Source organism: Pteronotus mesoamericanus, unplaced genomic scaffold (genome assembly GCF_021234165.1).
Source record: "Pteronotus mesoamericanus isolate MK-2021 breed Mesoamerican mustached bat unplaced genomic scaffold, CSHL_Meso_final contig_130, whole genome shotgun sequence".
Taxonomy (NCBI): domain Eukaryota; kingdom Metazoa; phylum Chordata; class Mammalia; order Chiroptera; family Mormoopidae; genus Pteronotus; species Pteronotus mesoamericanus.
This window is the reverse complement of record NW_026555060.1, coordinates 9840566-9912654: the sequence shown is the minus strand read 5'-3', so window position 1 is coordinate 9912654 and position 72089 is coordinate 9840566. Positions and strand designations below refer to the sequence as shown.

The window sequence follows — 72089 nt, the reverse complement described above, 5'->3', positions numbered from 1 at the left end:
AGTTTTGCCAGTAGGTATGTAGCCAAAGTAGTTAAAAGCAGGGACTCAAAGCAAATACTTGTGCAAGCATGTTCATAGCAGCATTATTCATAATAGCCAATGATGAAGAAACCCAAATGCCCATCAATGAATGAATAGACAAATTGTGGTATATATATATATACAATGGAATATAATTCGGCCATAGAAACAACTGAAGTGCTAATACATGTTATAGCATGGCTGAACCTCAAAAACATTATCCCAAGTGAAAGAAGCCAGACATAAAAGGTTATATATTTTATGTTTCTATTTATTGAAATTACTTAGAATAGTAAATCCATAGAAACATAAAGCAGAGTGGTGGTGGCCATGGATCAAAGGGAGAGGTGAATAGAGAGTGACTGCTTAATGGGTATGGATTCTAAAATGATGAAGAGGTTCTGGAACCAAAAGAGGCGGTAGTTGTACAGTACAGGGTGGGGCAAAAGTATGTTTGCAGTCATGAGTATGCAAAATACAGAATTTATTCTTGTGTTATTATTTATTAATTATTGTATTATTTCCCATATGAACAAGTGTAAACTTACTTTTGCCCTATCCTGTAAATTCATCATTGTCACATGGTACGAGATCAATACAAAAATGAGTTGTGGTTTTATACACTGGCAATGAAAAATTCAAAAAAAAAAAAAAGAGAGAGAGAGAAAGCAATTCCATTACAATAGCATTCAAAAGAATAAAATGCTTAGGAATCCAAAGAGGAGAAAGATTTGAACACTGAAAAAGTATAAAACATTGTTTAAAAAATTAAAGGAGACCTAAATAAATGGAAAGACCACCTATGTTCTATCAGAAGACTTAATATTGTTAAGATGGAAGTACTATCCAAAGCAATCTAGTATTTCAATGTAATCCCTATCAAAATTCTAATGGCATTTTCTGTTCAAAAATGGAAAAGCCACTTCTCAAATTCACAGGGAATTGTAAAGGGCTTAGAATAGCCAAATCAATCTTGAAACAGAAAAAGAAATTTGAAGAACTCACACTTTTCTATTTCAAATCTTGCTACAAAGCTATAGTACTTAAAACAATATGGTACTGGAATAAAGACAGACATATAGAATTGAGAGTCCAGAAACCAACCCATACATACATGGCCCATTGATTTTCAACAAGGGTGCCAAGATAACTTTATGGGGAAAGAGCAATCTGTTCTTCAAGTAGTGCTGGGATAATTGGATATCCACATGCAAAAGAAGGAATTTGGACTGCTAACTCATACCATATATAAAAATTAAGTCAAAATGGATTAATGATCTATACATAAGATTCAAAACTATAAAATTCTTAGAAGAAAACATAAAGGAATATCTTGCCAACTTTAATTTGGTAATCGATTCTAAGATTGGACATCAAAAACACAAGCAATAAAGGAAAAAAATAGGTAAATTGGACTTTATCAAAAGTAAAAAATTGTATGCATCAAACAGTATTATGAAGAAAGTGAAACATTACCCACAGAATGGGAGAAAATATTTGCAAATCATATGCCAGATAAGAGATTTGTTTTTGAAATATACATATTTACAAGGTTTAGCAGTTTTTTCATGGATTCTTCGGGATTTTCTATATTGTCATCTGTAAACAAAGATAAATTTAATTATTCCTTTCTGATGTGGATGCCTTTCTTTTTCTTGACTAATTTCTTGGATCAGAACTTCAAGTGCAATTTTAAACTACAGAGGTGAAAACAGGCATCTACCTTTTGTTTCTGATTTTAGAGGGAAAGTTTCAGTCTTTCATTATGAATACGATGTTAACTGTAGATTTTTCATAAATGCTCTTTATCATGTTAAAGTAAATTTCCTCCTTTACTTAGGTTTCTGAGTGTTTTTATCTTGGAAGGGTGTGGAATTCTATGAAATGTTTTTTGAATCAATTAAAACGATCATGTGTGGTTTTTTTCCTTCATTCTACTAATGTGTATTAGATTGATTGATTTTTCTGTGTTAAATCAAACTTGCATTCCTAGGTAAATCCCTCTTGGTCATGGTAAATATTCCTTTTTAATGCTGCAGAATTTGGTTTACTAGTATTTTGTTGAGCATTTTTGCATCTATATTCATTCTACATGCAAATGATGGGACATTGGTCTGTAGTTTTCTTGTGATGCTTTTGTTTGGATTCGGTAACAGTATAATGCTGACTACATAGAATGAATTAGGAAATGTACCCTTCTTTTCAAATTTTTTGAAAAATTTGGGGAAAAAATGGCATTAATTCTCCTTTATATATTTGGTAGAATTTATCAGTGAAGCCACTTGGTCCTAGAATTTTTTTTGTTGGAAGGTTTGTGGGTTTATGGTTACTGATTCATTATTTTAAATTTTGAATTTTCTCTTTTTGAATCCATTTTGGTCACTTTTGTGTTTCTAAGAATGTGTCTATTTTATCTATGTTATCTCATCTGTTGGCATACAATTGTTTATAGCATTCTCTTATATTACATTTTTTAAATTTCTGTGGAGTCAATAATGATGTTCCTCTTTTATTTATTATTTTAGTTGTCTGCGTCTTCTTGCTTTTTTCTTTTTTCCATTTTTAAATCATTTTTATTTTTCAATTATGGTTGGTGCACATTATTATTAGTTTCAGGTATATACCCCAGTGATTACATAATCTTACTTTTTACTTGAACTAGCCAAAGGTTCGTCAATTTTATTTATCTTGGGTTTAGTTTGTTCTTCTACTTCTTTGAGGTATAGTTAGGTTACTGATTTGAGATTTTCTTCTTTCTTTTTTTTTTGAAAAAATCATGTATTGATTTATTTTAAAGAGGGAGGGAGAAAGAGAGAGAAACATAGATAAGAGAGAGAAACGTCAATCAGTTGCCTCTTGTATGTTCCTTGACTGGGGACCAAGCCTGCAACCAAGACATGTGCCCTGATCAGGAACTGAACCAATCTTTTTTTTTTTTTCCTTTGTGGAATGTCGCTCAACCAACTGAGCCACACCAGTCAGTGAAGATTTTCTTCTTTCTTAATGTAGATGTTTACAGATCTAAATTTCCCTCTGCACTGCTTTTGCAGCATCTCAAAAATCTTTATATGTTGTATTTTTGTTTTTGTTGGTCTCAAAGTATTTTTTTCATTCCCTTGTGATTTATTTGACTCCTTTGTTTCTTAAGGGTGTGTTGTTAATTTCCAAATATTTGTGGGTTTTTTAGTTTTCCTTCTGTTATTGATTCCCAGCTTTATTCCACTGTGGTCACAGATGATACTTCATAATATTTCAATCTTTTTAAACTTCTTTGTGGCTTAACATGATCTATCCTGGATAATGTCCCATTTAAGAAGAATGTGTACTTTGCTGTCATTGGATAGAGTGTTCTGTATATATTGTTAGGTTTAGGTGGTGTATAGTGCTGTTCAAATCTTCTATTTACTTGTTGATTTTCTGCCTAGATAATCTATTCATTAGCTGGAAAGCGAGGCATTGACATTCCCAAGTGTTATTGTAAAACTGTCTCTTCCCATCAATTTTTGTCACGGTTTGCTTTGTATATTTGGGAGTTTTGTTGTTTTGTGCTTACATGTTTATAATTGCTATGTAGATTGTTGATGAATTGAAACTTGTAGCAATATGTAATGGCCTATTAATTTCTTAAAGCAGATTTTTAGATAAATTTTGATAATTTTGTTTGATATTAGTATAGCTACCCCTGTTCTCTTTTGGTTGCTATTTACATGGAATTTCTTTTTCTATCCCTCTACTTTCAACCTGTCTGTGATTTTAGATCTAAAGAGTCTCTTGTACTGATGGTTGCCAGCAAGGAGTGGGTTGGGAGACTGGGTGAAAGAGGTAAAGGGATTGAGAAGTACAAATTAGTAGTTAGAAAATAGTCATGGGATGTCAAGTACAGCATAAGAAATATATTCAATAATATTGTAGTGACCATGTATAGTGTCAGGTGAACTGAAAATATCAGGGGGAACACTTGGTAAAGTATGTGATTGTCTAACCACTGTGCTGTACACCTGGAACTGATATAAAATGATATTAACTGGAAAATGTAATTGAAAAAATAAAAAGTTAAAAACATTTTTTAAATAAATAAAGTGAGTCTCTCGTAGATTCATGTAGTTATTCAATATTATTCAATCTGCCAGTCTGTTTTTTAATTGGTCAGTTTAATTCATTTATATTTAAGGTGTTTACTAATAGGGAAGGACTTCTACCATACTTTTGTTTTCTATGTGTCTTATATATTTTTTGTTTATTAATTCCTCTAATATTGCCTTCTTTCGCATTTAATCAATTTTTAGTGCACCTTTTGATTCCCTCATTTCCTTTTCTATGCAATATTTTTTCGTTATTTTCTCAGCTGCTACGACACTTGACACCCTGATTTTATAATAATCTAGTTTGAGTTTATATCACCTTATCTTCTGTAGCACACAAAAATTCTGCTCTTATACAGCTCAGCTCTTCTTTATGTTGTTATTGTCACAAACTACATATTTATACCTTGTGTTTTCATTGACATCAATTGATAAGTGTTACTTTATTGATTTGTCTTTTAAGTAATATAGGAAGTAAATATAGTATATACAAACCAAAACTGCAATAATACTGCCCTTTATATTTACCTATACATTTACCTACCAGTATCCACAGTTTATTAAAATGGCTTCAACTCACATTTCTTATTAAGCAGGTCTAGTAGCAATAAAATCTCTCAATTTTCATCTAGGAATATCTAGATTTTGTTATGTTTAAGAACACTTTTGCTGTATAATATAATTCTTGGTTGACATCATATTTTTAAATATATCATCCCACTGCCTTCCGGCCTTGTGATTTCTGATGAGCAGTTGGGTGTTAATATTATAAAGAATCTCCTATATATGAATTGTTTCTCTCTTGCTTTCAAGATTCTTTTTTGACTTTGGAATTGACTGTGTGATTATTGCAACTTGATGTGGATCTCTTTAAGCTTATACTACTTGGTGGTCATTAAGCTTCTTGGATGCGTAAGTTCATTTCTTTCATCAAATGTGTGAAGTTTTTTGACCATTATTTCTTTAATTAACATCTTGCCTCTTTCTCTCTCTTTTCTCCTTTTGGGACTATCATAATGTGTATGCTGGTGCACATGATGGTGTCCCAGATGTTACTTGACTTTATTTTTCTTTATTCTTTTTCCTTCCCTTTTTACAGATAATTTCAATCATCTTATCTTCTAATTTTCTAATTATTTTTCTGCCCATTCAAACCTCCTATTGAATACCTCTAGTAAATTTTTCACTTCAGCTATTTTACTTTTGAGCTCCAAAATTTCTATTTGATTCTGTTTTATAATTTCCATCCTTTATTGATGGTCTTAACTTGTTCATACATTTTCTCCTGGTTTTCTTTAGCTCTTTCATCATATTAAAAACAATTTAGTTAGAGTCTTTGTCTAGTAAGTCCAATATTTGGACTTCCTCAGTAAAAATTGTTGTCAATTTTTTTCCTGTGATAAGCCATATGATCCTGTTTCTTTGTATGCCTTGTCACTTTTTTTAAACACAGCATTTTGAATAGTAGAATGTAATAACTCTTGAAATTAGATCCTCTCTCTCCCTTGGATTTGCCATTGTTGATTGCTGATGGCAGTAGTCACCCATTTGTTTAGTGACTTTTCCAAACTATTTTTGTAAAGCCTATATTCCATATCATGTGCTGTCACTAAAGTCTCTGTTCCATTATCTCAGTGGACAACCAGTGACATGACAGAGTTTTCCTTAACTATTTGGACCTCAAAAAGCAAAGCATACTTCTCTGGTCTTTCTAACCTGCCTCGGGGGCAGGGGGGTGGCGGGGGGAGGGAGGGCATTCCTTCAACACTAAGCCAGGACACCTACATCTCTACCTTAGCCTCACCTCCTGCTTGCATAGAGCCCACAGATCCACCAAGGTGCAAGCAAAGGGTACTCTCAGGTCAGTTCTAAGAATGCACCCAGGCTTATGCATACATATTTCACTCTAGCTTCCTCAGTTATATGTGAGAGCCTTTCCAAGCCTTTATACCCTCAAGAAATTTCATCCTCAGTCCCCTATTTTCCAGGCTTTTCAGTCTGACTGATATTTTTCCCACTTACTATCCCTTACTTTAAGTGGCTACAGGTACATATGTCTTTTAAACTTTTTTGTTTTACTAAATATTGTTCGTGGAGTTTATTCACATTGTTCCATATAGCCAGAGTTGAATTTTTCAACAAATTATGCTGCTGCCCAGCAAATCACTCCAACCCAAGATGAGAAAAGCAAAGGTCAGCCTCCATGCCAGTCCATCAGAGAACTACCAGAGAAGTAAAACCATAAAATCATAGGATTTTAAGGACAATGCCTGCATTAGGTCCCTGACTCTGGCAAGTCACACCAGGAACAAGAGACACTGTCCCCATAGCTATCACCATGCTGGGACATAAAAACTGTTAGGCAGATGAGTGAAAACAATACAATGCTTTCTTACCAAAAGTCATCTGTCTTTTTCTACATTTAAACAATCCTTTGGTTGCTGTAAATTTTTTTATTAGATTCCACAGCTCTGAAAAGGTTTTTCATGTGCATAAATATCACATAGTTTTAAAATAATAGCTTATTAAAATTATAAACAAAACAAAACATTGACATCTCTCCTGGAGCCTCTTCATGACAATGTGAAACATTTGGCTTTTCTGAAACATCTATAGAATTTTTATGAAGAGTAATTCCTTGAATCTCTACCACTCACATCATTTCACATTATTATCCCAAACATGACTTTCTTTGGAAGCAAAATAAGAATCTTCCAAAGATATGAAGCATTCTGGGGCATTCCATGTTTTCTAGTCAGGAAAGTAGTTGCGGAAATAGAAAATATGATATTTTGTTATTAGATTTGGAGGTAACCAATCATAATGAGAGACAACTCCTTAATCAGTTCATAACATTTGAGCCTCTATAAACAAATGGATTTACCTATATATGTTAACAAACATGGCTGATTTTAGAACCAAGCTGCAGGTCTTTATAGTACAAAATTCCAATGGACATTTAGCAAACTTAATCCAAATAAAGAAGACAGTTCAGACAGCAGGGTTAAATTTATCATTATAACTTCTAGCCAAGTATGTGTCAACTATGTATTTATTTGAACAAAAACCATGTGCACTTATAAGATGTCAGCCTTCTGGGTGTAGACACACAGAGCCTAAAACTCATCACAAAAACAGCTCAGTAAATGTCCCCCTGCAAAGGGTGAGGACAGAGGCATCTCAGACATACAGAAAATTTCACTGCAGGCTCTGGGGCAGACCCTCCACGTTGTTTAGGAATAGGCATCTGCTTCTGCCCTCATCTCAAGTGTGCTGAGTGGAAGTGAAGAAGGAAGTAGCAAGATCAGATGGTTTCCAAATATGAGCTATAGGGTACTAGCTCATTCTGTCCTTGTCTGGCATCTCTCTTTCTGTCCTCAAATGTTTATTTTAATTTTTAACTTTGTTTGAACTGTGTGATTCAGTTGAAGGTCAAATGGGTAAAAAATATTGAGGAAGGTTTATTTACTTCTTGTTTCTTTAGGTCCATTTCTCTAAAGTGATTCAACAGAAGGGTTTGTTACTTAGAGCCAGGTTTCCCCACAGGAGTCTAAAAGAGACATACAGGGATCTGCCATCCCCAAAGCATGCCAGTTCATGCTTCACTTAGTTCTTTGGTTCACCGTAATTCTCTGTCAGCCTTCCTGGTGATTGAATAACTGGTTTTCCTTAGCTAAGCCAAACCTCAGGCACACTCTGGCCCTCTGACAGAGGAAAAACACAAAGACCCCCATCTTGTTGGACAAAGTCTACTGCAATGAATGGCCCGTGATAAACAAAAGCCATCTGTGTCTGTCACAGGTATTGCTTTCTAGTAGACCACAGATATTACCAACAGACTTGGAGAGAAGCCACAGACTAGATTTCCATAAATAACTTAGAAGTAGTTCCAAGAAAAGAGGTTTCGGGAGCCACTGCTTATGTGAGACACCTCACATCGGTCAGGGTGCCTCTTAGGCACCACTCCCCATGCTCTTTTTCTGCAGCCACTGCTGCTGGTACTTGTTCGGCACAGGATCTGACCAGCAGGTGCACCTAACAGCACTCAGACTGAGACCCCCCTGCAGTCCTGGCATGTGGGGGATGTGGGGAACCAGCTTGGCATTTGCACATGTGTAAACTAGGAGTTGGAGAGAAAATAGTTCATGTCCTCTTGGACGAAGCTTTTACACTGGAGAATGAAACTGATGGATCAGTGTGTCCCTGCTTTCTTCCCCTAGGCAGATGGTCCCAGGATGCATGGGATCAGGCACAGAGTCTACACCCAGCTTGACAATACATCTTTGTAATTTGTGCTTCTTCCTTCCTGCTTCACATCTCTGTCCTTCACTTCTGTTTCTGGATCATGCTCCCCAGTAAAATATCTACACTTGACCTTTGAGTATGTCTTCATATTTGCTTTCTGGAAAACCCAGGTGAAGGCACTAGCCAATTTGCCTATATCTCTGAGTTTTCATCTTGTCATGCTCTGAAATAGAGAGAGAAAAATGGAGAAGGTGTCATGATCAAAAAATTTTTTATGCTCCCAAGATCCCATAAAATAGTAGCCTTCATTTCTTGGATGGAAGGAAGAAAGTGAAGGAGTAAAGAAGACAGAGAAGGGAGAAAAGAGGAAGAGGGATCATAAGAAGGGAGAGGAAGCCAGAGAAAGGTTAGGGAGGGGAGGGGATGAGAGGAAAAGGAGGGGAAAGAAGAATGGAAGAGAGGAGAGAAGAACCTACACTCTTCCTTATTCCTTACGCAGCTGCCTGGCTCCTCTGATGGGCTGTCTTTGGCCTTTCTCTTCTGTGTGTCTATCTCATGTGCATCTTTATGCAGTGTATTTGCCCTGGTTTATTGTGCAATTTCACCCTCTTCACTTCACGACCTTGTAGAGTACGCGATGTACTCACTTTCTTGCCGTTAACAGGAGAAGCCATGTGCCTTTAATAAATTCAGGCTTATTCTTAACGAGATGATGAGCAAATACTACATCGGTTTCTCAACTTATGCATATTTTAAATTATGGAAATAAAAACTAGATTAATCTTTCTTAAACACCAGCTTCATCATGTCATTTGCTTATAAAACACTGTGCAACCCCCCTGCCATTTTACATCCTCCGCCTTGCCCTTTCTGTTTCTACTTTTATTAACTCTTGAGAGTCACCTGAGAGTTGCATTCAGGGCTTCCCATTTTCTCCCTCCTTCCCTGCTTTTCTCCAACTATGCCTCTCCCCTGAATCCAAGCTACCGTCCTATCGCACTACATATAATGTGCTCATCCCGACCTGAAACCTCCCCTAACTCATGGTACTGCTTGGGACCCTTTTGATCATGCCATTATCTTACCTCCTGTCAACAGCTGTGCCCTGAGTGGATGTGGAGCACCAGCTAGACTGCTGATTAAACCCCCACCATAGAGAAACCACCCAACTTTTATTTTGCTCTAATGGGACAGTTACAACAAAGGGATTTAGATGTTTTCATGTAATACACATTTGTAATGATCCTATATATCACTTGGGGAAGTGGTTTTTGCTTTTTGTTTTTTTTTCTATGTGTCTTGTATCTCTATCCCCAACCTACGTAGGATTTTATTTCTCCTGCTTTTTTGGACCCACAGCCTCAGTTCACCTCCCTCCACAGCTGGAGCTGTACATCACACTGAGGAGGTGCTCACTCAGTAGGTTAGGAGATGGAGACACTCCATTCACATCTGAGACCAGACTGGCATTGGAAACACCAATGCCTGCTGCATTTCTGGCCAGTTTGCTAAGACTCCACATCCATCTCTTGTCACCTGGAGATATGGAATAATTGCTACTAGGATAGAATCACAACTCTGACTTTTAAACTAGAGGAAATATTTTCTAGACATAAACACATATATATATATACACATGTATGCATATATGTATGTATGCATGTGTGCATATATTTCCCCCACTCTCCTGAGGGTAAAGTCAGTGGGTTCTGGGTTAAATTATCTCTGCAAACACTGAATAACAGCTTCAAGTGGGAACTTTATAAAAACTTGTAATTGATATTATTACATTTATCCCACTCCCTTTCTCTCTGCCTCCTGTCTTGTAAAGGTTGCCTTCTCTCTTTGGGTCTTGCTAAGACCCAAAACCTGGAGTCATCCTCAACTCATCTTGGTCTCACATGCTCATTCCCCCAGTAACTCCTATTAGCTCTACCTGGCAAATATACTCAAACATAATTCTTGCCATTCTAGTCCAAACCACCACCATCATTCCCCTGCACGGTATTTTAATAGCCTACTAAAAACATTCTCATCACCTCTACTTTTACCTCCTTCTTCAGCCTATTTTCAACACAGTATCTTAGGCAATCTCATTAAAACAGAAGTTAGATCATGTCACTCCTCTGCTCGAAAACCTACAAGGAACCCTAACTCATATGGAGCAAAAGCCAAAGTCCATGAGACATCCTACAGGCCTGTTAGGTTAGGGAGCAGACTCAAGACTCCCGCCACTTCTGACACCCAAGACCCCCCTTGGGATCAACGATTTGTCCGAAGGCCTCCCAGAACTCACTGGCAGCTGTTTTCCTCATGGTTATGGTTTATTACAGCAGAAGGATTCTTTTTCTTTTTTAATTTATTTTGTTATTGTTGTGCAGTTGCTGTTGTCCCCATTTTTCCCAGCCGGCATGTCACTCTCCAGGACTATGCATGGGGCTTTCTAGAAATACAATCACCTCTACTGTGATCCAGTTCATGACCCTAGAATGATCCCCCTTTCCCCAAGCAAATGGTCTCAGCTCTGCATCTTCACATCTCTGCTCAGTGGACCAAGGGGCATTTTTGGAGGGAAGAGGACTCAAAAAACTATCCTTTCTGATGTTTGCAATGACTCAGAGCCAGAAGACTTGACTCATTGTTTGCTCCTTAACAAGACTTTCTCAAACTGCTTCAGACCCACCACACCACACCTCACCCAAGAGAAAGTGAGCCTACAGCCATAGTTGTGAAATGACACTGAAACCCCAGGGAACATCTTGGAGTGTCTGTCTGGATGGCAGCAGCACCTTCTCAAATGGCACCAGGAAGTGCTGCCACCTGGATGGCCTGATGTCCTGCAGTGGTGCGGCAGTGGACTAAAAATTAGTTGAAATGACTCTCAGAACTCTTAGAGGCAGGGACACTGCCCACTGAATTAGCCAAAGCGCTCCACTGTAGAAAGGGAGAGTGCATTTTGCATCCACACAGTTTTGAACCCACCAGTTGGGACTCAGGGATTTTCTGCAGACTGGGACCAGAGGTCTGAGCCTTGGAGGCTCTCCTGGGCTCTTTATGCGTGTGATGTGTCTTATGTGTACATTGGGCAGGAAAGAGTAGCAGAGAACGGAAAACTGAAAGAAAGACCGGCTCTTTTTCTTTCTTTCTTTCTTTCTTTTTTTTTTTTTTTTTTTTTTTTTTTTTTGAGACCAGTCAGGTGATATATTGGGTTGGCCAAAAAGTCTGTAAGGTTTTTTTCTGTAAAATAAAGGACACATTTTTCATTTTCTCCAATAACTTTATTGATTTGGATATTTTGAGTATGTTAGCTATCTCCCACGTGGTATAACATTGGTCGTTCTCAGTTAACGTCTCAATTTGATTGCTGTCAACGACAACTGGTCTTCCTGACTGTGGAGCGTCATCCAGCGAGACATCTCCAGCACGAAATTTCACAAACCACTTCTGACATGTTCGTTCAGTCACAGCACCTTCTCCATACACGGCACAAATGTGGGTTTTTTTGCATTTCAGTTGCGTTTTTACCTTTCTTGAAGTAATGAAGCATAATATGCCATAAAAGTTGCTTATTTTCTTCCATCTTCAATATTAAAATGGCTACACAAAAATTCACCTATTTTGATAAGTTTTCTTTTAAGCACACTGATATGACAGCTGTCACAATACAATCTAACAAAATTGTTTTGAGTGAAGTTAAAGACAGCTAAGAGCTATGAGAGCCATCTCACAAAAAAAAAAAAAAAAAATTTTTTTTGGCCAACCCAATAGGATAGCTACTGACTTTCCTACCTAAAAGTAAAACTGAAAAGTGATTTCTCATGGGTGTACGTGTGCATGTGTGTGTGCTGAGCCACCAGCCTTAAACTTGTTCAAATTTCAGTCCCCACACTTGTCATTTACTTAAATCTGTACTCACCTCCTAATTGCCAGTTGCATTGACTGGTCTTCCCCGGTAACTGTGCAGCGTCTGAGAGCAGTGAAGGGCCCCTTTTTGAAACCTGCTCTCCCATAGCTTCTGTTACTCTTTCCTGGTTCTCCTCTGAGTTCTTTGGCTGCTCCAACTCACTCTTCTACCTTCCCTTCCCTGGTGATGCTCTTTGTGTTCAACCTCTAGCTCTTTTCTATCCACACTTCCAGGGACCGTCACCTACACCACGGCTTCACACATCCCTTATACTGATGACTGAAGCCATTTCTCTCCCAGTCACCTGGAAGAAACTTGGGGATCATCCCAGTCTCCTCCATCTGCCTACGAGTCCCACATCCAGTCAGGGACCTGGTCCTGCACATATATGCTCTTTAGCACCTCTCACGTCCTTTCACCCCTCCGCCCTGCACACATCTGCGCTCTGTCTACCTGAGCCCTATCATCCCTCTTCTGGACTATTGTCACTGCTTCCAAACAAGGCCTCCCTCCTCTAGTTTCAGCATCTACCACCCTTCTCCACGTGTTACCAAAATTATCATACTGAGGAACAAGTACAATATCCTCCTCGGCCCTTTGTCCCACTTGGAAGCTCCATCATAATATCACAAATTTTATTCTATTTGAGTGGGAGCATGAGTGGTGGATTAGTCAGAGTCCAGCCAAGAAAATAAAAAACTAGTCTAGATATTTCAAACAGAAGGATTTTAATATACAGAGAAGTGGTTACAAAAGTGATGTACTGTCTTGGGATTCAGAAGACAGTGGGTCAATCAAAAGATTATCATGAAGGACCACTGTGACTAGTCTAAGTCTGCAGCCACCCTGGAGAAGCTGGAACCACAACAGGGACATCTGTTGGGAGCAGGAGCCTAGAAGGCATAGTTGCTGCTTGAGTGTCACTTGGAGCGGAGAGAGAAAACAAAAAATATTCTTTTTTTTTCCCCAACTTTTTACCCTCCAATTTCATGCCAGTACCTCCTATTGGCCAAACCCAGCCAGAGGTCAGCTAAGAAATCCCGTAAAGTTTAGTTCCCTTCAACACAGAGCAGAGCAAGGAGAGAGTAGGAAACAGATGGGACAGCAAACAAGCAAACAACTAGCATCGAAGTGTAGAACTCTTACACATCTGTGGGTTGTTTTATTTCACAGATAGAAAGCTCAGTCATGAAACTTCTGAAAACCTAACAACTTTAGCAGGTGTAGTTTGGATGAAACGCCTTCCCAAACTTCTTCAAACAAGTCAATATATTTGTCTTCTAAATATGAAATGAATATTTCTTGGCTCAAATCACTTTCTCCTGCCTGGAGTAAACATTCTTGTATTCTTTACTCACTGAAATCAAACTCATCTTTGAAATCCCAGTTATATTCCCACTCTTCCACTAGCATCTCCTGACCACCGCTGTCAGGGTAGGGTGGACAAGTATTACCGACTCTAGACAAACATTGTGTGGCTCACAGGGTGTCCAACCGGCAGCCCGTTGGTGGCATGCGGCCCAGGATGGCTATGAATGCGGCCCAACACAAAATTTACTTAAATCCCCCCCTTTTTTTTTTTTTGCTTATTAGTTTTCATTATTGTTTGTGTATTTAATGTGTGGCCCAAGATAACTCTTCTTCTTCCAGTGTGGCCCAGAGACACTGAAAAGTTGGACACCCCTGGTAGAAGTTTCAGGATGCACCATTAAAACCTCTTTATTATAATGTTAGAGGAACCAATGATGTTTTCCTCCACATGGAGGAACTCCCATTAATGTGATTTCTGGCCTTTCTCTACCTCTTACTCTTTCCAAGAGAAGGTGAAGGAGCTTTTGAGAATAATGTCCTAGGCATTCTTAACTCAGCTCCACTCTTTTCTCTCTTGGGAGTGCACTTGACTACAGGCACCAGAAGTTACCTCCGCACTCTCAGTCTTAACCTGGTCCATGCCACCATGAAGGTGGGGTAAATATGTTCAATTGCGGAATTACATTGCAGGTCCATTTTGTTCTCACGATGAGCTGTGGCTTCTAACTTAACCTTTAACAATAATACAAGACTATCATGGCTCCATCTGCTACTCTGGGTTTCCTAGCTTTTTTCAGAACTTGAGCAGGGGAGAGGAATGATACCAGTCTCCCAAAGAAATTCTAACATATGACTTTTATATGAGGCTTCTATTCATAGATTCCTGGATAGCTATATTTTGTCTTTTAATGAAACATACCTCTAACTCTGATCTAATTCTTTCTGGACTTCAGCAGTGATCGGGCATTTCTTTGGTTGAAATGTCTGTGAAATAGACCCTCATCTCCCCCACTGCTATGATTTCTTGAAGACTTCAGGTCCTGCTTCTTTGTTCTTTACCAGAACACTCAACAAACTAGGACAAGTCATGTCCAGCCCACAGTACACTCTGATTTATCTGAGCCCTTGGTGAGGCATCATAGCATAGTTACTAAGCACATGGGCTCTGGAGCCAGGCTGCCTGCGTTTGAATGGCTTCCCCACTTAACAGCTGTCTAGCCTGGGGCAAGATACTTAAACTCCCTATATTATGGCATTACATAATAAGTGAGGTTCATAAAGATCATGTGAATCATCAAGCTAATTTAAAATCTGTTCAGTGTACTCTGTTGAAGAAGGTAGGAAAATACATAACACATTCTAGAAATATTTATATCTACAATGATTTTCAAATTGTTGGTGCTTAAACAACTAAGTTTTAATTGTCCTGAAAAACAATTTATAAAAATGCATTACTTCCTGACACAACTACACAGGGGGTATGTGTGGGGCAAAAGTAGGTGTACAGTTGTGAGTATGCAAAACACAGAGTTTATTCTTGTATTACTATTATATTATTTTCCATGCAAACAACTGTAAACTTACTTTTGCCCCACCCTGTATAATTTAAGTCTGAATACTGAAACTTTGGGGGAGGCAACATAAGGCAGTGGGAGGGCTAGATACAAGGGCAGACCTGATTTTGAATCCCATCTCTGCACACTTAGTGTGTAAATTCATTTAGGGTATTTTACATTCCTAAGCAACTGGGTTTGTATGTGAAAATGGGGATATAAATTACTACCTTGCAAAACTGTCATGAAGCTTAAATGAAATAATTGAGGTGCAAGAAGACACATGCGCACTGACTTTGGGCAGTGGAGGATTCTTAATAGACACACCTACAATCCATTGGGATTTAGACTGAATGCTCCTGGGTGGAATGAGACAGGATTCTTCTGCTCATCTACCTGTTTGCCCCTAGGAATAGGAGACCTCTTGAAAGGAAAGGGATCTCTTTTCTTTGCACTTCAAAGATCATTAAAAGATGTCTGATGGGTTTCAAAGCATGAACCAAGGCCCGCTTACAAAAAAGTAAAGGATGATAAGGTCTCCAAGAATTCTGCATGAGGGTTGGAGAAGATCAAATGCAAAAGCAAGCCTCTGTCTTATGAAGGACTGGGAAACGATGATTTACTCTAGGTCTCTGAGTCTTCAACACTGTCCTCACTCAGCCACCGTGACAGGATTGTGCCAAGATTCATTCACATGTGGCTTGTGAATGAATCCGAAGAGTCTTTATGAAGCCCTGTGAGATCCACAAAGCACATCCAAAGCAGTGTTCAGAGGAAAATGGGTAACTTGAAAACTTACGAGAAAAATTGAAATAAGTAAAGCATCTAATTCAGGAGGAAGCAGACAAAAAAAATTAGTAAAGATAAAAGCAGAAATCAATTTAACAGAAAAAATTATAGAACTAGTAAATATATCAAAGAGCTAGTCATAGAAAAAATCCTTTTTCTATACCTGTTGGGTACACATGAATTATGTATTCAAAAATTAAATTATTAGTAGGTGATAGGTGATAGGTAGATAGACTAAATAGTTGCAGAGGTAAAACCCTAGCCTCTCTCAGCTCCCTTAAAAAGGTCAATGGTGAAGAATAGGACAGTTTTGTCCCATTCCTGGGCACCATGCTAGGAGAAAACCATTTTTTTTTTCAGAAGGAATGCCTCTCTTGGGACCCCCAGCTAAAGGGATGGCCAGACCAGGGTCACTCCTTCTCTTTCTCTTACACTCACATCCAACCTGTCGACAGATCTTTTCTTCTGTACCTTAGGAATATATCAGAATCCAGCCACTTCTCACTACCTCCACCGCAGTCACACTGTTTCAACCTCCTCACCTCTCACCTGGATTAATATAATTGTCATCAATCCATCTGTCTCCACCCCTGTCCTCCTACAGTTTATTTTGAAAACGGAACCAGAGTGGTCTTTTTATACCATGCATGTCATTCTTCTGCTCAAAACTTTCCAGTGGCTTCCCATCTCGTACAGAGTAAACACCCAAGTTTTCACAAGGTCTACAAGGCCATTGATAATCTACCCACCCCACCCCACCCCACCCCACACACACCCCAACTGTATCTCCAACCTTTCTTTCTTCCCTGCACTCCCTAAGCTATAAACATTGGCCTCCTGCACACTCCCAGAGGTGCCTTCGCCCTTGCTATTCCTCCTGCCTGGAATTGTTTCCTCTGACATCTCCTCTCTCCCTCACATTGTCCAACTCTTTGATCAAATGTCAGTTTATCAGTGAAACCTTTCCTGAACATATATTTCAATTATTGGATTGGCAAAAAAGTCCTTTACGTTTTTTCTGTACAATGGCTCTAGCAGTGCTTAGTTGTTAGATTGTATTATGACCGCTGTACTATCATTAAAAAAACTTATCAAAATTGGTGAACTTTTGTACAGCCATTTTAATGTTGAAGATGGAAGAAAATACACAGCATTTTTGGCACATTATGCTTTATTATTTCAAGAACGATAAAAACACAACCACAAAGCAAAAAAAAAGACTGCGTAGTGTTTGGAAAAGATGCTGTTACTGACTGAACATGTCAAAAGTGGTGTGTGAAGTTTCTTGGTACCATTGACATTTTGACCAAATAATTCTTTGATGAGGGGCTGTCTTATGCATTGGAAGATGTTTAGTAGCACCCCTAGCCTCCACCCACTAGAAGCCAATAGTGGGAGATAGCCAACATACTCAAAATATCCAAATCAATAAAGTTATTGGTGGAAATGAAATATGTGTCATTTATTTTATGGAAAAAACTAAACAGACTTTTTGACCTACCCAATAGCAACTTCGCTTCTCCACACATACATATCCTCACCAGTCTCAGCCAATCTACTCTTCCCTGCTTATTTTCCTCCACAGGTGTTTGACATACCACTTACTGTATTTGTTTATTTGTTTTCTACATCCTTCCATTAGAATGTAATTTCCTAGGGGTAGACACCAAATCTGTCTTGCTCATCGTGTCCCCAGTGCTTAGAACCATTTCTGGCACATTGGAGGTGCTTAGTAAATATGAGAATGTGGATAGACAGACTAGACAGATGAATGAACAGATGGATAGATGGGTGGGTGGGTGGGTGGGTGGATGGATGGATGGATGAATGGATGGATGGATAGATGAACCTGTGGTGCTAAAGTAAGAGTACAGCTGTGTTCAGTATCTGGATACTTTGAACATCCACGTAAGCTGTCTCTGTCCTTTCTTTCTACTTCTCCCTCCATTTAACCTAAGATTACTCAGAAAGATCCATATGCTACTCATTTTATGAGAAGAGCCCTTGGACCCCAGCATCTGAGTGACATGGGGATTTCCAGATGCAAGCACACAGTGCCCAAGGCAACAGCAACAGCAATGGTGCTATATCCTCTACTGGCCAGCCTCTGAAACAAGTCACTTATACACATGGCTACAGAGTCTACCAGCCTCAAGGGACATATGTAAGTGTTTGTTCTCCTAGCAAGAGGCAAACATGACCAGGATGGTAGTCCAGTGTGAGTGAGCATCCCTGGGGAATCCTTGGGCATATTGGGTTGGGGGTCCCAACATGCCTGTCTCAACAAGCATGCAAAACTATTTGTTGAATAAATGATGAAGGAAACACTGGTTTTCTTGTTCATTTGGGCAGATGAAGATCTGGAGTTGTGTGGAGATTTCTAATGAAGGGGAAATATTATTTTTACCTCAAACTGTGAATATTCCTAATGTATCTTGTTAGTGTCCAGCAGGTAAAACTTAGTCAAAACCCAATTGTCCGTTCCTTCTTTCTTTAACCCCCAAACATCTAGCACCACCCTGGAGTATGTGCTCCCCACCACACACACACCTCAGTATACACGTATCCTTGTTATTAGCTAAGTATAGCAGTCAGGGTTCTCCAGAGAAACAGAACCAATAGGAAGTATAGCAATATATAGAAAGAGATTTTTTATGAGGAATTGGCACGTGAAATTGTGGAGTCTGAGAAGTCCCATGATCTGCCATTTGCAACCCGGAGTGCCAGGAAAGCTGGTGGTGCAGTTCCACTCAAAACCTGAAGAGCACGGGTGTCTAGAGCCGCGAGAAAATTAATGTCTCAGCTCAAGCAGAGAGAGCAAATTCACCCTTCCTCTGCTTTTTTGTTCTGTTCTGGCCCTCAGTGGATTGGATGATGCCCACCCACATTGGAGAAGAGGTCTTTACTTAATCTACAGATTCAAATGCTGATCTCTTCTACAAACACCTTTAGAGAGACTCCCAGGAATAATGTCTTACCTACTATTTGGGCATCCCTTAGCCCAACCAAACTGACACAAAATTTACCACACCAAGTTAATAATAATCATGATATATTTTCCCATGATAGCAGATCCAAAGGAAAACCTCTCACAGTGTATTGTCTGATGTATAATAATACAACAATATGACAAAGGGACCAATGTCTTTTGACATGGTACATTCAGCTATTAACTTCAAACTGTCTTCAAATAGCCTGATATTAAATATGGTATGGTCAGTAGATGCAGAATAATTTAAATCTTGACTCTGCAACTAGATTCTGAAGAAGTCATTATATCTAAGACTTTGTGAAACTCTATGGTTTGACACTGAGCTGAGTAGATAACAGGAGAGTCATCCACTGGTCTCCAGCATTTCCTTGGGTTTAAAGGAAATCCTTGGTTTTTCTCTGAAATTTTACCTTAGACCTTTCTTTCTTTTTTAATCCTCACCCAAGGACTTTTTGTTTTCATTGCTTTTTAGAGCAAGGGGGAGCGGGAGAAAGAGAGAAACAGCAGTGTGAGAGAGAAACATCGTTAGGCTGCCTTCTCCTATGTACCCCAACTGGGAATTGAACACACAACCCTTTAGTCTATGGGATGAGGCTCTAACCAACTAAGCCATGCCAGCCAGGACTTTACCTTAGACCTCTTGCTGCAGATGGCCCAACCAGCAATATGAGGGTTCTAGCCATATAATGAAAATTTTTATATGAATTTCTGGGTTTTTCTGGTATCAAGAATCACACAAATAATACATGTTCCTCTGGCTCCTTTATGTCAATAAATTTATCTGAACCCTCCTCCCCAACCACCACCACTACTCTTCCACTAAGAGACATTTTATTTTATTTTATTAATATAATTTTCAATTATAGTTTACACTTGTCTATTTTGCATTAGTTTTGGGTGTACAGCATGGTGGTTAGACAATCATATACTTTACAAAGTGGTCCCCCCAATATTTCAAGTACCCACTTGATGCCATACATCATTATTACAATATTATAGACTCGATTCCTTATGCTATACTTTACATCTCAGTACTGTTTTGTGACTACCAATTTGTACTTCTTGTTTCCTTCACCTTTTTCACCCAGCCCCTCAATCCCCTTCCCCCCATCAACCATCAATCTGTTCTCCGCATCTATGGAGTCTGTTTCTATTTTGTTTTTTCATTTATTTTGCTCTTTAGATTCCACATATAAGTAAAATTGTATGGTTTTTGTTTTTCTCTGTCTGACTTATTTCAGTAAGCATAATAGGTCCATCTATACTGTCACAAATAGTAAGACTTCATTCTTTTTTATGGCCAACTAATAGTCCATTGTATATATGTATCACAGCTTTTTTACCCTCTCATCTACTGATGGACACTTGGGTTGCTTTCATACTTGGCTATTATAAATAATTAGGCAATGAGTACGTAGAGGTGCATCTATTCTTTCAAATCAGTGTTTTGGGTTTCATTGGATGTATACCCAGAAGTACAATAGAATCGTTGGGCCACAAGGCATTCCCTTTTGTAATTTTTTTGAGGAACCTATACACTGTTTTTCATAGTGGCTGCATCAATCTGTATTCACTAATAAGGGACACTTTAAATACAACAGAAATGACAGAACAAAACATCTTAAGCAAAGTCCTCAACCTGGAAGGGGAATCTTGTGAAGCAAGGAGGGGGTTGGAAGAGTTTGGCTTTCAAATCTACAAAGTAAAAATCAGGTTAACCATTTGGTTTCATTTTCCACCTTACTCCCCTGCATAATTGGACTTGACAACAGGAATGGAAGCCAGCATTCCTCACTTGCTGGTCCTCCTGTCAGCGCCCTGCGTGGACACAGACAACAAGCTGGACAGTCAGGCTAGGAAGCCCTACACTAAAGTCCCAGCTCACACCCCAACATAAAATTCATTGTTTCCTTTAGAAGACGAAGTCATGCAAAATGCAAGAAAATGTAGCATTCAAAAGGCCTTAGGCTAGCAGCTCTTCAGAAACAATTATCTCACAAACTGTGGATGCACCTTTTTTTTCCTTTCTACTTTCTGGCAAGAGAGCCTTTAAGAAAAATGACTTACTGTTGCCTAATAGGATTAAATCTTTAACTGAAGCATTTTCTTCTAATCCATCCACTACTTTCTAATCCCCTATGAGTCAATGTAAGGAAAATTTCTATTTTGACTCAAAACCCATTCTTGGAGGTCCCCACACCCTTGCATGCTTCAGACCCTCCTTGCTGAATAGGGCAACCCCACAGGACTCTCCAACTGGAGGCTTAGGTGGGTGGGTGGGGTTCATTCACAAAGGCCACTTCTCTCCCAATCAGGTTCAGGTTCTGCTTTGCTTTTTACTTCTCTGACCTTGACTTTTCTCTTCCTTCCTTCTCTCCTTCCTTCTCTCCTTCCTTCCTTCCTTCCTTTATTTTTTATTTGCGTGTGTGTGTGTGTGTGTGCGTGTGTGTACACAGATCTGAGATGTTCCTTCTTGAGATAACTTTCTGGAGATCACTAAAAGAAAAGGTCTTGGAAGAGCATGCCTGTGAGCTGGCCCAATGTTTCATTCCATGATACAAATTTTACTTTGAAAAATCTTATGCAGAAAGTCATAAAGCAACACTGACTAATTCTAAAATATTCCCTATTAGTGGAAATGTAATGAAAATAACATTGAAGTCAGAATTAAAATACCTAGGTTTTCAGCCCAGTTCTCCTACGTTCTAGCTGAGTCATTAATGTTTCTGAACCCTAGTTTTCTCATCCATTAAAGGGAGCTAATAATGCCCAACCGGAAGTCTTCACACATGGGAAATACAATCATATATGAAAACACCTCATAAGCTGCAATGCATGCTACAAAATACAAGGTATTATTATTTCCCACTCTGAACTTTGCTCTTGTTTAAATTGTATAGTGTCCCATTCTCTTGACATAAACACAGAATGTTATTCCAGTGTTATCTTCTGCAGTCTATCCACCTGCATAAATCTTTGTTATCACTGGTCCTTTGGACGATCTTGTTGGCCTACAAAAAATAATAGTAATGTTATTTAATCCTGGATTATCAAGGGTTTTCTGTTTGGCAGGTGTTACTGTTATGTTGGCATAGGATTAGACTATTAGGGAAGATAAATGTTTTGCAGAAGTATTTATTTCTCTAGCAGCACAGGACTTTGTGCAATTAATTCAGGGGAAAGAGGCACATAATATATGATATGACAAGATTCTAACTCATAAAATACTGCCATTGCAAAGCGAAAAAACAAAATTGACCCTTATGAAGTGAGAAGCATTTTGGAGTCCCTTTTTTGCAGTGGGAAGTAGAAAAATTTGTTCTGATTTTCAGAAATGTGGCTAACAACTGAGTTCCTGGCTCCTCTCTGCTATTCTGAACACTCTCCTATTCCCCGGGGCACTCAGTGGCTCTGGTGTGCACCCGCCTCAAACTGAAACACACAGACCTGTGTGCATGCCTGCGGCAGCTTTTCACTAAGGCACTTACATGTCTTGAGCACAAGAGCAGACACCATGACAAATTACTTCTGGGGAGGAGGCCAGGGGAAGCCCAGCCTGCCTGGCCACCAGGCGGTGTGTCCTGGGATGTCCCTCCTCCCTCTGGTTGGATCAGAGAACATTCTGGCCAACATTTGGGTAAATTTATCGAAGTACAAGATCCAGAATGTCCCAGCCACATTCATCATCCTCATCCTCCTCTATCAGAGAGGCACTTGCAAAGGCAAGTGCTGGTGGAGAGAAGGGCTTGCAAATCCTACTAATGACAAGTTGGAGAGCTGATGCCTGAAGTGTCTCTGGCAGAAGTAGCTGGTCTGTCTGGGGAAAGAAAACCTCCTCTCCTGAACCAACATAACGGAGCCACTTTTCTTGATCGCCTTTATTAAAATAGTTCTTCTTATGATTTTATTCCAATTGTGATCTTTATAAAAGATGAATGGGTAAAGAAAACCCTTTATTAATTCAGACACTCTAGAGGGAAGATGTCTTACAAGAAAGACTGTGCTCATATTCTTTCTGGAACATACTTAGGTTAAGAAAGTATTGCTCTGTTGAGGCCTGTAGGAGGCCTGTTCTGAGGTTGAGGTGACATCAATTGTATTTAGTGTCTCAATAGTTTACCTGTGTCTGGTGCTCCTCAGGACGCATGTGTTCTCATTGGTCACCCTCACCTCAACTATGGGTAACTCTTAGGGCTTTTTTTTGTTTTGTTTTTAGCAAAGTCTGTCAAATATACAAAAGTATATTTTAGGCCCACGTCTTTTCTACCTGATTTATCCCAAAGTCTGGCTCTGAGGTTTGAATGAATGAGGTATTATTATTGTAACAGAGCCAGTGAGCGCCAGTGCCTCAATCTGTGTGTTTAATGTCAGATGTTCAGGCCCCAAATGAATCATTTATCTGTGTGTCCTAAGGCATGTTTTACTCTGTAGGATACATGAAATTACCAATCCTTAAATCTTTTAATGGCATCAAATTTAAAACCCACAGGTTATTAATACCAGATTCTTGTTTATTGTTTCATCATTTCTGAAATCGTGCTCTGTAGTGAAGGTTTCTAAATATCTTCATAGTAATGTGCCACTCTGGGGAAAAAACAAAACAAAACTGAAATTGTCCTCCAACTACAGTATATGGCACAAGAAAAATCATTTCCTACAGAATTAGCCCCTGTAACAATTATTCACCAATGCCTGTTTGTACTGCAGAATTTGAGTACCACTCCTAATCCTCTTTGCTGGCATTTTCTGTACTTGATTGCTAAAATCCTGCAAACAGTTACAGTGTACAGACGTTTCTTCTGAACTACTTTTAATGAATGATTTACCTGAGACCATTTTACCACAATATATTCTGTTCTGTTTTCAAAAAGGGTCTCCAAACTGCTGACGGAAGGCTCCTGGAGCCATGTTTAAGTGGAACTTTCTGAGTGGAAGGGTGAGTAGGAAAGGACTGGAAAGGGGTCAGTTTCGTCCTTCCAAAGTATGCAAATGAGGATAAAAGTTGTTACCAGAAAATGAGAAATAGTTTGGTGATCGAGAATTTTTTTAATTCAAAGTCTACAATAACAGAGTAGGAGCATGCTTCTCCACATAGGGCCTGATGTAAATCATATGGTAGAAGTATCTTTTGGCCCATTTCATAGGCTTCTCAAATGCCCGAAGTCTAAAGCTCCCAACTTAATGTCTTAATTTGTTTTCTTCTTACTATCATTAAATAGCAGTGCAATTATTGTTGTTAATTTGGTTTGGGGGAAGGCTGGGGGAAGAAGAGAAAATGTTTATCCTCAGTCTTAAAATTAAATATGTAAATCAGATTCAACTTCAAATTTTCTATTGTATGGTATTCCACCAAAATTCATTAATTCAGTTTCTACCTAGTCACAGGAGATAACGTTACTATCTTAGAGGCTTAACTTCCTCTTACACAAAATATTTAATGACCTGACATATGGTGTTGCAAGATTCTTTCTTGGCTAGAATCTGCCTCCTGCCACTGTCTCTGTGGTGGCCAGATTAGCAATCTGACGAGGACACTGCCTATACGAAGAGCCGCAGATCTAAGGCCCTGGCTTTGTGTCAGGGTCGGCAACACAGCCCCATAGAAATGAACACCAAACTAGCCACCATCAACAGTTTCAAACCTCACTTCCATTAGCGTAAGCGAATGTAAGCCCGGCACCCAAACCACCTTGCCCACCTCCTGCCTATCCTAAATTGGAATTAAACACTAATTTTTCATGGTTAAAGAGGAAGGGAAAAGGTTAAAACATTTAATATGACTGCCCTTTGTAAAACTTGATACCATGTAACTAAGAAAAGCATTACTTCATTTGGGGAAAATGAAAGGATTTATGTCTTGCCTCATCAAAGTTCAGAACATGGATTGTTACATAGTCCATTATACCTGTGTACAGAGCATATCACTCATGTGGATTTTAGCTTGCTAGGTCAAAACATCCCCCTTAATAGTAAATAAATAAATAGCATATGGAGATGCTTTACATGGGAAAAAATTAATTCTTTGAGCATCAAAGGAAAACCTATAATTGTAGAAATGTGGCCAAGTTCATCAGCTTGGAAAATTAATGTAGTGACCAGATTGTATTCACTTCATCTGTTCCTCCTTCTCCAGAACAAGTTAGAAACTTTAAAGATTTTGCAAACAGGGGACCCATCTATCCTTTTAGTCGTCAAGAAGTGGGGGTCTCTTTCAAGTTACCTGAGAAAAGCAATTTCAACACTCTGAAAAAAACAAAAAACAAACAAACAAAAAAAAAACCCAGTGTTTGACCAGACATGCAAAGGTCATTTGGCCTGGGCCAAAAGAAAAGAAAGATATTTTTAAATTAAGAAAACAACGCAAAAGCGAAATGCCTTTGGACTACCTTCTCTTGGAGTCACTAAGTGACTAAGCTATCTTTAATAACACAAATTCTTCAGCAAGTCCCTCCTCGGTGGGCACGCCTGTAGCCACCTTCCAAAGGCTCCTCCGCAGAAATGAACGTTGACCCCCACGTGGTTGTAGCCGAGAGGAGTCGTCTGCAGCCCTGGGATGCCGTCACCCACGGTGTCTGAAGCCACTTCTACCAAGTCATATTTGCACCTGGCACTAGAGTCTGTGGCGCCTAAGAGGCACTTGGAGAGACGCACCTGGGGAGGGAGGCACTTGGCCGGTGACATCCCATGCATTATTCCGTATATCACATTTCAGAGAGATTTCGCTGCTGGGGTCACTCCCTTTCAGCTACTGCGGATGGGACTCGTCCATCGGCCTTGGGTGACTGTGAGGCCGCAAGTCACAAAGGGATGCGGGGTGTCGGGGACAAAAGGCTGGTGCAGGGCTGCCGCTCCTTGAAGGGGAGGCCCCCGCGTGTGCCTTTGAGACTCCGAGACATTTCTATTTCCAGACTGTCTGCGCCGAGGCTGCGCTGGCCACATCAGGGACGGCCGGCCTGGGAAGGTTTTTCTAAAATAGCCTTGTACTCAGAATGAAGCTGAACCCATTAATTCAAAACACAGCCACGAGCTTCCTCCCGCCGCCCCTTTCCGACAGACGCTGCCCCAAGCCGAACTTGCCCTGCGTTTGGAAGCCTGGATGGCTCCGGAGCGCTGAGTCTGTCCTAGGAGTTTGTCTAAACAGCTCCCAGCAGTGGCTCTCATTACAGGGAGAGCCCCACGCAGACAGCCCTGCTTCCTTTAAACACAGCAATTTGGGCTCATCTGTTGCTCTCTGCTCCTTTTTTTAATCATTTGGACTGTAAAGTAATTAGAGGGATAGACATTCCAAAAATAAAAAGATCAACAGCTGAGCTTTATAATTCTAATGTAAGCACACATATCATCTCAGGCTCTCCCAGGAACCCTGGGCAGGTATGATTTCAATAATCAAAGCATTTTGCATGCATTTTCTAATTACCACTCCTGACCCTGGATTTTTGTTTTTGAACTTCCAAGCTGGCCAGTGCCACAAAGGGTGGGCTCCAGCCCGCCCCCGCCACGGCCTGGCTTCTCTCCGCCCTCAGGTCCTCTTCCTCCCACACCCCTGAGCACAAACTTGGTGTGTTCTTCTATCAAAGCACTGCCCTAGCAAAGAAAAATAGTGTTTTGGGGGGAAAGAGTAAGGAATGGTAATTATATTCCTAATCACATGTAATTTAAGAGAAAATGAGTAGATGTGAAAGGCCATTTAACTCTTGAGTCAGTGTAATTTTACAGTCTGGGACCACAGGCACCCCACTGTCACCTGGGTGTCTTTCAAAGCCACCCCCAGCTCAGCAGCCAAACGGTTAATTACAAGGGATGTGCTTCTTCTTCCCAGCATCTGCACCAACTCAGGAAAACTGTCATTAGGCAACAATGGTAGCTCTTTCCTCAGACGCTGTGCCTTCTCCACCAAATGGCTCCCTGGGTTCTCTGCCCACTTTCAAATGGATAAGGTCCCAAGATGGAAGAACGCACCAGAACATCAAGCATTTATGCAGCACTCACTCTGTACTAAGTACTTGTTCTAAGTACTTTGGATATGTAGCTCAATTAATTTACACAATTCAGTTAATGACAAACAAATAATTTATTGAGCACCTACTCAGCACTGGCAACTCTGAAAAGCAGTCACCTATAGTAGCTCATCTGGAGACAGACAGAACATGCGTGTACCTTTTCACAGATGGCCAGGAGGACCGAATGAGGGTATGTATGGGAAACCCTAGATACCGCGTGACATCTAAGTGCTATAGTAAATATTAGAGAGTCACACTTAAAATTCAATGAGTGTAAGTTATGTGCCCAGTGCTTTACATTTATTATCTTATTTAATATTTATTACATTATGAAGTTCCTATTCTTATTGACATTTCATAGAAAAGAAAACAGACTTAATGAGATTTAGAAATGTGCCAAAGTTCACTTAGAAGTGGGATTTAAACTCAGGAAATTTGACTCAGCAACTTATTATTAAATCAAAATATCACTCTCTCTCCTCCCTCTTGCCTCTTTCTTATCTTCTACATATTAATACATGTACCATGTTGTACCATGTTGTACATCTTTAGAAGCCTCATACAAAAAACCCTATTGCTGTTAGAAACTAAGGATTATTACTTTCCCTCAGAGATTTCCTTTTCTAAAATTCCAGAGCATTTATCTCACATTATAGATAGATCTATAAATCATACATAGGTTTTTATCCAAAGTTATTTTATTGTGTCTTCTCTCCAAAATCATAATTTAAACTCCTTCAAATCATATCTATGCTTTGCACGCTCCCCACAGCTTGCATTTTATATGCAGTAGAAGTGCCATAGATAGTGTGCATGAAGTTCAAAACAAATCAATAACTAAATATTGAGTAACAATGGATGACACTATTCACCATTTTCTTTTCACTCAAGGAAATATAACAGAAATAAAAAATAAAGATAGCTATCCAACATTTTTGTCACTTGGAACCAATGGCAGAGGTTCTCAAAAATAATCTTTCTTTTTAATTTAAATTATGATAATTTCTATACTGATATGAAGGGGAAAATATGGGGGGACCCCAAAGAACAAAGTTTATTTATCAAAAAATTGTGTATTTATTCTTACATGTTTAAACTTCAGTCATCTTCAAAGTGCTCTCTTTATCTGATGCAATACACCTATCGAGACTTTTTCCCACTGCTCAAAACAGTTTTTGAACTTGTCAATTTTGACACCTTTTAGTGCTTCTGCCATTTTTTTGTTTCACCCCTTCCACATCAGCAAAATGTTTCCCTTTGAGGCTTATTTTCATCCAAGGAAACAAAAAACAAAGTCCCTCAGGGCGACACTAGGTGAATAAAGAGGGTGGGGCTCCGGTGTCATGACATTTTTAGTCAAGAACTGCTGAACACCCAGCACGGTGCGGGCAGGTGCACTCGAAATCATTCATCATGAAATGGGCAAATGCGTTGAAAGAGTCTTCAAAAAAATTCCACTGAAGCTGAACACAGCCTCTCCCAACAACGCCAGCTGGCACGCTGACAGAGGTGGGCTCCAGGAACTAAACTAACCTGACAGGGAAGCCTGTACTGCAAGGCACCCACCCTTCAGAAGATAATTCCTTTTTCAGGAGGTCCCACCTTGTATAATATAGAAAGGTTCTAATGGTTTCAACTACAAATATTCACCTAAACTTAAACCCATAGCCATACCCTGTAAGCGAAATTCTAATAATTTATTGACTTCCATGGAAAAAAGTGCAAAGAAGAGTGAAGGAAGAACAACAGATCTTCCGTGTTGCTCTCATACGTTATAGTGGCTAGAGAAAAAAAAATTATAATGGTAGAAATAAAGACCTATTTGATCAATACATAAATATTGATCATTGACTACGTCTTCTGCATTGAAGTGGGCACAAAGAAAGTTAAGGTCATGATTCTAGACCTTCAGAAACTCACTGCTGAGCTGGGGAAAAGCACACGTAGAATGATGCCTTGCAGTGTGTGTGTCTGGTGCTTTGCAGCTTATGAACACTTTCACATGTATTTTCTAACTTAAGTACAAGAGAGCGAAAGCTGAGTCTCTTGGTGGGCAGCATAAACATGATTAGCATAAAGGGGTTTTTCTTCTTTCAATTCCAAGGAAGCCTGAAAAAGATTTACCCCCAAGTAGCCTGTATCCAACCGTGACGAGGGTAGGCCTTTTTCCTTGACCATCTTCTGGCACAGCAGGCAAAACAGAAAGCTGCGTGTTATTACTAGAGCTCTGGGGTCTAGAATCCACCACGCAAGCATGTAGAACAGAGGTAATCCAACCAACGTCCTCCACACATAGTTTTCTTGAGCACCCATTGCGGCCAGCTATGATGTTGGAAGATGGGGACACAAAGTGAATTAGACACTGTCCCTCTGCTCAAGGAGCTCAGAGTCCAATGGTAATGGCGAACATGCCGTATGGTTGGTTGACGGTGATAGAAGCAGAATGTCGTGGAAGTCCAGGAGAGGATGCCCCCGTGCACTGAGGAGTTAAGAGTTTGGCAGAGCAAGGGATATTTTAACAGGGTCTCGAGGGCTGTTTAGGAGATGGCTTGATAAAGCAGGAGGGAAAAACATTCTAAACCGAGGGAAACAGCATAAATACACAGTGAGAATAAGACTGACAAAACACTGATATTTATTATTCCATTGAGTGACTCAGAGGGTAGAACAGACAAATATTATTATCCCCATTATATGAAAGTGGAAGCTGAGGGCCAGGCCATATCACTTTCCTTAAATTGGTAGTGGCAGGCCATTTAACTCCATGTCCGGTGCTCCTTTACCTAGATAGACATAAGCATCTGAAAAAACACAGAGGAAATGTTCCTGGGAGCACCCCCTCAATTGTTTCAAAGCTGGAAACTGGCAGCGGTGGGAGGGGCGGTGGGCGTGCATAAATTAATGGAGAAATATTATGCCTGCAAGTAAAGGGTTGAAGGGTCCTGGCTCAATGTGACAGCTGTGTAACCTCTGAACCCAAATGTCATGAAAGAAAAGAGGACCCATTCCATTAACACTGCTTTCCCCGGAAGGGCTGCGCTTTGAAATAAAAGGTGTTTTTAACTCCATGCTTTTCTCAGTTCGGGCCTCTGTCCAGCCAATAACAAGTTGGCATTCTCCACATCTGCCTCCTCCATCGACTTAAAGAGCACTCACAGGTTCTTTTCACCTTCATCACTAAACAGCCATCTTCCTCCACTGCTGCCAAGAGCTGGACACAGACAGAGGGCACACTTTTACATCGGTCAGCTCTTTGTCAGCTGTGACGATGCATGATTGGTGAAACTTGAATTCGGTACACACTGATGACATCAGAATTGGTTTGATTTGGACCCCTCTGAATCAAAAGAAACTTGTTAAAATGATCCTCTGACAATCAAACAGTACTGTAGTGATTTCTCATTATACAAAGTTAGATCAAAGTTGTTCTTCTCACCTGGTACCATAGGAGGAAAATCCCATAGCTCTTTCCCCCAAAATCCAAGATTTTTTGCTTGAAATTTCAATTTCTGTGCATCAGAAAACGATAGCAAGGGTTTCTTTCACTTTAGTTTTACTCAACTTTGAAACTTGCTCCAAAGCTAAAAAGTATTCCTTAAAATATGCTATTGTCACCTCCACACAGAGTAAATAGTTCCCCCAACATTGCAGGGAGGAGGCCCACCAGGCGGCTTTACCTAGGATCCAGCCGAACTTCTCCCAGCGTGGGCTAAGAGCTTCCTCCCAAGATGGGAGAATGGTTAAAATAAAATTTAAAAATCGCTCACCAGCTAGTGACTCCATTTTGAAAAAGGCAATGTCACTTCATTTTTTCAGACTCAGAAAACAAGTCCCGTGGTTTGCATGGTTCCAAGCTGCACTTCCTGCCTTGGAATAAAAGAAAAGCAATTCTTGTGTTCTCCTAGAGAAGGGTAACATCAAGTTCACACAGCAGCTAGAAACGTGATAAATCCACCAGGGCTACAGCAATTCCTGCCTAAACTAACAATTCATTTCATTGCTACAGTTCACTGCTGTTGTCATCACTTTCATGCCTCTAATTACCTGACATCTGTTTTATGTTTGAAGTTTACAACACTTGCCCACTTTGGCTACACTAGTTTACATCTAACACCAAACACATGTTTGTGTTTACCACATACCAGTTCTGCATTCTTCGACTTAAAATTATATCAATTTATAATCCCATTAATGGAAAACTTATGAGAAGGATCCGGCTCCTTTAATAAAACTAGAAAGAACAACCATTTGGATGCTGTTAAGTACAAGCCCATACCGAAGGCAAAATGCTTCAATTAGATGCACCCTGCTCAGATAAGTGGGCTTCCTAAAACACGCCGTCGCGGCTGCCGAGTGCAGACTCTTGGACTGGAGAGGCCTGAGGACTTTCCATTTTTGGTCCTCCGTGCTGAAGTCCCCAACTTCAATGGAAAGATAAAGAATGATCAAAGAGAATTTAGGTGCACTTTGTTCAAGATAAATAAAATTTGAATAGGCATCCTTGACCTTGGCATTTTGAAGGTCAAGTGTGCGAATAAAAAGTTTTGAACTTGGAGAACGGAAGGGGAGCCAGCGGAGCAGTGTGTGCTACCCACTGGCAACGGCCTCCTATACATAGCTCCCTAAGACAGCGCTGGACACATGTTTGGACATCTATATCTACTGCTGAACCGTTTCCAAAGAAAACTACAGATAAGAACATTATTTGGATCTTTCCTGAAGGCTTTCAGCTCCATAAAAATTTTAAAAACTTCGGGAACCATAAGGGATTAAATTTGCTCCCACATGCTTCCTTTCACTTAAAGGAGAAACTACCCTTTTTCTTCAACCCACTTTGTGAACTTGAATCCTTTTGGTGAAGACTAGACTGGGAGTCCTTCTCTCTTTTAGAGTTCCACGTCTATTAGCAGTTAACTTCATCTTCAAAACCAGTAAATAAACAAGAGGTCTGATGACCCTTTGATCATCTTTCTAAGTAGCATTCCTTTAAAACAAAAAATAGCCTCCTATCTAGAATAAACTAGCAGGAGGTGACTGGTCTAGCAGGCTGCGTGATAAGAGCAGTGGTCTCTTGAGGGAGCTATACTGTGCGGACTGCAGATTAGTAAGCACTGCATCTTTTGGCACCGCCTTGCCAGGACGGGCACCGGACATGAGAGAGCTGTCCCCCGTGCCTAAGACTTCCACATTAAAAATCACAGACATCAGCCCTGGCCATTAGTCTCAGTTGGTTGGAGCATCGTTCTGTACATTAAAAAGGTTGCAGGTTCAATTCCCAGTCGGGGCACATACAGGAGGCAAACGATCAATGTCTCTCTCTTTCTCTCTTTCTCTCTCTCTCTCTCTCTCTCAAATCAATGATGAGGATTTTAAAAAATTAAATAAAATGAAATTTAAAAATCACAGACATCAAATGAGATCAGAATTTGTTCATTTATGCTGTTCTAAGAAGATGTCAATGGGTTTGTCTGAACTTTCACCTCATGGTCCACTCAGCCAACACAAAGGGCAGCACTTTACCCCTTGGGATTGCTGCTGGTCCTCCCCATCTCCCTGTGCTGTGGGGACTCTGCAATTCCTCTCTGTGGGGCAGAATGCTTCTCTGTTCAGCTGCACACACATGCAGACCCCGCTCCCATCAACCCAGAAGAAAGATGGGCTGTGCAGTGCAGTACAAAGGATGGAGGGAGGAAGCAAGCGGGGCCGGGGCCTCTCCATGGCACTCAGCAGCCTGAGCCCTGGGAAGTCACACCAAGGTTCGTAATTCGTGCTTGCAAAGCAGTATCAATACCTGTCATCTGGGATCCTTTCCGTATATCTTGGGTCTTTAAGTGGAAACCAAATGATCCTTCAGAAACCTAGAGTCCTCTTAGAAATTCTGCTCAGAGCTTAGAGGCTTTCCTGTCTGATCTGAGATGGGGCCATCTCGTCTTGGGCTGTGGAACACTCAGTAGAATTTCAGTTCTGTTTAAGCTTTAACCTCGCAATACTTTGTGAGAGGTGGCCAGAGCCCCTCCCAGCACTTCAAAAGCGCCTTCCTTTCCACCCCTAATAAGGGTGCATGCACAGGCCTCATTCTCTCAGAACCAGATCACACTCTCCAATACCGATACATGGGTGCAGCCAGCTGTGATGGATGTGGGGAGACCCGACATCACATGCCCCTCTAAGAAGGGGAGATGGCTACTCAGCTCCAGGGAGCAGAGCACTGAAGGAGATGGACCCAGCACCTGCATATCTTACGTGTTTAAGAGAAATGCTGGGAATTCAAATGTGTCCATGAAATCTCCTGATTTGAAGCGCCCACTGAAAAATATTAAGCACAATACAAGCCAAGCAAAATGTATCAGTAAGCTGCCTTCATTGGGCCCTAGCCTGCCACCCTTCACTTTTGCGGGACATATTTTCTGTGAGAATCATAGCTCTCAATATCTGTCCATTTCCTCTTTCTTAACATCAGGTATTGCTGTTGATAATCTGCTGGCTGATTGACAAGATGCTTTCACATGCACTATTTTCTGTGAAACTGACTACAACTCTACAAGTCAGCTCATTTCCTTATTGTTGTCATTTTTTCAAATAAGAAAATGGTAGCACAGCAGAGTGGTGGGCCCACGCACTTCAGCCCCAGACAAGCCTCAGATAGACCGCCTCTTACTACGTGGGCAAACGTGGTCAGTGTGCTCTGTTTCCCTATTTCTAAATGTAATTGACTATCGTAAGAAGTGGAAATAATGTAAAAAAGAACTTAGCCAGGTGCCTGGCAGATGTTGCTAATAAATGGTAATAAATGGTAACTACTATGATGCTGGGGACCCATGTCAAGGTCACAGAGCTGGAAACTGGTGGAGCTGGGACTCCAGCTTAGGTTCTCCATGACCAAAGGCCTTGCCCTTCAAATGCAGGCCCTTCTGGGAGTGGCTGTGGAGGTGAACAGCAATATCGCATTCTGCTCGGGTCAGTGCTCTCAGCTAACCTTAAAATACCTTAAGATTGGAGATCTAGCTTCTGTAAGAGACATTTGTCCACTACATTACTGTCTCAGTCAATTCTGGTTGCTCTAACAAAAACACGATAGACTGGGTAGTTTATAAATAACAAATATTTATTTCTCACAGTCATAGAGGCTGGGAACTCCAAGATTAAGGTGTCAACATGTTTGGTGTCTGATGCGAGCCCTCCTCCTAAATAGTTGTCTTTTCGCTGTAGCCTTACTCGGTGCAAAGGAGCAAAGGAGCTTTCTCGGGTCTCTTTTATAAGGGCACTAATTCTATGTATGAGGGCTCTGCTCTCATAATCTAATTGCCTCCTAAAGGTCTCACCTCCTAATGCCACCACCAGGAGGGTTAGGATTTCAAAATACGAAATTGGGGGAATACAAATGTTCAATCGATATAATTGCCAATTCTATAAATTCACAGGTGTACCAGTCTTTTTCTTCTAGGTCTAGTATATGTTACATAAAAAGAGATGAATAATACATTGATCACTAAAAACAGCTCATATAGTATGTACCCATGTTTGCTTTTTTCTCAAGGGCATATGTGTACATGTGTGTATCTATGTGGGTGTGCCTGTGTAAGCATAAAAAAAGATATGGAAGGACAAATATCAAGGTGTTAATAGTGCTTTTTTCTGAATAGTAAGTTTTCTGAGTGTTGAGATTATGGTGTTTTTCTATTTTCTTTTTATTTACCTATAATTTCTAATTTTGTTCAAATGCTCACATAATAAATACTCTTGTAATAAGAAAACATTTTATCTATTGAGAAAGATCTATAGCATGGAATTTCTACCTAATGAAACTCCTCAACTTGGAGTTGTTTATAGGCACCTCGAGACTGTAGATTTGCCAAAGCTTCATTTTTGACACCAACTCAAGCCCTATCCTATGATACTTACAGGAACTTAGAATACGGCACCTGGCAGGTAGCCTTAAAAATCCCTATTGTACACCCCCGGAAGATCTATTTCTGGATAACCATTTGTTTTGAGTTGGCAAGGGAAGCTCTCTCCTCCCTCACAGAGAAGCTTTACTCGTGAGTGTCTTTGTGCAATCAGCAAGCGTTAAAGAAGCCTTGCCACAAGATGGTGTTGCCTTCCCTCTCACTTCTGTTTCCATTCCCAAATGATGAACACAGCCACTTGACTTTAGGTTCCACGTCTGGGCCTTGGCCTCTTCCACAAGGAGGTACTCCTATCAGGTTTTGAGATTGCCTTCAGGATGTCGTTCAAGAAACAGAACTGGCAATATTAGCAAAGATGGGTCCTGAGCCTGAGTCTAAGCAGATGGATGTGGGGGTCTTTGCAGGGGTAGAATCAAGCATTCTGAAAGTCTCTAGCTCAAGCTCAACTCTCAAAGAGTCCACATTCTCAGTGCAGTCCTTCCTCCCAGATACACAGCTCTGGACAAGACGGCCAAGTTGGTCCACTTTGCCTGTGCATCCACCAATCTGGTGAGCTTCCTTCCCTCTGGACACCTTTGCTCACCAGTACCAGAGCCTTTACGCTGTCTCTGTCCACTCCAGCTCCACTCATCAATCTAGACCTGCTTTTTATTTCCCATTCGGAGCTCCCCTGAGTCTAAAATTATCTTTCCCTACCAGCTCCCAATTAGAATTTCAGCTTCTAGCTGGCTTCCAATGAAAAAAAAAAATAATAAACATATTCATTCTGAAATCGTTAATGACAAACATGGATTTATGGATACAGGTTCTAAGGAAACTTGCTCTTAGAAGGAGAAACAGTAGGAAACTAGAGAAGGCAAGGCCTAATCCAAAGAAAGAAGTGGCTGAGGTTGTGCTGTGGGCATCACAGCTGACAGGGGAAACATTTGCCTGCCTGCACATTCCAGACCTTCGAAACCATGGCTGTGGCCTCGTCTGCATGTGAGGTTCTCTCTGCTTCGAAGTGACCACTGTTAGAATCATGTTACAGAGACAGACCCTTTGGAGTACTCTAATGACCTTTCTCATTGCCAAGAGCTAAAGCCACAGTTTCCCTTGTCCACTTAGCAAGGCCTTCTCTGTCAGCTTCGAAACGACAACATGATGAAAAAAAAAAAAGCCACCAGACTAGAAGGCAGAAGCTGGCCTGCTCTGCCACCGACTCAGTCAGCAACCTTGGAGAAGTGCCATGGCCTTGCCCTTAGACTCTTAATTGCAAAATGGAAGGGCTACACTAAACCACTGGTTCCCAGACTCTTGGATTTTATAGCAAAATTTTAAAAAGAAAGCTTTTTGTGAAAATGTTGTATTTTATCTCAAAAACATACTTTGAAAAAGTCATCTAATAAAAGAAGGTATTTTACACCAAAAGGAACAAAGAACAAAATTACAGAGTAAGAATTGGTCCTTTAAGTGGAATAAATATGGTTTCTTGGGAAAACTTACTGCAGCCTTAATTTTTCTTTCTTTCTTTCTTTTTTTTTTTTTTGTTTTTGTATTTTTTCCTTAACTGTATTGATTTTGAGAGGGAGGGAGGAAGGAAGGAAGGAAATAAGGAAGGAAGGAAGGAAGGAAGGAAGGAAGGAAGGAAAGAAGGAAAGAAAGAAAGAAAGAAAGAAAGAAAGAAAGAAAGAAAGAAAGAAAGAAAGAAAGAAAGAAAGAGAGAAAGAAAGAAAGAAAGAAAGAGTGAGAAAGAAAAGGAAGACAGACCTATGTGCTCCTCCTGTCATTCGTGCATGCATTGGTTGCCTTTTGCATGTGGCCCCACTGGAGATCACAAACTTGTAGCCTTGGTGCAGCAGGACAATGTTCCAACAAACTGAGCAAACCTGGCAAGGGCTTAATTTTCCTCTTTAGTTGGGAGAGGTAGACACTCTGGCCTGAATGACCTCTGAGGTCCCCTCCACCATGGTATCCTAGAACAAGAAAATTGAAAAAGGAAAAAAAGTAACATTTAGGGCAGAGTCAGGGCAGCTCCTTCTAAGCCAAGGAGGCTCCTTTAGAACTCGGAAAAATGTCAGGCTCCACATTTCAGCAAAAGCTTTGCAATTCAGTAAGACTTTAAGAGGAAGGATTTAAAAATCCATCTGTTTGCCTTTGGGGACTTAGAGCAAGAGCAAAGTTTCAAACTGATGGGCTAATTATATTATAGCATATTCATAAGTCAATAAACAATAGATTAGATAGATGACTATATGTTTGGGGTGCTCCAGTCTCTCACTATGTAGCTTTTATGAAGTTCACTTTATATACCCTCAGCTGAAACGGCTCCTCCCAAACCATTCCCCAGACTAAATTATTGTTCATTACATCTTCAGGGAGGAGTCCATCTGTAGTCACACAAATCTCCACAAAAATTTGTGGGAAAATATCCCTGCTCTTTCTTTACATCTAAAATGTGATCACCCGATGTTAAAACACAAAAAGCAGTTACATTTAAAAGGTAAACTACAAAACTAAATTGAGAGTCGACTTAATCCCATTTTTATGGGCTGATTAATGTCCCGAGTAACCAAGCTGGGGAAGAAAGTTAATGCCAGTCTCCTTTAATGGAAGGCGGCCTGTTTCTTGGCTTTTCTCATGGGAACACGTCGCTGCCGCTGCGGATTGGTATAGAACAGGATTCAAAGCCATCGTCAGAACTATCCTTGTGCCAAATGGACCCAAAATTATTTGCTTACCAAAATTTCTACCAGTCAGGGCAGCAACACTTACACAGGGGAAAAAAAAAAAAGTAGATGAACTCAGAAGCTGAGATTTCTTCATAAGAGGCTAAAGAAGCATGTTGGCGGACAGCGTCTTATTTGTGAGAGGTTGAAATCTGAGTTACTTTGGAAAGACACGTGAACTCTGCCTCAGGAGTAAGGGTAATAAGCACTTGTTGGGTAGCTACTCTGTGCAAGGAATTGTGCCAAGCACCTTGCATATGTTTTCTCACTTAACCTTCTGGGATAGCAGATATGAGCCTCAAAGAGGTTAAGCAACTTGTTCAAAAAGCAAGCCTAGGCTTTCCTGACCCATGAGGTTACCTACTCCTTCTGAGTTGGCCTGTTTCGCTGGGCAGTCTCCACCTGCCCTGGTCAGCTTAGTGTCCCTGCCCTTGTGCAGCTATTTAAAGAAGACATCCTTTCCATTCATCCACTGATTCTTCAGTGGAGAAATCAGAATTTTTAAGGGCTCCTTCCAAAAGCAACATGGCCGAAAGCAACTTTTCTCCCTTCACTGCAACCTCCCAGCCCCAAAACCTGCAAAATATGGCTATTTTGTTCTGCATCCCTTGAGTAGATACCTCAATAACCCAGCAAGTGACACACCCAATGTGGAAAATATCAGTTCCCACCATAGCTTTACCAAAACATGTTTAGAGTGTTTTAGATGCCAAAGGACCCTTTCCACAAATTATTTCATTTGATAAATTACCTGGAGCAGAGCGTGGGAAGAGGGAGATCAATTTTTAAAGTGGAGATTGGGTTTCAGAGGGCACCATTTATAAAGAGCGCCCAAGCCCACAAGGCTAATGGCTCACCCACAGTTGTTAGGGAATGCAAAATGGTGACAGGTTGCTGTCACTTGACTGAATAGCATTTGGGCTCCAGCAGCTCCTAGAGTAGGTTAAATTGTGGAGCAGCCATCGTCTTCCAACACACCTGCCTTTGAGTTCTGAGTTTTTTTCCCCATCCCACCCTAACTCCGTCCTCTATCCATCCTTCCCATCAAAACTTCCTTTCAAGATTGAATAGAACCTATTCACAATAAAGTATAACTGGTAATAGACCAAAATGCTAGTGCTTGCCACAGAATTTTTATTAATAGACACTCTATGGCTTATAAAAAAAATAGTTTCTAAAAATCAGACATTAACTAATAGGGTAGGAGAAATGGAGGAGAAAGAGTGGCAGAGCTTCTGAAATTAAGAAACAGCCCCTCACTGTGCTTTCTAGTACTTTCTAATGCTTTCTAGTACTTTCCAGTAATTTGCCTCTAATTAGGTCAGGCAGTCCTGAACCAAACCAGAGTGACTATACTTTACCTTCCTCCCAAACTCTAACTGGCAGCCACACAGAACCTCCACTGAAGACCCAGCCAGCAGCCAGTCCAGGTGCTTTGTCCAAGTCTCTAACTGTCCTGGAACTGAAGAGGCCCACAAAGCCAAGACTGCTTCAAGCTCACAGTAATCTAGCACCCATGTTAACTAGGATTTGGGGTAAAAAGGGACGCAGGCCACCAGTGTTGCCTGTCATTCCCATCCCAGTTAATTGTTTTACAACTGTGACAAATGAGAACAAGTCATATCAGCCTTTTTAAAAATGAATGTTACCTTAAAAAATAATACCTCATGATAGTTGGCATGTATTTAATATTTACTGTGCCAGGCATTTTTCTAAGCATGTGTTAACTTAATCCTCACAGCAGCCCTTTAATGCAGGTGCTATTATTATACACATTTTATAGATTATGAACTGATGTTCAGGGAGGTTAGGTGACTTTCCCCAAAATACATAGTTAGGAAGTGAAAGCTGAGATTCAAAGGAAATATAATTGAGTTCTACTCCTAGCAGTTCCACTAAATAGCTGTGTGACTTTGGGCTAGTCACTTGACTTGTCTGGGCCACTCAGAAAAGGACATTGGACTACTTTACCTCTGGCTGCACTTAGCTCTGCAACTTGCTAAACGTTAGCTCCTGTGAATAGTCCCTCATAGCAAACCTGAAGCTGGAAAGTAATTCATTCTGTTGGTAGTAGGTGTGAATCAGATCCTCTCAGGCATGAAATACATTCTGTAAATGTCCCGTTGTTATTGTTATTGCTATACTTTAATGGGAAACATCAGTGCTAGTTTCCCCAAACCCTTTTTCATTCACCATGTATAGATGATAGCAAGGGAAAACATTTTATAATTTGTGTTGGGGCATCTGGCTTTGTTCCTTCTCCCTCCCTAGATGACCTGCACCCTGTCAGCTCCAGTGGCAGATAATTCATTCCCATGATGACTTCTTTTCCCATCCTAGGCTTATAAAAAGGAGGAAGATAGCCCACAGTCAGCTATTGTGAGCATACTTTCTTGTTCTCCCACTGGCTCTCTCCAAGAGAAGCCAGCTGCTTGTTGTGAGCTACCTGATGAAGAGGCCCATGTAGCAAGGACCTGCTGTCTTCAGTCAACAGCCACACAAATGAGTTGGAAGCAGATCCTCCCCAAGTTGACCTTGAGCTGACGGCAGCCTAGGCTAACACCTGGACTGCAGACTTGTAAGACACTGTACCACAGGCACCCAGTTGAACTGCACTCATTATTCCTGACCTGTAGAAACTGAGATCATCTATGTTTATCCTTTTAAGCTGTTTACTTTGAGTATAATTTGTTACTCAACAGAAGATAACTAATGCAGTCCTGATACTCATAAACTATAGGGCTCTGATAATCACCCTTGAAAACTGGGTAAAAATAAACTATATTTTTTGTCTCAGCTAGGAGAAGATTGGGACCACACAGAAGTAGCCAGGGAAGAGTCAGGTCTCCCCGTGAATCCAGTATCCAGTGCTCTACTCCAGGGCCAGGAAGGAGCAAAGCAAAACCACCTGTGATACCCTTATCTTGAAGGACCCTGACTGAAGCACAATGAATTTGGTGCTGCTACATGTGAAGCTTGGAATTCTGATTGCTCTTACACAGAACTCCATCACAGAATAAAACTCCTTGAAATGATGTTTCAAGGTCTCTTACATAAGACAAAGTTTCATACCTAGTGACTTTTTCTATACTGTTGGGGATAGGCTCTTAGAGCCTCCATCATCTCCAGGGCATGCTGCTTCCATGTGGTCTCCTATATCTGCCATTGGTGCCACAGCTGACTCCTGGTCTCCACCTCATGGTAGTCCATTGAGCTTATTATCTCTTGATCTTGTTCTTCACTACCCACAGCATTAGGAACAAGGCTCACCGTGCCCTGGGGACAAAGGTTCCAGGGAGCAGGGCTTCAGTGTCTCCTGCTTCTCCTTCAAAGCAGTGGGCTCCAAATTAGGAGCTGGTGTGTATTCTTCAATTTCTTTCATAAATGTCTTACCGTTGTCAATGTACAGATCTTTGACTTCTGTGGTTAAATTATATCAGGTATTTTATTCTTTTTTTTTTATCCTATCCCCTAACCTGAAGACATGATTATTGATTTTATTTTTTTAGAGAGAGGGGAAAGGGAGGGACAGAAAGGGGGAGAGAATTATCGATGAGAGAAACATCTGGTTACTGGTTTCCAGCATTTAAGGGTGTGCCTAGACCCATTTCAGTGTGGGTATTCTTACCCATCTGATGTGTAAGAGTTGCTTGGCTAGTTTCTAGATTTCTTTCAGAGGAAATTGCCTCATGTGTAGGTATGGAATCAGTGTGTTCATCAGAGTAGGTGAGTTCAAAAGTCTCCTATATCACCATCTTGGATCAAAACTCTCACCTTTGGTCTAATACACTTTTTTTTTTTTAGTTTATCATCCAACATTTATCAAGATAAAACACATCCTTGGCCATAAAACAAAGTTTAACCAAATTTTAAAGTTGAAATTGTATAAAGTATGTTCTCATACCATAATGAACTTAAATAAGAAATTGATGAAAGGAAAATATTGGTAGAAATCCTCAATTATTTGGAAATTAAATAATACGCTTCTATATAACCCATGAATCAGTGAAGAAATCATAAGGAAAATTAGTAAATATTTTGAATTAAGTGAAAATAAAAATACAATATATATAAATTTATGGGATGCGGATAAAGCTGTGCTTAGAGGGAAATTATAGCATCAAATGATTACATTAGAAAAGGAGAATGGTCTTTTTTAAGTATATTTTATTGATCATGCTATTACAGTTGTCCCATTTTTTTCCTCCCCTTTGTTCTCCTCCACCCTGCACACGTTCTCCCACCAGTAATCCCTCCTTAGCTCATGTCCATGGGTCGTACATATAAGTTCGTTGGTATCTCCATTTCCTATACTATTCTTAACCTCCCCCTGTCTATTTTGTACCTGCCATTTATGCTTCTTATTCCTTGTACCTTTTCACCCATTCCCCCCTCTCCTCCCCGCTAATAACCCACCATATGATATACATTTCTGTGATTCTGTTCCTGTTCTTGTTGTTTGCTTAGTTTGCTTTTGTTTTTAAGGTTCAGTTGTTGGTAGTTGTGAGTTGGTTGTCATTTTGCTGCTCATAGTTTATCTTCTTTTGCTTAGATAAGACAAGACCCTATCATATTTCATATAATAAGGGCTTGGTGATGATGAACTCCTTTACCTTTATGCTATCTGGGAAGCACTTTCCTGCCCTTCCATTCTAAATGATAGCTTTGCTGGATAGAGTAATCTTGGATGTAGGTCCTTGCCTTTCATGACTTTGAATACTTCTTTCTAGCCCCTTCTTGCCTGTAAGGTTTCTTTTGAGGAATCAGCTGATAGTCTTACGAGAACTCTTTTTTAGGTAACTCTCTCCTTTTCTTTTGCTGCTTTTAAGATTCTCTCCTTATCATTAATCTCGGGTAATGCAATTATGATGTGTCTTGGTGTGTGCTTCCTTGGGTCCAACTTCTCTGGGACTCTATGAACTTCCTGGACTTCCTGGAAGTCTATTTCCTTTGCCAGGATGGAGAAGTTCTCCTCCACTATTCTTTCAAATGAGTTTTCAATTTCTTGCTCTTCCTCTTCTCCTTCTGGCACCCCTATGATTCAGATGTTGGAGTGTTTAAAGTTGTCCCGGAGGTTCCTAAGCCTCTACTCATTTTTTTGAATTCTTGTTTCTTCATTCTGTTCTGGTCGAAAGTTTATTTCTTCTCTCTACTCCAAACTGCTGATTTGAGTCCTAGTTTCCTTCCCTTCACTGTTGGTTCCCTGTGTATTTTTCTTTATTTCACTTTGCAGAGTCTTCACTTTTTCCTCTATTTTGCAACCATACTCAACCACTTATGTGAACACCCTGATTACCAGTATTTTAAACTCTGCATCAGATAGGTTGGCTATTTCTTCATAGCTTAGTTGTATTTTTCCTGTAGTTTTGATCTGTTCTTCCATTTGGGCCATATTTCTTTGTCTTAGTGCTCCTGTTGTAAGGGGCAGACCCTTAGGTATTTGCCAAGGTGGGGCAACCCGCATCGTTGCGTTCTGGCATTGTATTTAGGGGAGCAGTCAGAGAAGGAACAATGCCACTTGCTCAGCTCTCTCTGGCTTTCAGTCACTTCCCCCACTAACCACAAGCAAATTGGGCCCTTCTGGTGCTGATACCTGGGTGGGTGGGTTTATGTACATTCTAGGACCCTGTGGTTCTCTTCAGTGAACTCTCCTGTGAGGCTGGGAGTTTCTCCCTGCTGCCACAGCCTCCACAGGTTTTTATAGCTTGAGGTTTTGAGACTTTCTTTTCCCATGCTGGAGTCCTGGATTGCACAGTCTGTCTTGCTCCTCAATTGTTCCTCTCGGTTTACCTGCATGCAAATGTGGAACCACCTGGACCTCCAGCCACTGCCTTGCCATGCGTCTTCAACCTGGCTGCCCATCTCTGACCCTCTTACTAGTCTGAATGAATGTTTCTTCTTTAACTCCTTGGTTGTCGGACTTCTATACAGTTCAATTTTCTGTCACTTCTGGTTTTTTTTGTTTTTTAATTTGTTGTTGTCCTTCTTTTGGTTGTGCGAGGAGGCAAAGTGTATCTACCTACTCCTCCATCTTGGCCAGAGGTAGAGAGGAATTAACATCAAAGGTCTGAAATCAAGTATATAAGCTTCTACCTTAAAAAGCTAGAAAAAGAACAAATTAAATCCAACACAAGCAGAAGGAAGGAAATAATAAAGATAAGAGAATTAATAAAATCAAAAATAGGAAAATAAAAGAAGCCAAAGGCATTTTTAAATCAATAAAATTGACAAACCTCTAATCAAATCTAATGAAAGAAAAAAGAAGGAAGACACAAATTACTAATGTGAAGAAGGAAAGAGGGGACTTTACTACAAATCCTATAAAGAACAAAGGGATAATAGTCAATATTATAAATAACTGCATACCCATAAATTCAACAATTTGGAGGAAATGGAAAAATTCCTTGAAAGATATAAACTGCCAATGTTCACTCAAGAAGAAGTGAGTAACAGGAATAGTTCTATATTTATTTAAACAATTGAATTTGTAGTTACAAGCCTACCCATAAAAACTCCAAGCTCAATTTGTTTCACTGGAAAATGTTATGGAACATTTTTAAGCAAGATACAATACCAATTCTACACAAACTCTTCCATATAAGAGGAAGCAACACTTCCCAACTCATTCCTCACCTCCTAGCATTGCCCAGATCTCAAAACGAGACAAAAATATCACAAGGACAAGGTGGCAGCTGCAGGAAGATGGCGGCTCAGCCAGGCAGCATCACTGGCAGTATGCAAAGCTGCACAAGGATGACACTTGACGGCACTAAGACAACGGACGAACCTTCTTCTATGGCTTCCATGGAGTGGAACATGCAGGTGGTGCAGGGGTCCTTACTGCTCAGCCATGGCTTCATCGCGGCTGCTGCCAGAAAGGTGCACCGGGACTCGGTGAACCCCACCTGGGCCCTCTTGCAGTCCTTCAAGGCCCTTGTCTTCTCCAGGTCACAGACGACTTGATTTTGGACGCTTCCTTCCAAGTTCTCATTGAAGGTTCACTCAAAGGCAGCTAGTACTTTTTACTCTGTAGTTCCTATGGTATTCCCATTGGTTTCCAACTGTATTCCACCCATGCAGCCTTGGCTGCCTTGAGAGGTCACTTCTGCCTTTCCAGTGACAAAATGGTGTGCTAGTTCTTAAAAACAAAAGCTATCAAAATGCATCTGAGATGGATATTCACAACGTGCCTCTACCAGAAAAGGGTGCAGAACGGAAAGAGACGATAATGTTAACACAAACTCAAATTTACTGATGGAGATGCGAAGGAAGTGACTCTTAACCAGTCCGAGCCAGAAAACTTATCCAGAACCAGAGCTGAGCATCGGGGCCAGGCCTTACTGCCACCTTCAAAAACAGGTGCTGTTTGATCATTTCTTGAGAAAGATTGACTTCAAGAATGGACAGGGAATGTGGTTTATAGTGTTTACTTCTAGGTTGATTTTCCAAATGACTTGTGAAACTGTTTCTAGAAGATGAGAAACTAGAAAACTTCTGCCCAGGTTCATAGTTATTTACCTTCAGAAATTATCTTAGCTTTCCTATCAGTTTCATAATAATTTCTGAAAACATCTTTAACTGCATATTTGGGGATTAAGAGGCAACGTGCCATGAATGCTCTGATCTAGAGATGCATGTGAAAATAAGGTTGTACTTAATGTTTAAAAAATATGTTATAAGGAAAGATCACCATATACCAATATACATTATGAACATAAATTTCATAATGTATATGAAATTTACTAGCAAATGTAATTCAGTAACATATTAATACAAAGGTACATTTGAATAAGTGGAGTTTATCCTGAGCATGGAAGGCTAATTCAGAATTCAAAAATCAATGTAATTTACTATATCAAAAGACTAAAGAAAAAAAGAGATGGCTAGTGTGGCTCAGTTGGTTGATCGTCATCCCACAAGCGAGAGGTCGCTGGTTTGACTTTCAGTCGCGCTGCATGACTGGGTTTCTGGTTTCTCCGGTACAGCAGGTGCTGGAGGCAACCAGTCAAGGTTTCTCTTTCACATGATTTTTCTCTCCCTTTCTTTCTCCCTGCCTTCTCTCTCTCTAAAATATAAACAAAATATTAAAAGAAAAATCATCATCTCTCTAGATTTTACAGAATTCAATATTCGTTCAGGATAAAAAAATCTGCAAATTAGGATAGGAAAGGACATTCCTAAATCTCATAAAGTCCTTTCTTCAGAAACTAGAACTACTATCCATACTTAATGGTGAAAAATTTAATTCTTTCCCTCTAAGATTAGGAATAAGACAAGGACGTCTGCCTCAACCACTCTCATCCAGCATTATAATGGAGGCCCTAGTCAGGGAAATTAGGCAAGAAAAAGAAAAAAGGTAACAGATTATAAATAAATAAAGTAAAGATAGATAAATTAAACTGCCTCTACTTTGAGGTAATGTGACCATCTATGTAGAAAATCACAAAGAACCTAAAACAAACAAACAAAAACACTATTGGACCAAATATGTGAGATAAACGAGGTCACAGAATACGAAGAAAATAGTTTATAAATTAATTGTATTTCTATGTATTTGCAATAAACAATTAGAAACTGAATTTTTTTTAATGTATAGAGACTTCTAAGACAAATATTTTTGAGACCCATTGCTCTAAAGAATGCCACTAAGTAGAGCTCATTGTTTCTGATCACTTTCTTCAGGGTAAGAAATGTTTGACCCTCCACTTCATAAACTCCATTCGCACTCTCCTTCTTCCCCCAAAACATTATCTCCTGGTTCTCCAAACCAGTGCTTCACCAACTATCTATGATATAAGACCAATTTTTCCCAATATATCACAGAGCAATATCTTATAAAATACAATAAAAATAAATTACTAGCCAAAGTGAAATTAAAACCAAAGATATACAAATAAAGTTCCATTTTTAATTAGATTCACTAGACATAAAAGTTCTCCATCAAATTGCTATAAAAGTTTCTAAACGTTTACTCTCAATTTGTTTTTTGCTAACGTCATCATGAACCAGTCCAAAACGGTGTGTGAACCAGGCCCAATAGTAGACCACCCTTCAAGTGACCTTGTCCTAGAGTTTTGCCAGCAGGGCCAAGGAAAATGAGGGGGGCCATGAAAAATGATAAAGAACCCATAGTCAAAGAGAGGCAAGGGTCTAGCTTTGCTGCAAATCAGTACAAACCCCTGGAGGAGAGCCCTCGCTGGCAACCCTGCATTTCTTTACACCATGGCCTGAAGTCTCAAGGCTCTAGATACCAGAATTAACTGCTGCTTGGAAGCCCATGTGTGACCCTAGGGCTTGTTTTATTAAATGTTAACCTGTTCTGTTTGTTTCCCTCTTCCACGCCCAAGAAAAAATTTTATTTCCTTCTAATCTTCTAATACTACTTTATGTTTTGTTTCTCCCCCCATTCCTTCTGTTTGTTTTCATTTCATATCCTTCTCTCTCTCTCTCTCTCTCTCTCTCTCTCTCTCGTGCAAACTAAAATACAGAAAATCAAGACAAATCAGATATGAGTAGCACACAAAGACCTCTTAAAGCTGGTTAAAATCTTCTCATTCTCTACCCAGAGCACATTTTAATGTACTGATACAACCAACCAAGAATTTTTTCTCTCTCTCTTCCTCTCTTATACATTTCATTTGAGCAAAACTTAGGACAGTTAAACATTGACTTTTTATATGCTAATCATTCTGGTGACCCTCTGCATGCTAGACTCAGTGGGAACATTTCACGTAACCTGATGTCTTAATTTTCTGGTGCCAGCATTGTAGCAGTGCCTGACAATTCCCATTATCCTGCTTACTTTAGTTCTGAAATATCAAATATTCGTTGTCTATGAGAAGTTGAATGTCTCTAAAAATGTTATTCTAGAAATATAATGCTATTCTTCCATAAATTCAATCACTAGAAAATTCCCAGTACGTTGTGTTCTTGACTGTTTTCTAAAAGGACATTCTTTTAGGATAGTGTTATGAATAAAGTAAATGAAGTTGTCAAAGCATGGACATAAAGAAAATTGAGTCTCCTTTGCTGAAAGAGACACTGTCTGGAATATAATTATAGGTTCTGAGTGCTATTGAGGCTTTAGAAATACAATTTACATGAAGTTTGACATTTTATGACCTTACAAAATATATCCTAAAACTATTCACTGAAATTGCACCAGGATCTCTCTGTTCTTAGATAAGAATTAAAAATTAAAACTATTAAAAGAGTGAATTCAACATATAGTCTTTCTCTACAAGTACTTCTGTGTTTCCAGGAGAAAAATTACACACACACACACACAATCTTTCATAAAGATTCACTAATATAAACCACAAAGAGTGACCAGAATTAACTAATATCTGCTTCTTTTGGTTAACAGGGTGGTTTATACAAAAGTAAGAGGCAACTAAAAATGGCAGAGAGGATGAAATTACATTAAACTCCCTTTCTCCCAAGAGCCCAAAAGAAGAAAGTTAACATTGTCTTCTCCGTGTAGCCAAAGGAAGTCATTGGAGAGAATAAAAATCCTCTCCCCATAGCCACCAGAACAAGGTATAAAACATGGGCTCTTTCCCTGAGGAATTAAACTTAGAAGAGAAGAAATTTCTTCTCAGCCCTAAATCCCCTAAAATAAGCTAGGCAAAGAATTCTTTCCTGGTTTCCCTGGGAGGGATGGGGTGAGACTTGGCAGAAATCATAGGGTTTGGGTTTAGCATGGTTTTTGCCTTCCTGAAAGGTAGGGACCGTATATCAGACAAAGTGCTATTGTAAAGCTTCCATTCAGAAATAAAACTTTGTGGGAAGAATTTGAGATCTTGTTCCCCTAGCATATGTCATCAGTTTGGCTCAAATAAACTAGAAAGAAAGGAAGAAAGAGGAGGGAGGGAGGGAGGGAAGGAGGAAAGGAAAGAGGGAGGAAGGGAGGGAGGGAGGGAGGAAGAGAGACAGAGAGAGAGAGAGGGAGGGAAGGAGGAAAGAAGAAAGGAAGGAAGGAAGAAAACTTGTGAACTTGATTTTATATTTCTCACAAGTTTTCAACATATATTGGAGAGAATATGTCCTGGTAATGGCATCCTGGGCAAAAATCCTGGCTCTCAGCATTGCCGTGGGCAAGTCAGCCAGTCAGTGTTTTCCAACTACGAGGTAGGCAGAAGAACACCCAAATTTGCAATACTTAAGCACCATTTAAGTATTAAACATTTTGGTGTAGGTCAACAAGAAACATAAATATTCCTTCTTGTAGTTCCTAACCAAGACACAGTCTACTAAATCTTAACAGTTCACTAATTGTAGAAAATGTTCAAAAACAAAAACAATTTTATTGTTATATAGTATTTAAGTACAGGTAAAGTACAAAGGTTAAAGTTATTTTTAAGCAAAATTGTCTCTACAGCTTGGGCTTTCTTTTTCGTTTTTTCTTTTTTCTTTTTTTCTTTTTTTATTATTTTACCTGCCCCCCACCACTTTCCCTTGCCCCGTCCCTCCTCCCCTTCCTCAGCTCTTCCCCTTTGGTTTTGTCCATGAGTCCTTGCTATATGTTCCTTGACTTGCCCCTTCCCTTCCTTTCTTTTTCTTTTTCTTTTTTAAGTTGAACTCTATGTTTTGTTCTGTTTCATTTCATTTTTATTCAGGACTCTAAGAAAAGTCAGCATGTTTGTTTCAAACTGTACACAACAATACTGCTACCACTTTTGTTAATTATACTGTTTGAACTTTTCTCTCTTCTCTCTCTACCCACCCTAGCCCAAAATCTAAGCCTGAGGTTTATTATAAATGTAAATTCAATTACAAACAATATTCCAAATTGGTAGTGCTTTTGTTGGTGGAGAAAAGGAAAGATGGCCTTAAGCATGTAACTTTTGTATATGCTATTTTTCTGTCTTATTCAAGCAAAATTTATGCTTTAATTGTAAATATTAGAAGAAGGAGAAAGGACTCAAAGCCTAGATTGAAAGAGCAATAGAAATAAAATTGTAGAAGAAATAAAAATATGAAAAACACATAAGAAAGAGTTTATCTTTATTTCAAATGGTATTTTAATAACAATTCCTATTTTATAGGGCCTCCCCAAAGAGATCCAAGGGCCTTTCCAGCCATGTAGAATTCCTAAAATACACATGTGAGGTAGGAAGGAAACAGTGTTTTTGTGACTCTCATTTTATAAATAAAATAAGGTGAAGCTGGGAGATGGCATGATTTACTAAATCTCACTAGTCAGTATAAAATCTTTGAACAAATTCTTTTTCAAACACTGAAAACTGACCTCATCGTAGTTTTGCTGTAGTGACCAGGAACCACGTTAGTAGAGGAATAGCTATAGCTGTGGTAGCTTGTATTTCTCCCTCTCACTGTGCCAGGCATCGTGCTATAGGCCACACAAGGAATTAACCAGAACATGCCAGAAGACCTACACCTCCTTTCCAAGTACTGCCAGAGCTGTAGTGCTGTCTTCAACCAACCTGAGACCAGTGCTCCTTAGGCCCCATCTGGCCCAAGGGAACAAGGCTGCTGCAACAGAGGCCCCGTGGGCCCTCTGGGAGTGTACATTCCCCCTAGAGTGGCCAGAGACGGGTGCTTAGCCCCTCAGGTAGCCTGTGCTGAGTCCTGAGCCCAGTTAGTATGTGGGTGCCAGCCTGCCTAGCACCTGCCATGCACCACCAGTTTGGCCAGAATAGCTGTAACATGTCATCCAACCAGAACCTAGGTCACACTTCCAGGGCTTGTCAACTCACAGTACCATTGGGCTAAGTTGTCGCATGTGCTCTTGGGGTAGCTCTGATAAGCTCTCTCTCACCCCAGGCAGCTCATGATAAGGCTCATGTGTCCACACTTCTTCCCAGCTCTACCATGAACCCCACCTTGATTTCTTAGAGAGGCATCCCAGGGGGCTATTCCTTCACTTCCCCGTCACGTTAGTAGACCGGAGCAGACTAGAAATGTCACCTACGCATTTTCATCAGAAAACCAAAGCATGCATGGTCATAAATTGTTCTGCCTTCAGGAAGAAAGGGGCAACTGTATAAGATTTCAGTGAAAATGGTCAGACAAGGGTCTTGGAGGAATGCACATAGACTTCTAGAGTGACAATGAGTCACAGCACAGGGGCCGCGAGACATCAGAGAAACTGCCAGTGTTCTCCATCCCAAGGGTGATGACCTCTTCCTTCAACCACCACCTTGGCCAGGAGCCCTCAAACTTGCGTGAGGCCCTTTAAGTTCGTAAGTTCCAATCCTACATTGTTATTAGGTGAAAAATGTCCACCAGGAAATACAAGGTTATAAATGTTTTGGGAGTTCAGTAAGGCAAGTTAAAATGTGACTCTTGAGTGTGTAGCCAAGTTTTTATCTACCCAACCAAGAGCCCGGTGCTCTTAGCCCAGATTAATCAGGCCTGGTCCAAGACTGGCCTGCCTGCTTCACATCCCAGCTCCAAGGGTGACAGAAGAGCTCTTCCCAACTGAAGCCAAAGTGAAAGTTCTGTTTCCAGTCAAGTCACTGGAAGATAAATAGCTGGGCAGAAGAGGAAAACCCAAATACATGATCGAAAGAGAGAAATACATTAAGTCAGAGCAAAAAGGAGCAGAACCAGCCTGAGGCAGAGCCCAGAGAGATGACCTGAGTGGCAGAGAGTCATAAGTAAGAAATCTCAAATCTAATGAAAAGGCAGGGGATAATGCCATTCTCAGCAATCAAACCCAACAGGATAAGGGCATCAAAACAACCAGGATAAGGACCAAGACTCAGACTGGGTAGGAAGGTTCAAGAGCTGGTCAGCCAATGAGAAATGTGCCTGGAACCACCTGTCCCGCTCAGTACATGTGTCCAGGAAGTGGCTGGTGGCTACTTAAAGGTGCTGTGAAGATGTGGGACCCAGAAAAATTCCTGGGCTTGGGGAAGTCTCATTGATTTGTCAGTTTCTTAAGCAACATGCACACCAGGCTGACTTACAGGAACATTAAAGATCTAAGTCATGTCTGTCACAACTCTTGGTACAAAACAATAAATGACAAAATGGTAGATCTGCGATTGCTGCTCCTATTATCAAAGCTGTATAGTGACTTCAGTCTAACAGATTTCTTAGAAGCACAGATTCTCATGAGAGCAGTCCTCACATGGTTTATGGCTTACAGCTGTGGGCTGAAACAAAATTCTAATACATCTCTTGTCTTCCTCTGGGGGTGGCCTTCACCGGCCCTTCACCCGGACCCCCAAGCAGCAAGACAGTAGGCAGCGCCAAGTGCAGTGAACTGTGGCTTGGCCCTCTGTCAGCTAAGTCAGCAGAGCAAACCAACATACTCGACAGGTGTGTGTTCATTAACAGGATGTGCAAAACAGGTATTTGTTGTAACAGGGAGCAGATAACATGCCCTTCCTGATTTTGGAGAGTGTTAACACAAACTGCTCTGTGCTGATGTCAGACACTCTCATTGTTCATATTAAGTAACATTATTCTGCAAGGGATATGGCAGTTTCAATATTTTCACATTAAAATTAAGTACTTTCCCTACTCTCTTGGGCAAAATATAAACATGGAAGGGCAAATTGGGTAAATTAAAGATACTTACAAATAGAAAGAAATAAACATCACTGGATCTTTGAATCCATCCAGCCCAGCTCTCCTTGGGTCTGTGGACTACACCAGGCGACTCCTGGGTACTTCCCTTTCTCAGCATTGGGAGGGATTATAAAGGAACAATACCTACTGGTAATGGCTAACTTTTACAACTTACAACTTTGCAAGGAATTGAGCTAAAGCTTTATTTGCATTATCTCATTTAATCTTCCCAACCAGGCAAAATGCTGCTAATAAATATGATTATCCACATTAGGTCAGTGAGACAATGGAGAGGTTGATTAGCCTGGAGCCACACCACTAGTAACAAACCAAGCCCATACTGAACCCAGGTCCCTCGGAATGCAGAGCCATCATAAAGACGATAAAAACAAACGTTAGGAGGAGTACTTTGAACAACTGCCTTCGGCTAAAACAGATTCGTACAAAGACAGCCTAGTGAGAGACTCCATGCAGGTCTTCCTTTGGGCCTAGGAGGGAAGGGCATTTACCCAGAAAAGGCAGAAAGATGAAACCAAAGTAAATGGCTGATTTTTTTTTTTTCCAGATGAAGCACTCGTGTGATAGATATTTGAAGACAGGAGGTTTCTTCTTTTCTTTTTCTTTCTTTTATTTGTTTGCTTTTTCGGAGGTTCACCCCCAGCCGGGAGAGCCTAGGAGAACTCCAGCGCTCCAAGAGCCAGCGGCTCCCCGGCCGGTCGCCCGCGTCAGGGTCTGTCCGCGCACCAGCAGAGCACTTCCGCTCCTGCAGCCCAACTGGAGTTAATGAAAACCCTGGAGACCCTGCTGGACCTCATTCATTGCTGAGAACCATGAAAAAGAGCCCCATAAATCTTCTGCCCACGAAGAAAAGGTCGGGATAAACAAATTGAGCATTTCAAAGCAACCTGTTAGCTACTCACCGCAATTTGCATACTAATGCCAGCAAACAACCTCCCACTGTTAAACAAGACGGTTGAGGAGGTCGGGTGTTATTGTCAGACTAGGGTGTTTGTCACAATTCAGCCCCTTGAAAGATTTACTTCTTAACCTGCTTCACAATCAAGTGTCAGGCCAGGGAAATGACCCTTGACATTTAGTGATCCCGGATGGACACACAAATCCGCCTTCAGACAGCGTCCTAAAGCAGCGCCAACTCCAAGCCTCGGTCAGCCTGTGAAATTGGTGGCCAGATGAGAGGAATCCCAGAGGACACCGAGCTTCCAATCAAGCGTGATCACTGCTCCAGCAGGTTTTGCAAAGAGAATAAATTTTTCTCCTTCCAGCAAAGAAATTTGCCTTTGAAATGCTGACAACAGTGCTGCTTTTTTAAAAATGGGGTTTCTCTTTTCCACACTTTATTCGTATCTTTAACAAACACTAGTGTAATCAGGTTGCCATGGGTTTGAGTCAAGGCTCATAGGAAATAAAAATAAATGTACATATAAAGTGTTTTTAAGTAAATACAAGCAACATGGGAAACTAGAAACAATATAAAGATTGGAAAGGCATGAATGATTACCCCACACATATACACATTTTTTAAAAATTTACCTTTAGTTATTTTATCTATGGATAAGTAATTTTCTTAAGAGAATATTATATAATAATAAAAGAAATATATATAAAAGTCTAAATTATAAAACTGTAAATGAATTTGAGTTTTGAAGTAAAAAGTAATCTTTGAATGAAGGGGCTATGTGTTTGAGGTGGGGAAAAGGTAATTTATAACTTTTGGTGTGTCCTTGAATGAAAGATGCAGCAAACTATCTGTTGCTTTAATTATAGCCTCTCATTGGAGGTTCATTCAGGAGAACAGAGAATTTGCCAAAGTTGCCCCAGCGTAGCTGGGACAAAGCACTGAAGTTGCGGTACTAAATAAACCTGCTGAGTCCAGGTAATTCACCTTTTGGACCAAGGAAACTCTCAGTGGCTTATTCTTTGTTTTGTTTTGGGTTGTTTTTTTTTAAGGATTTTATTTATTGCTTATTTTTAGAGAGAGGGAAAGGAAGAAAGAGAAGGAGAGAAACATGTATATGCAAGGGAAACATAGACTGGTTGCCTCTCACACGTCCTAAGCAGGGAACCTGGCCCCACAACCCAGGCATGTGCCTTGTCTGGGAATCGAACCAGCAACCTTTTAGTGTGCAGGCCAGCACTCAGTCCACTGAGCCACACCAGCCAGGGCATCAGTTGCTTGTTCTTACTTCCTTGGAGAAACAATGATGAAAGCTTTTAATATTTTGCAATATTTACATGAAAGTACGACTCTTAGCTTAATGGGGAATGATGATATACTTCTTGGCAAGAATTAGTATCCTTAAATTAGCTTGGAGACTGCCACAAATTTAAAAGCTGGGCTGAGCAGGTTGACTTTAGCAGTGCTTCATTAATTTTCAGACCCATTTGAATTGTTTCTCAGCAACTCCCTTACTAGCAATTTGTTTTCCTTTAGGCCTCCAATACAAAAAAAACCTGTGTGTGTGTGTGTGTGTGTGTGTGTTTATCTACCTATATATAGATATATATATATATCTACCTATATATATATATATATAGATAGATAGATAGATATCTGTAAAACGACAGTTTAGGGTAGAGAAACATATGAGAGAGAAGCATTTGTGTATTTACTGAGAATCTGAATGCACATGTCTGATGACAAGAGGCCCCAATCTTGTCCTTTGCTTGGATTATGGAACTGTTCAAAGGTTATTGATCCTAGCTCTGTGCCTCCTCCACTGTCCCGCCCTCCGCCCCCCTACCCCAACTGCCGACCCCCACTGGGAGTTCACAGTTTAATCCCTAAATCCAGGTGAGAAATACCCCATTTACCAAGTCAACTGTGAAGTCTATGGTATCAAAATCACATCTACTAAATTCAGTAAAAAAATTCTTCAAGGTGGACTTCCAACACTTAAAAAGTAAGAAACTGCTTTTAGAAGTGTGGTGTTTTTCCACTGTCCTCATCAGTTCCCTGGGGAAATTCCAAGGTGAAGAGACCAGGGATAAAGAGCTTTCTGTATTTCTCTTGGTTTTAACTGCTAAAACAATTTTTGTTCCATTAAGTTTGTAATGTGAGATCTCTCAGAGTAAATTTACACACAACAGCCTCTGACTTTATTAATTCATCACAACTAACGTAGTCTTCGCATGTCTAAAAACAAACTGCTGACTGCTCACAAATTCCATCTTCTACATACACAGAGCCTTGAAAATTGTTAAATGCAAAATTATTCCAGAATTACAAAAACTGTTAGCTAGAAAGGCATGTCTGTATACACATGGCGTGCAATAAATAATTACCAACTCATCTCTCTAGGGTTCTGCAAGATATGGGTAGCTAAACACAATCTGAGATTGCCTCTGAAAGACCATCTGGCCACTAGCCACCAGGTAGAATGAACCCCGTAAGTCCTGAGGAATGACAAACACCTTGAGATATTAACTGACTGCTTAGAGTATCTCCCTAGATGGCTGGTCAATACCTTTCTGGTAATGCTTTTCATATTCATAGAAGGGGGAAAGTTTACAGAAATATAGCTGGTAGGTAACAAATACTTCAAAACTCCCCAAAGCAGATCCATTGGAAAATTGTTGCCTTGCTGCAAGAATTAAAACCTTACCAGTTTAAACTCAATTTATCACCTTCCTACTTCCATCTTCAAATTTCTGTAATGTGAACAAGTGAGTTACACACTAGGCTGCAGAATGGTGCAATGCCAGCAAATTAACAAGGATATATTTAAAGTCTAACACTGTACCCCAAATAAGGAGCTGTAGAAATTTGAAAGAGCATTCAATTTCATTATTTCACTGGCTCTCAAATTCTCAGATCACCAATCTGCCTTTTTAAGTCAGGAGAGTGAGGTCTACGTTGACAGAAAGAATTGGGTACAGAGAGGGAAAGGGAGTGAGTTGGTGTCTGGAGCAGTTATTAACCAACAGAGTAACTAACTTCATCCAGAGAAAGTAAAGGGACTTTTCATTCTCTAGTCCCACTTCCCCCCACCCCCATTCACAAAGTCTCTAAAACTGGTTGTTTAACTATTTGTTTTCTGTTGGGAGTACCTGTGGAGCAAAATGAAATTGATAGTAGCACTTGTCTAGAATGCATCAGACACAAACTGTTCAAGCAGCTCTGAAACATTATCTGTCACTTAACTTGACTCTTGATTTTCTCAATGGATTAATCATCCAGAACAGCTGAAACTCTTGAGAGAACCTCATTCTGCAAATACCAAAAAAACAAAATACCTACATGAAACTAAAATGCTTTCATCAGTAGCCATCTAGATTATTCCAAAAGGAAATAATTACAAACCAACATAAGAAGTAGATATAAAAGGCTAAAGGCAGTAAATTGAAAGCAAATACTAAAAATACTAAATCCAGCCTGCAGGTGACTAAAGGGCCTACAAATCTCAAATATGCAAAGATCTGAATTATGAAAAAGTCAAGTAACAATATACACTGTACAAATAGGTACATGTTCTCAAATTTTGAGCTATGTTGGTCCACTATCTCCTCATAATAATCTCATAAAGTGTATTATTATTGACCTATTTCATAGGTAACAAAACAGCCCAAGTTCATGCAGCTATTACGGGACAAAGGCAGTCTTTGAACCCAGGCTATGAGGCTCCAAAGTGAGCTGGACTCCCACCCTATATGCATTCAGCCTCATCATACCAGGTAACTTTTGGAGGTTTAAAGTTATTTGAACTGAGACAGAAAGGAGGACCAATTAGAGGTTATAAGGGAAAAAAGCTGTCCTGGCCCCCAAAAGGCTAGTTTCAGACTTATGATACTAGATGCCACTGCTTTCAAGCTTGTAGCCTATAATCAACCCATATTGAAACCAGATTTACGAGCTCTTCAGGGGAGAGTTTTGTGATTTTCTAAAGCAGACATGTTTGGTATTTTAGAAGGTCAAACCCCCTATGGTACAGTGTTTTTAATAAAATCTGTTCAGCAGAAATTAGAGATGCATTAGTCAATTTCTAGGAAGCCTCTGAGCCTTTCAAAATAAGGGGGGAAAATAACATAAAAGACATAACTAGGTACAGATCTTTTTTTTTTTTTTAAAGGGGTAGAATGTAAGGGGTGTAGATACAGAAACATGGCAAATTTGGTCCCATTTGTCCCTGGTGTGGGCAAATTTCCACTTAGAAAGGAAAATTACTTTTGGGGGTAGTTTTATGTCAATATTAAACAGGGGCTGTTCCTGGTTAGCCTGGCCTTGTACTGACACCTCAAAGTAACAGTAAACATCTCTATGATGGAAAAACAAACAAACCAGTCATTGCCATTCTTACATCACTGAATCAGGTAGGTAGTATTTCATGAAGGGTCCTTTATCTCTGCTGTTGGCAGCTTCTACACTCATAGGAAAGCAAAAGTAGAATCTATATTTAGTTCTTAGTAAAAATCAAAGTTGAGAAACCTGAAATATTTTCATTGAAAAGCCAAGTTACACATGCCTAGATCTGACTTTAAGACATGTGCAAATGCTAAATGAATGGAGAGGATTTAAAAGAGGATTGTTATTAGCAAGAGACAGGGCCAGTCTAAGCGGCTAGGACTTGAGCCCCAGAACACCTCGTCTGGCAGCACGGGCACAGTACCACCACCCCACCGAACAAGGAGGTGTAATACAGCCTCATGAGTTTACAGTAGAAAGAACGAGATGCAGGTCAGCAAACACAGAACCAAGTGAAGACACTTTACATTCACCTTCAAGTTTTTGATTTCAGCTCTAGCCTGAACCCAGATTTTTTCCTTTACTGACTTCCAAGTGTTTTAAAGCACGTGCACTGAGTTAGCTCTTAGTTAACTGGTACTTGGGAGAAATGGGATGAATAGGGAATACTGTAGCAGGGCAAACAGGAGAAGAAAACTAAGTCTTTCAATCTAAGTGGAAAAACTATAGTTTGATCTAGAGCTAGAACGCAAAAGGGTGGAAATTTCACCAATGGCAATTTTGATCAATTCTCTAGACAGGTTTGGGTAGCTGGGTCCAATAATTCCTTGGCTCCCTCAAAAACTGACACAAAAAAACATCTTTTATAAATCATGAAATCATCCATGTACAAACTGTCATTTTCAATAAGCACAAAACAAATCTGTCATTTATTAAAATGCACATTTATTCCATAGCCTAATTTGTTTGGGGTTGTGCTCTATAAATTATTAAAATAATCTAGGTACTCATTTTTAGATTAGATTTTGATTCAGATTCTTCCAGATGCTTCCATGAACTTGGCTACTGCATCTGTCTTAAGGGACTCATACTATGCTCATCATAAAACATTCCAGAAAATATTTTTTTTAAATCCTTTAACACTCATAAAAGAACACCCCATACTCAAATATGTAGGCTATAGTTTAAGTTTTAAGCAAAAGTTTCAAACACACAAAAGAAACAACAACAAAAAGAATCCTACATGGCAAATTATTCTCATTTAAGATAACAAAGATCCATTTGGTGGATCAAAGTACACAAATGTGGCATGGGTTTAAATTCAGGCTGGGCAGTGTTGCCAGACAGAAAGCCCTACAGGAGCGGAAACACTGGTGTATTAAGTTAGTGGCTAAAGTCAATGTTTTATTTGGTTATGTTAATAAAAGGATCATTTGGGGGAAGAAAACTAGAAGCACTGTGTTACTTAAATCTCAATTGATATATAGTGTTCACTATGGAAAACCCTTCTAAAAATTGAGAAGCAGAAAATAAAATCTTAATATAACACTGTGTTGAAAGAAGTTCTGAAAACTGGGAGCATGGTCCAATGAAGTTTGGCTGATTCTGAGTCCAAAATATTTAATTTGGTTTGAGACAGAATAAACAGTAGAAGTCGGCAGTGACTAACTTCAACTACCCCCCCCCCGAAAAAAAATTCATTTAGGTTTTTCTTTCCCCTGGTTGGAGGTAGACACATTTAAAAGTATTCCAGAGCAAGTGGATCAAGTTGATTAATAATAGCACATCTGCTAAGTCAACTTCAGAAACAGATCAATCATATCTGACCTGGTATAAGTATGCTTAAGATTGCTCTTAGATGAAAGTTAAAAACTAGAATGATCCAAACAAAAAATGTGGGTAAGACACTAAATGATGGGCAGTCCATTTAGAAATTCTCCATGCTGTAAGAAAGTTACACATATGCATGTAAAAATAAACAAGATTTTGGTCTTGTTTAAAAAGAAAGGAGGGAGGGAGGGTAGGAAAAGTGGAGGGAGAGAAGGAAGGGGGGAAGCAGGGAGGAAGAGGAAGGAGGAGGAAAAGAAGGGAAGGAGGGAGGAAGGGGAGAAGGGGAAGGGAAAGGTCAAGCCAAATTCTGTAGTTAGACTCTACTGTGAATGACACATCTTCATTTGTATAATTAACATGTATCTTACACTTCCCTCTTAGTTTTTAATTTATGACAAGACACTGCTCAATTTCAGACAAAATATATATATATATTTAAATCTTTACAATAAATCAAGATGTAGGAGCTTACATAGAGCACATTTTAGTTTATTTAGGTACTCATTCCAGCTCCCTCAGATGCAAATCACCCTAGTAACAGTGTGTACATAGTCTTCTCTTTGCTTTTTTTTATCTCAAAGCAAAAAATACATTTGACTGTATGTAAGTCTGTGCAAATAATCCTTCAGAAGAAACACCCAAGATTCTGTTTGCAGAGGTCACTTTGTCTCTCAAAGATGATTACATGAGTTTGTTTTTCTTCAGATAAAGTGCTCCTGTCCAGCGGAACTCAAAGGCCTTCAAGCGTCCAAGAAGCTCAGTTCAGATAAGACGCAGTCATACGAATTCCAGCTTCCCATGCCCACTGTACATGCCCCAGTGAACAAGTGAGAGGATCTTGTCGTTGCTGAGGTCTGCTTGTCTCATTTTATCACAGGTCAGACAGCAGTTCTCATGCCCACTCACTGGCACCATGCATTCCAAGTCCAACTTTGCAACCTGCCCCTTTTTGGAATGGTGTCCGTGAAAGCTATAGTGCAAACGGGAAAGCATCTGTTGCCGCTGATCCCGCAGTCTCTTGTTTTCACTTCGCAGCATCCTCAAGGCCAACATGATAAGCAACACTAAAATCAGCCCTCCAGCTATAGGTACAGCAATCACTGCTGCCCGGAACCACAACTCTTTGGAAGAAGTCAGCTCCTGCACTTTGGTGATGAGGTTTCTGCTACCCTCATGCTGATACCGGTTTCCTTGTCCTAAAGGAGCACAAGCAAAACTGTTTACCCCACGTATAGACATTTATGCTCATCTATCCATTTTAAACCAGGCACCCCATTAAATAGCTTACAATTAAGTCAACAATATTTAGGAAATAAATGTTTAAAAAAAAAAAAAAGGCAAAAAAAGATTACGAAAACATTTGTTTACAGACTGTCATTCCAGAGTAATAATGGTCTTTTAATGTCTTCAAACTGTTGGAAAGTCAGGCAAAACCTATTATGTAGACAGATATCCAGACATCTAATGCTCAGGCAAACATAAAAGCTACTCAATGGGGATGCATCTTTGCATTCAGCCATGCAACTAATTACATTAACAACAAAATCAATAGCAGACATACAAAGTCGTGGCTGTCACAAACCTATAGAGATAGGTGAGCATTTTGATTAGAAAGGCTTCTACCTACCTGAGGCCTCCCCCTTGGGAGAAGAGAGAACATCATGCAGCCCTCTGTAATTGCACATATCTTCATGACAGCATTCCAATGTGGGCATGGCCGTGCCAGAGTGGTTTTGTGCCTGTTTGGCTTGGCAGATGTCTGCAGTGCTTGCGAGAGAGTCCAGGCAGCCATGGGTGAGTGGGGAATTTGTGTTCTGAGGATCAAGAAGCCTAGAGAAGCAGGCACTCAGCTCAGACTTACACATATAGCCAGTTGCCACGCAGTGGGCAGCATCACAGTAGCATCTGATTTCACCTGGAAACAATGAGAAATTGCATCAACTTGCTTCGGAAACAAGATAATGCATCTGCTTAAGAAATTGCTAAATCCGAACCTCAAAGGCACCAACTTTCAGGATATTCAGCTTAGCGTTTACAACAGCAGGCCCCACAGATTGGAAAAGCCTTTTGTGCAAGCCTGCGCTTAAATTTCAATCCAGTTGAATACAATTTTAAAAATGTACGAATCCCAGTAGCAGAGAATCAAAGTTCAACTTAGTTTTTGATCAGTTAGTAATTAAAAATAATGCTTTTGTTTTTGAAAGAAAATAATCACAATAATTTCTCCTACTGTAGGGTAAATTACATTATTTACTCATTTTAATCCTACATGACCATACAACATGAAAATACTAGGCTTTTTGATTTTGTAAGTATAAATATTTGATCGGAACTACTGAATTGTTTACTACCTCGAAGGGCTGTGCCAAGATTTAAGAGCTTTAGCTAACACCTTATAAAGTTATTAACTAGAAACACAACAATCTAGAAATTGCTCCAGTCAGGAGGTTTTAAAACTATGAAACTGGGCAGTTATTTGCAACCTCTCTAGAAAAGGCAAACTTTGCCTATAAAGATCTTTTCATGCAGAGGAGCTTTTAGTATATTGTAAAACAGGAACTAGGCAGTTTACAATTAGTGGTTTGCTTGCCAAAGTCAATTTCTTTCAGCCCAAATGGAAAGTCATAAAACTGGGAGCGGAGGGGAGAGTGTGAAACTGCAAAGCTAACTTCTCCTCCCCTTACTCCCCAGTTTTACATGTAATTCAACATGGGATCTAAAAGGGGAAACACTGAATCTGAAAATCCTCTGCTGGTTGAATGAAAAATCCTTAAGGAAACCTCAAATTTTTCTAGAGGAAGTGATTAAAGTTTCCTTTATAAAACTTATTTTGCGAGTTGTGAGTGACTGCTAACATTTCGCTGCAATGCAAGATCTGAGGCTTTTAACATCAATTTCTAGTTGAAATCATCTGGGTCTCAAGAGTTATCACTAATATGATTTCCAGCCCAGTAGACTCCAGTCATTGTCACATGCCACAGTTAATGCTACTGTAAATTGAACTAATGTACCTACCTCTCTCCAACTTCCCAATCTGAAGTTCTGTCTAGTTACTGAAACCTCTGCTCTGAAACTGAACACCTCCTCTCACCCTCAGCTTTCTTCCTTCTCCCCTAGTGATGCCTGAGTAAGGTGTCTCATTTAATTATCTGTCCAAATTCCAGGCCACCGTATGGCATGCTCAGTTTTCACCGGAGGTTGCTAATGCTTCAGTTCTTAAAAGACCAGCCAACTATACACAGATCTTTGGCAAGCCAAGTTTAACTGTCCAAAGCTGGAGGTCTTGCTTCTATTTTAAATCTGCACTCCCTGTCCTGGGTCTGAGCCCAAGACCCTTCTCCAGTTAAGACCTTCAAGTTAGGAGCTTGCTTTGCAGGGGTTCTTTTCTCTTCTTTCCAAGCTTATTTGATTTTTTGCATAAAGCTCACTAGAGTCTTATGTGGTGATAACTGCATGTCCCTGTGTGATAAATTCCATATACAGACTTAAGGTAGAAATAAAACAGATTAAGTCAGTTTTGATCCTATTCACCTCAGACCTCGTACAGAAAAAAAACAAACAAAACTGAATACAAGTGAAATGCTGCCTACATGTTTAGGAGAACCTATTTAACATACTTCAGTGTATCTTCAATGACCTAAAAAAAGTCCAATAACATTTTGACAGGTAACTAGAAAAGTTCTAACAACTTTAAAAAAAAAAAAAATTGGAGCCACATTTGAGCAAGCTGAATTAACTTTTGTATTACTGTATTAAAACTGTATTTTTGTCGTTTCATAAAGTTTCTTCCTGTGGCATGCAAAAGGCCAGAAAGGGGACTGGTATTTTGAAACAGTGAACAATGCTCTTCTGTTTTCCCCCCTTTCTTGTTACTGTATGTAGTGATTAAACAAAAATGTCTGCTTTAGTCAAGATGGCTACAGGAGAGACTGCTGGCTTCTTTTAAAGCTTTTGAAGTCAGCAGCAGTCAGAAATCTCTGATCCCCTAATTATATCATTATCAGGCACATAGTTTCGGTATCTGTGACTTCATGTCAGCCTCAGTCCCTCCCAGTTCTGCCCGCCTTTGATAGGGCCAGGAGGCTCCCCTCTGAAGGCTGCGAGGGCTGTTATTTAGGGTTAATTACACCCTTCCTTCCAAAATAAATAAATACTGTAGCACATCATCCTTGCTGGGCTAGCTTATCCTTTAACCTCATGCCTGCTACATGGCAATTAGAGAAAAGTGGGGGGTGCAAAAGCTAAACACTTGGTATTAAAAAAAAAAATGTATCTCTTGTTCATGGCAAGGCAGGTGGGGGTAACCTCGAATTCTAAACGGAGTTTGGCTTATTTCGAACTACAAGGTGAAAGCCTGCGGGCGGTGTGGGAGGGAGAAACTGCTGGTTTTTGATTGTGTTGTTGCTTTCAATATTTTAGTAGTATTTGTAAAATATGAGGTGGATGGAAATGGGACCACTGACAGAACCCACTCCTCCCGCCACTGAGAACACTGCGTGTACTCCTGCACACTGAACACACACCGGGACACCTACATTCAGGGAGGCACACGCTCGCTGGTTCACGAAGACACTCACTGGGAGACACAAAGAAACACTCACGGGCAGATGCATAGTCGAATGTAGGAACACTCAAACACAAATGTATGCAAATACAGGCACACAACAGAGACACGCTGACAGGCAGAGAGCCACTCAAATACAGATATATTCAAATAGGAAGACATTCAAATAGAAAGACATTCAAATACAAAGACATATTCAAATACAGAAACTTACTGAAATGGAGTGACACACAACAGAGACACGAGACTCAGACGTATGGACACACAGACTCAGGCAGAGCAACTGGGGGCAAGGGTCTGCGGTTCCTCCAGGGCTTCCGCGCCCCGGGGTGGAGAGGGAGGCGGCGTCCGAGCCCACACTACCGCCCCGCTCCCTGGCCGCAAACATTCATAAGTTCACTACAGAGAGACTTACACAAACATTTTGACAACCACTTGCTCTGAGGTCCGCCGGCCCCGAGACACCCGAGGGGTCGGCCGCGAAGCCACCGCTGCGACTTCTAATAACAGGCAACTTGTCGCGACCTGCGGGCTCCAGCGCGGGAGGAAGCCCCGCTCGCCGCTAACAAAGCCCAGGCAGCTGGCTTCAAAGGCTCGCGGAGGCGGCCGCCCCGGGACCCTACGCACCCCTCCCCGAAGGGCCGCGCCCCCGCCGGCTCGTGGGCACCCACCTTTGGTGAGCAGCACCGCCATGGCACAGAGTTCGAGCTGCAGCCAGATGAAGATGTAGCTGGAATGGCGATCCATTGACGCCCCCACGGCCGCGGAGCCACAGCCGGTTCCGGAGCCGCAGGCAGCTGCAGCCTACGACTCCCGGAGCGCGCAGTGCATGGGTGCTGCCCGGAGAGGCGGGCGCCGTCAGCTAAGGGGCGAGGGGCCGGGCAGCGTCGGGAGCATGGAGTGAGGCTGCAGGGCGTGCCGAGGGGGACGAGAGGACCTTCGACGGCCGACTCTGCGAGTACCAACTCCTTCGCTCCGCTCGGAGCCACAGGCAGAAGCGAGCCCTCGACTTCACTCGCCCTCGGCCAGCCACTCTGCGAAAGCGAGCGCGCACAGACACCGCAAGCCGCGAGCTCCCGCCTGCGCCCGCCTCCTCCGTCCAACCTCCGCGCCATAAATACCGCTCCGCTTGGGGAGCCGGCCCGGCGCCGCCCCGCCCCCGAGTTCGCACCAGCGCCGTTCGATTGGCTGTCAGGCTCAAGTCAATCATCCTGCACCCAGAGGGCGGGCCCAGACGCGGGCAGGGAGGGACCCGCCGGCGGCTCCGAGCGGCGCCGGCGTCTGGCCTTGGGCTCCCGCGGCTGCTGTCTCCAGCGCTCCCCCTAGCGTAGGCCTGAGAGTCCCTGACCTTCGAGGGGCGCGCGTAGAGCCCGCCGCTGGGTCTGTCTCTACAACCTCACAACTCAGCCTTGGGCCAGCGACCCCCAGCCCGTGGCTTCTTTTTTGTTGCTACCGAAACCTGCGAGGGACCCGCGTGGCCGCCTTCGGAAGCCCTCCCCAGCCACGCTGCGCGTTTTGGAAGCCCCAGAAACTAGTGGTGGTCCCCGGCATGTGCTGTCGCCCCAGACGCTTCTGCCGAGCCCACCGCTGGCTCGCGTGTGGCCGTGAGGGGGGCGGGGGGGCGGGTCCAGTCGGAAAACAGGAAAGGGGGTGGCGGAGTTCTGAGGTCTGCTTTCAGCCTCCCACCACCCACCCCTCCTCAGCGCATCCGCTTCGAGCCGCCTGCTCTGTGATCAATAAAGCCCAGACAGACAGACTGTTGATCAGTAGGAGCCGCTAAGTTCTCCTGGGTAGACAGGGGACGAGTAGTCGGCTAGAGACACTTAACGAAAATTAGCAAATCCAAAAAGCACCCGGCGCCAGTGAGACGACACAGGCCGAGACTGACACGCAATTAACCACCCCCCAAACAATCGCAGGCAAACACTCCGGCTGACCTTGATCAATATCAGTCCCTCGGTGATCTCCTTCCTGAGATGCTAATTCATTTATTAGGACTTGCGGGGCTGCCTGCCCCAAAGTACCCAAAAGCAGTCCGGGAGGTTTTACCGTTTTAAATTTATGTGGATGAGAAATACAGTTTAAAACTATTCAGAGGAAATGCTCTTTTACTCTCTACTACCAAAACCTGAGATTAACAAAAGTCAACCATTTGCAAAATTTCTTTTTAGGATCAACCATCATTTCCCTACCTGATGAAATGTCAAGGCAGTGGAGGGAGGGTGCAGGAGATGCATTTAATGCAAAGGTAGGAGATGTAGAGTCAAACTCTTTAGGACTAGAGGGCAGGGATGGACTTCAAGACTAGGGAAAAGACGTATGTCTCAAGGACTGAAAATCAAGGCGAACCTTGTGAATTAAAGTTGTTGAAAGTCCACAGAACTGCATGATACAGTTAGTGAAATTGCCTTTGAAAATAACATTTATATGCAAAAAAAATAATTTCATGAACTGATGCTCTGACCATTACTTCACTAGATCAACATTGCCTTCAAAAGGAGGGGAGGGTAAGCCCAGCAGAAGTTTTAAGAGAAAATAAAACTGGTGGCGGCTTCAGGTAAACTGCTATCTCAAGTGGTGGGCTGACTGTCATTCCTTGAAGAGGAGTTTGATCAGAATTTCCCGACATTTAATTCTTTGACAAGTTAACAATCCTAAGGGGTTCATGTAGACAAAGCTTTCCATGTAATGACTCACTCTTAACTCCAGAGAGTCAAATCATTAACCAAAGGGAAACTTTAAGAGTACATTCAGTCAGCTATTTTGTAGCACCTATTGTAGGCCAGGCTCACTGTGTCTGGGGATATAAAGATGTCAAAACCTAAGCAGGAAATCACAAGCAATGGAGCTTGACAATAGTAGAGATTTACCGCTACAACGTTATGATGCATAAAGAAAGAAGAAAATAACTAACTCGGGAAGGTAAAGAAGTAGAGAAGCAGTAATATTGGGCATGACTCCTGAAGAATAAGGAGAATTGAAAGGGGATCATTACAAGCAGAGAAGACCACAGGAGTTTAGGCATGAAATTCATTGATTTTGTTAGGGTATATGGGTGCTAAATAGAGGAGGGGTGGGTGGAACTACAAGCAGTTCTTTGTTTCTGCAGCATAAAATATGAAGCAAGGAATGGGCAGAGATACACAAGAAAATAACTATAATTACCTGTGATGCAGATAAATGCTTGTTTAATGAAAAAGGTCTAGGGAGATGTGTTGATGAAAGCTTTATTGTAGTAAACAGTTCCTGAGTGCCTTCTCAGCCCCTTTGTCTGGAGTGGGCATTGGCTGCAGACCTCAGGTTCTGCCCTTCTGGCCATACCTAGTCACATGACCCCAGCTGGACCAATTAGGCGCCCCCCTCCTACTCTGGACAGAGATGCTGGTCAGTCTCTGGAGGTCATTCCATGGGAGACAAAAATTCAGAGTTCACCTCTGTGCAAAGGAGAAAAAACATGACAAAGATGTGCAGAGCGGAAAAGATGTAAATCCAAATGGATTTCCAGTCACTTGTCTTCACATCCTGCCCTTAGGTTCTGTATTAAGCTTAACTCAGGCACCTTAAAAGTTCTTTTCACTTAAGGTTCTTCTATTTTCAACTCAAAGGGTCAGAATTATGATCTTGGTATTTAATTTAATTAAATTGACTCTTATCCTTCCAGGATGTATTCTTTTTTTATTCCAAACACAGTTCAGATTAAGAATGTGTGATTCATTCTTAAGACAATGATTTCAACTCTTTTGTTTTTATTATTAGTTTACTGGGCAGACTTTTAAAATGGCTAGAAATTAGTTTTAAGAGAAATGTCTGCTCTTTATCTAATGTTCTGGAGCAGACATGGACTTTTCAACTAAATGAAGTAGAGCGTGGAAAATCAAAATCAAAACTAGTTTAGGGATAATATGTCAATTAAAAGGCCATATAAATAATTGAAAGAATAAGCAACAATTTTAATTCAATTTAAGACTCAAGGAAAATTGCTTCTCTACAGATTTTTATTTGTGTTTTGTACATAATTCAGTTATTACTTGCCTACATGTAGGTTGATAAGTAGAGGAGTAAATAGTAAAATCCAGTTAGTGTCTTTTGGAAACCTAAATCAAGAAAAGAAATCAATGACCAAAACCAAAAATTTACTATTATGAAAGGAATTCTGAAAATACAAGGGGAGAAAATACCTGAGAGCAGAAAGCTGATTCTAGACCTAAAAACTGAAATAACTAAACATTATAATAGTTTTATTTTATTGATTTTAAAGTGTTCTAGATATGATTTATCCATGGGCATATATAGTTTATATAACCAGAACATGCCACTGAGATACATATTTATGGTTGTCCTACACCACAAACTATTTTTTAAAATGTCATTTTTCTTATAAATAGCTAAAAAAACAACTAAGGGTTTCTGTGTCCCAACTCACTTTGTTAACAAAGCTGTAAATACCCATCACTGCTTACCCAAATAATGTCATTGTTTCCCAAAGTTATATGTAACCCCCATGTTTAGCAATGTCTCTTTCTTCATGATGTAGATGAAAAATAATTCTTAGTGTATTTTGTTCAGAGAGAAACAGTTGTGTTCAAGTTCCTGGCTGGCATTCAAACAACTGTTGCAGTCTAGTGATAGAATCTAACATTTTTGCCTGTTATACAACTCTTTTACCAACTAGCAATCCACAGGGTTTAGGTAACACTTCGAATTCCCAGTAGCAGCATATTTTACAAAGTCATTTGTTCTCAGTAGAAGTTAGGAGTTTAGATCTAAAATTTACCTTCGTTGGAATAAGGTCAAAGGTGAGAGATCAGCACAGCCAAAGGAATGGCTGTCTCGCTGAAGTTGGGTTTTTTTCCCCTCCAAAATGAAAAGAGATAGAAGACTGACTACAGCATCTGAAGGTAGTATGCTAGGTCCTAGATAGAAAAATGACTGAAGCTTACATTCCAAAATGCCCTTCCTCCCACATACTAGCAAAAATGCGATGGTCTTAAAAATAAACGATAGATTATCTGTCAGTTTGAGGTTTTCTTAAGAAATTTTAGAGCAACTAAGTTTAGAATATAGTAAGAAACAACCCTAAAGGACATTACTTTAGGAACTTAACAATGGGTATTATTTATAATCAAATAGTATCAAATATATTCTGTATGATCCTTGACCATAAGCCTTAGCCTTTGTTCTATTCAGTTAGATTAATATAACCTCCAATTAATCCAGTAGAACTTTTAGACATTATTCAGTAGCCTGCTAGTTTTACCAACCTGGTGTCAAATAACCAGTTAAATTCCTTTTCTTCTTTTAATTAAAATGGCAAATCAAGCCTGTAAAGCAGGGAAATTACCTTGAACAAATTCCTACCTAAAGGAACATTCTTGACCCAGACTGCAGAAGTAATACAATAAATAGTATTTTTAAGTTCTATTTTCTTAGGTGCCAATACTTCCATTATATTTTTTAGGATTCCTTAAATGTTCATATACAAACAAACCATAGAGATTCAGAAGCTTTAATATTTTCATTAGAGAACAAAACATTTAAACTCTTGCTTGAAATTGGCCAAAACTTTGCATCATTTCCCACCACCGAAAATCCACCTGTGTTTTTTATTGTTCTGCCTCTGTTCACTCTCCCTCCTTTGCCGGCCCCATAATGATTTTTCATAAAGCCATTCTCCTCATTTTTTTTTTTTTGAAATTTAAAGAAAACCTCAATTGAAGATCTGTAAAACAATTCCTAAAAGACTGACTTTTCTAGGAAACTATAGCTACACAAAGCATTATATCTATCATGTTAAAACATGCACTAGGCACAAATACAAACACCATAAAACAAGCCCCCGTTCTTCATCAATCTGAGTAAAGATAAAATGACTAGGGAACAACATGGATGACTTACAAAGGGTGGGTTCTTTAAGTACCAATTTTTAAAAAGGACCACAAATGTATGAGTGTGTTTAGTTGCATACAATGAATTGAACCTTCGGCACTAGGACTCAGAGTATTTTGTTGAATAGCATTAACACATTGTAAGAGTACATGGTGTCAAAGGAACAGCACCACCAGCATTCAAAAGCTACTCTGTCAACTAAGCAACAGAACACACTATAGTATGTCTCTCCATTGTCCATCAATACACTGGTAGCAACTTTGAAATGGAAAAAAAAGAAGAAAAGAAAACAGGAGTTATAACCCTTTTTATTTTCTCTGTTTAAAATCAAACATAAAACAAATACCAATTCTGTTACACAATACCATTTACAAAGTACAACATTTGTACAAGAGAAGGACTAAGAACAGAAATGTGTTTACAGACATCCAAACATAAATATAAGTAAGGGCCTCACACAGCTTTCCTATGGTAATGAGAAGAAACCACTTCATACTCACCGGGACAAGACAAAGTTGGCAGAACTCTTTGCCAGGTATTTTAGGAAATCATGATGATTATTCAGTAAGCAAGGCTCTTCTCATCGAGAGGTAGATAGGCCAACATGGCTCCAATCCATACAAATAATTTCAGTAGATGTAGCACTCTATACACCTGGGACATGGGTGCATCAGGGTGACCTGTGAGGATTTCAGCATGCTGCAATCTCTCAAATTTGTGGAGTAGCTGAGTGCCCAACATTACCTTGAAGTATCCCTGCCACAATTTCATTAACAGCATACTCCCTATTATCTGTGTTTCCTTGAGATTTCTTGCAATTTGCATAATCCTCCAGAATGGAATCCACATTCTTCTTGGCAGGAAGATAAAAGAGATGTTTCTGCCTCGTAATTAAGTCCCAGTCATCAACAAGCCATGGTTTTAGTTCTTCAGGAATCTCGACTTGAACTTCAACTCTGTTCATGAACGTTTCCTCATTTTCAACAGGAGGATCTGCTCAGTCTCTTCTCTGTGAGGCAGCTGAGGTGTCTCACTGGTACTGCCACTATCTCCATTTCCAAGTGTTTTCTGTTTGTTCTTTTTTGTTTTCACTTCAACATTTTTCTTCTTTCCTGGGCAGCGCCTCTCATCTGCCCTCTGCTCCTTGCTCCTGATTGGCTTTTTGAAGTTCTAGCTGTTTCTGCAGATTGGTGTCCAAGTATTTAAGTACTTTGCTTCCTGGTACCCACTCATCCCAATTTTTATTCCAACCACTGTAATGTATAAAGTATTTCATTTGTTTGTCCTTTATGGCAGCTTTTACACACTTCGTGTCATAAAGAAGCCCATGAAAGCACAGCACTCATTCACCCTCCTGGAATTTAGGCTTCAGTCCCTGCTTCATTTCATTTATAAGGATTCACTGCCACCTTCTCCTCCCGCCACCTGGACTACTGTCTCCCACTCTCCGCCCAACCCATCTCCATCAGACCAGGCAGCGCCAGCTCTACATCCCTGGCTGGCAGGACTTGCGGGCATAAAAAACGCCACAGTGCCACCACTGGCATTCTCTTCTGATACTGGATCTTACAAACTGAAATCTCATTGTCAGACCAAATCTTTTGCAGTGGAACTTTGAAAGGACTTATATTTACCATCATGTTTTTGTCACTGATGTTTTTTTTTATTTCATAATAATTTACAGTAAAATAATTAGCTCTAGCCCTGGGAAGGTGGATTCATTGGTTCGAGCATCAGCAGGTATGCCAAAATGTTGCAGATTCAATCCCCAGCCAGGGCACACACCTAGGTTGTGGGTTTGATCCCCAGGCCAGGTACCTACAGGAGGCAACCAATGGATGTTTCTCTCTCACATCAATGTTTCTCTCTCTCTCCATTTATCTTGCTCTAAAATCAATAAACCTGTCCTCAGGTGAAAATAAAAAAAGAGGAAAGATTACCTATACAGCATTTGTTTTATCATTTATAAAGTACTCAGATATACATTAAGTTTGATGTATGGGTTCAACCCACAAAATGAAATGCCAACCAATGAGATAGCTGCTAATATTTAATGCACTTCCATGAACTTTATTTTATCAGATGTTTTGGAGAGAGCTGCAGGGTTGCATGAGTGAGATCATCAATTAAGAGAATTCTTGTTCTTATGCTTGATCTTAAGGGAAGAACTTATAATGCATGTTTTCCCATATTCAACAATCTTCCTTTGTACCTAACAAGTTCCTAGTTGGCTGTGAATCTTTTTAAACATAAATAACCCTCCACTGTCCCATCCATAGCTTAGTGTCACTTACCTATATTTTTAGCCTATCATTTCAGAGACACCGTTTAAAATGTGCACATTTACAGTACATTCTTCAGTCAGACTTGTTTAAAAGAGAGAAAGAGACCCACATAAGATTAACTTAGGAGGGGTTTCTTGTGCAGAAATAATAGGTTTATTGTAAAGATACAATTAATTGGTAATTATAAGCTTTATTTATCTTCCCAGGAAGCCAGCTTTCTTGGAACCAGAAGCTAGACTTGGGTCTCTTTTCTCAGGGATGTCTTTGCTTC

General features: G+C 40.4%; 1 protein-coding gene and 2 pseudogenes across 1 annotated transcript; 1 reads left to right on the top strand and 2 right to left on the bottom strand.

The window, feature by feature from the left end:
* The first annotated feature begins 44214 nt into the window (after positions 1 to 44214).
* Positions 44215 to 44882, top strand: LOC129087622 (protein Mis18-beta-like; annotated as a pseudogene).
* A 14170-nt stretch (positions 44883 to 59052) lies between these two features.
* On the bottom strand, positions 59053 to 64652 carry BAMBI (BMP and activin membrane bound inhibitor). Its single transcript, XM_054590148.1, has 3 exons — positions 64319 to 64652; positions 60711 to 60998; positions 59053 to 60279 (listed from the first exon to the last, which is right to left on the bottom strand). Exons 1-3 carry the CDS (start codon positions 64392 to 64394, stop codon positions 59861 to 59863), a joined length of 783 nt encoding a protein of 260 aa, XP_054446123.1. The 5' UTR covers positions 64395 to 64652; the 3' UTR covers positions 59053 to 59860.
* Positions 64653 to 69986: 5334 nt separating this feature from the next.
* On the bottom strand, positions 69987 to 70732 carry LOC129087613 (mortality factor 4-like protein 1; annotated as a pseudogene).
* Positions 70733 to 72089: the final 1357 nt, after the last annotated feature.

Coding starts and splice junctions, on each gene's coding strand:
- BAMBI (XM_054590148.1), bottom strand. CDS start 64,394: ATGGATCGCCATTCCAGCTACATCTTCATCTGGCTGCAGCTCGAACTC. Junction 60,999..64,318: donor GGCGGTGCTGCTCACCAAAG/GTGGGTGCCCAC, acceptor CATTGTTTCCAG/GTGAAATCAGATGCTACTGT. Junction 60,280..60,710: donor TCCCAAGGGGGAGGCCTCAG/GTAGGTAGAAGC, acceptor GTGCTCCTTTAG/GACAAGGAAACCGGTATCAG.